General features: G+C 31.3%; 2 protein-coding genes across 2 annotated transcripts in view; one reads left to right on the forward strand and one right to left on the reverse strand.

Annotated features, from left to right (window-relative positions):
- Positions 1-9,713, reverse strand: part of LOC129229830 (uncharacterized) — a gene marked incomplete at its 3' end in the record, with an annotated part of 27,503 nt that extends 17,790 nt beyond the window's left edge. Inside the window, 3 exon segments of the mRNA XM_054864203.1 lie at positions 3,291-3,563; positions 4,518-4,639; positions 6,236-9,713. Coding sequence (XP_054720178.1) covers positions 3,291-3,563; positions 4,518-4,639; positions 6,236-9,713 — 3,873 coding nt within the window.
- Positions 9,714-20,427: 10,714 nt separating this feature from the next.
- Positions 20,428-54,373, forward strand: LOC129229793 (zinc finger protein ubi-d4-like). The gene is made up of 9 exons (XM_054864169.1): positions 20,428-20,545; positions 24,801-25,087; positions 27,191-27,408; positions 29,508-29,577; positions 35,514-35,756; positions 47,567-47,701; positions 48,705-48,817; positions 48,902-48,983; positions 53,910-54,373. The coding sequence occupies exons 1-9, from the start codon at positions 20,493-20,495 to the stop codon at positions 53,954-53,956; spliced, it is 1,248 nt and encodes a 415-aa protein (XP_054720144.1). The 5' UTR covers positions 20,428-20,492; the 3' UTR covers positions 53,957-54,373.
- The last annotated feature ends 8,585 nt before the right edge of the window (positions 54,374-62,958 follow it).

The following is a 62,958-nucleotide window of genomic DNA, read 5'->3' on the forward strand; positions in this document are numbered from 1 at the left end:
TTTCATTTATTTGCATCCTAATAAAGCGAAGTTAGCTTGAAAAAAGAACAAAATATGATTCTCATATCGGATGTTAAAAGATTGCATTTTTCAAAATGTAGACATCTAAAGAAAAAAAAAAAACGGTAATTAAAAGAGTTTATTTAAAGTTAATCATCCTTGTTAGCATCGAAAAATCAAAACCCATATAATTTTCTCCCAAAATAACAATTAAACATCGCACCGCACCCACCGTAAAAACGCAAATATTGACAAGCTGGTAAAATGATGAGAATATTTTCTAATCAAGTCATTATAAAGGTTCAACGCCAGACGCTAAGTGGTGATAATTTTGAAGTTGGTAACCCTATCTGAAGCGATCATATTTTTTCCCCCACCCTTACTATCCCTTTGCAGTTATAAGTTCATTTCGTAGATATATATTATTATTGTTTATTAAATCATGAGCAGGGAGAAAAGTGCTTACCAATGCATTTTCAGAAAAGTTTACAACACCGCTGCTAATTAGCTGTGATAAAACAAACAACCATTATATTTATTTGGCAGTAGCAATTATTTATCGCTTGAAAGAGCATCGCAAAAGTGCCGTTTTTTTTTCTCTCCAAAACTAGCCGATTTTGTATAATCTGATCCCTTTAATTTGACTTAAAAAAAGGTTCAAAAAAATATTGGTTTATACACAGAAATATGCGTTATTTTACTTTCAGATTTGCTCTTTCAATAAACAATTTGTGAAAGATTTGATCTTGTTTATCAGAATTTTGTGAAGGGTCCGTTTTGTTTGATCGGGATTTTGTGAAAGGTCCGTTTTGGTTGATCGGATTTTTGTGAAGGGTCCGTTTTGGTTGATCGGATTTTTGTGAAGGGTCCGTTAACGGACTAAAATATCCTCTGGCCAGACCCCTGAGAACAAAATAAATCATAAGTTTTGTCATAAAAAAACCCTCATTAAAGCTTTTGATATTGTTTCACATTTTTCTAACAAAACTGAGACTTTTGTTTTCTTCAGATGTTTAATTTCAAAAAAAATTCTAAACCAACATTATAACCGCAAAAAGAGTAATTAGATTATTTTATCTCAACAAATCAGAAATCAATTTTTAGACAGTCATATTCCTTTTTCCCCCTTTCATCAACATCAAGTCTTCCAAAGGCATAACATCATAACCTGGTTTTTAGATCTTCACTACTAGCTGAAAACTGATTGTTAAATCTACATTACTTACTACATTATACCTACAATTTAATTGGTGTTTTGAGACACTCTTTAGATAATGATTTTTAGAAGTTTAATTTTCAAATCAATTTTCAAAAAACTTAGCTGAACATGTAATTTAGACATTTTTCCTTCAATTAAATTTTATTCTATTATTTCTCAAATTAAATTTTCATAATAAAAATTAAAAGTCATTACAACATCCCAACCTGCCCCAATAGGTGGGGCAAGTGACACTAGCTAAAAAACTTAAATGAATACAAAACACTAATCCTAATTGATTAAAAAATCTTTATTTACAAACTTACAGCCTAACACATTTCATTAGGTCCCATATTCATTTTAAATTTACTTATATAGGGTCTTAAGAGTTCTTTTACTCATACTTATATTTTAGCAGCCTCTCTAATTGAAATCTTATTACTAAGAAGATTTTCTGCTGCTGTTTCAAGAGCAGGAGCTCTTTTCTCAATTTTAGTTCATTTAAACCCTTCATCAAATTTATTAAGTGCAATGAACTATGACTTTTTCTGTACTGTACACTGCTGGGACAGTGTCCCATTCAGCCCCACTTAGGTTGTTATTATGTATCACATTTTTGAAAGTTGGGCTTAGCAGTACAATACATTTTTTAACCTTTAAATTATTATGAAAGCACATGTTTTAATTCGCACATGCTTTGATTCAAATTATTTCACTTCCTACTTGAAAATTTCAATAATGAAACCACCCAATAATATAACTCTGAACCACAGAAAACAGAGAAAATTAGATTAGTGCTTATCCGTTAATGTGAAAAATTCCAAAGTACACTGAAGAGTAGATCCTGCTGTCACCTGTGATGACCTAAGAAAACTAATTTCTGTTTACAAAATTAAAGCTGAAATTCATGGTGTCCCAAGGTGGGCCATGTCCCAAGGTGCCCCACGCTCCCCTACCTACAGACCAGACTAGTTTCGTTTTTTTGAAAAAATTCCCCTTCCCTATATGTTTTCGGTGCAAACTAGCTTGATCTGCTTCAGTTAAAATGTTTACAGGCATATGAATGTAATCAGTTAGCATTGGCCTTTTTTAGCTTTAACATGATTTTTTCTTAAACTGTTTTTGGCTTTAGCTATAGTTTAAATGTATGCAAGTGTTATTGTTTTTTCAAGCTACTGCATACAAAAGTATTGCCTTCTACCTAGTTTGCAGATTACTCAAAGTTTGCTTGTTCGTGGTTACCATGTCGCACTAGTCCGAGAATAATAGGGTCGTTTCCAAAATTTTAAAAGTATTTTTTTCTGAAACAGCATGCTTAAAAAAATAGGATCTGACCATTTTTTAGATAATTTAACAAAGTTTAATATTTTTAAAAAATAATTTTAATCGGTGCGCTTTCATTGTTTATGCTTCTGCCGATGACATCACAAATGATGAAATGTTGGCAACAGTGAAATGCCATTCACTGTTGCCAATCACAGAGCTCAATATTTAATTTGCATCTTTACTCACGTGACTGGCCAACAATATAGTTGATAACAAGCGTAGAGGCAATTTTTGATTCGCTGCTTGATTATCATAACATGGAAACGCAGTGAAAAATGCACCAAAGGATATCACTTGTGACGTCATAAAGACCACGCCTTGTTTGAAAAATTGGACATTTAAAAAAATTAATTTAAAAATAACTGTTGGGAAAATGAAAGTATTTTCTGGGTCCATGTTATTTTTTTTTTTTTTGCTTAGTCTATCAATTTCTGTGACTAAAAGTAGTACTTTTGACTGAAGGAAACAACTCCATTCAGCTGCTACAAAAGTAAGACATCATTTTAAAACAATTATCACCATCATCAGCAAAAAATAAACAAACAATTCACATTTTAGCTGCTTTTTGAAAAAATCATATCTTTTAATTACGGCCGTTGATTTAAATTTAGAAAAAAATATGCTTAAAGGACTGAAAAAAATTGATCACGACTTTGCTACAAGCATCTATCTTTCTTTTTCTCCTTTGTTAAATCTCAAAAACTCATATCATAAACAAATTGTGTTTCAAATGGCTCCTTGCAGTTAAAAAGCCAGAATAAACTACCTTGAAATGTGTTTCAGTATTCAAACAATTTTCTGCAACATTTGAAGATTTTTGACTCGAACTTGCATCAGGAGTTTCACTGGTACAAGGGACAGCATCTTCTTCATTTGTTTTTACAGGCTCAGATTCTGCAGGATTTTTTTCAGTAGCACAGACCTTTTTGTGACTTCTCCGCCTCCGTCTACCCTTGTAGAAAAGCCTTTTTGGTTTCTTAGGGGTAACAACTTGAACAACTGGTGGTGCAGCTTCTGGTGATTTTGGCTCTGCGCTCTCCTGAAATGAGTTACAAATTCTCAACATAGCACAAGCTGTACCAAAATGTAGAACAAAAAAAAAATTATGTTGGTTGTCATTAAGTAGGTTATTTATGTAAGTTGTATCATATCATGTAAGTTAATAACTAATTTTAGATCTAACTTTTTCAAATTACTGTGTAATTTGAGATTGCAATTTTTTTACATCCTGCTAATATTTCAATCATTTAAAAGCATGGAAGTTTTTTTTGATGTATGCAGGCTTAGGATGACTAATTTTGTTATTTGTTCGGATAATTTATTTATTTAATTAAGTTTTTTTAAATACTTGTACTAAATAAATTTATTTTTAGCTGCATATTTTTTGGAAAACAAGTAGCTTTTAAAATAATAAGCACCTAATTTTGCAGTAAGTTACCGCCCTCAGCGAGGGCTAAGGCAGAAGTACATTAAATACACCGCCAGCTCAGTTATTCCATCCGGGGACTGCAGTTTCGTGCTTTTTAACACTCATCAGCCCGGAATAGAAAGCAACTGATCTCATTTTAAAGTAGCGTTCAGAAGGTTGCCGCTTTTTTTTCCCCTCAGATGTGACTAAATAAAATTTTGTTTTTGTTTTGAAGTAAAAATTTCCCCTTTTGATTATTATTTGGCGATTTATCTTCTTTTCCTTTTTTTTTTCTGCTTGTAATTTAGGGGCTGCATTTAATTTATTCGGGAATTTTTGATTTGCCGTTTTCTTTCTTTAAGATTATTTTGACAGGAAATTTTGCATTTTTTTTCTTTAATTGAAGCCTGATAGTTAAACATGCGTCACCTGACATAACTTTTACTTTAGAGGTAGACCGTGCAAAGCCGGACAATGCAGTTAATAAATAAATAAATAAAACTTATTTAAATTCATTTTCTTAAAACAAAAATCATGATTTTTAGAAAAATGTCTTTGCTAATATAACAGGAATAAGGCACATACTTTTATGATAACCTTTTCTTCTAGTACAGTTCCTTCATCCTTCTCTTTTTCTTTAATAACAGCATCAGTAATTTCTTTTTCTTCTTCACTGTGCTTCCTTTTCACACAATTTCTTGGTTTTCCTGAAAGAGAAATGTTTAACAACATGCCTGTCAGTTTGAGTTTTTCAGGCGCTATATTAAATAACAAATATAACACAGAAACTAATAACAACTTACTATTGGTGTGTGTAACAAATACACACACTAATACTAAGAGAGAGAGAGTGTGTGTGCACTCATTGACTACTTACACAACTATTAATCTTAATTCTTCTTGCACAACAGCTAATAACAAACAATAATTACATTTATAACTGGAAATTCTGATAAATTATTGTATTTTTTTTTAACAAAAATAATTCAAACGCCTTATATTTTTTAACACTTGTAGAGGGCAGGCCGTAAGCATTCGCCACTGGGCAAAATCCGCTAAAATCGTAAACTTGACGAAAACTAATTTGGATTTGTTGAAAAGGAAATTTTTCAAAATTTCCATACAAAAAAAAAAGTATTGATCCTCAAAATTATGTCATAAGGTTGTTAAAAATTCCACTAGAAAAAGCAAACTCGTCAAACAAGTTTCTTATTTATCTTAAGTATATGCATTTTATACTCTACTAGTGCAGGCCGAGGACTGCTGATGGCCTTTGAAAAAAGTGAGAAAGGTGACAAATTTGAAAACAAAGGTGACTAAAAGGTGACAAAAAAGTAACTAAAAGGTGACCAAAAGCAATTTGTTAAGAACTCAAAAAACAGAAAAGGATTATCCCTTTTTACTGACTTTTACCAATTGTAAAGTAAAGAGCAAGATGATACATTTATTGAATGTATAATTTATGTTATTCAATCACATTTTTAGTATTGTTTTTTTCTCTTTTTTTAGCTTGTTGAAAAATTATCAGCATTCTTTCTTTTTTCTTAGTAAATACAAAGCATAAATATAAAATTGAAAGTCTTCAGAAAACCAATTTGAAAAATCACACTTTAACAAAATGATAATTCAATTGTACTAAAAATGCAAAAATAAAATGATGTTGAAGTATGAAACTGAAAATATCATTTCATTATGCCTGAAAATGCTTATGATTTTTTCTTTCTTGTTTTTATTTTTTTTTATTTTTTTAGCAAGCTCTGAAAATATTCCATGACATGTCCATGTGAGGTAAAAAATGTAGTGTTAAATCAAGTTATTAAAAATTATGGTAACATTATAATGAAAATAGTTTATCAAAAGTAGTACAAGTAAGAATAACTTTCAATTAAAAAAAAAATAATAATAAATGTTTACAAGATGCAGAAAGTTTTCCTTAGGGGATGTACTGTCATGAAAAACACTTAAGCAATGTCACGTGCAATGTTAATAGTCCAGTAACTAATTACAGAATTTGCTGAAAGATTAAACTACTATTCTCAGTTAAAATATTTATATGAAACTTGCTCATTGGGGACATTTTGCAATTTTAACACTCCAAGTAGCAGTGCCATGCCCACTCAATGTTAAACTACATAGATCTGCTCGAGTATTCTCGAGTTTACCGTCAGTAGGGTGAAGAGATGGACCCAATGACTAAACCAATGCAAACTATTCCCAACTTACTTCTAAATGAAAAAGGAGGTTAAAAATATTCATAATAAATAATGAAATATTATGAGCAAAAATACAAATTGAAAACATACTTTTTGCTTTAGAATTTTTCTTTTTCTTTAATCCTTGTACTTTACATTTTCTCATCAATGTCCTCCTTTGAGTGCTCTGAGTGATTTTTGTAACTTTCTCATCTTTCTTCCGAACTGGTTTCGAACTCTCAGAAGCTGTTTTTGGGGCATCAGAAGCTTTCTCAGCAGCTCTTTTGACTTTGATAACAAGTAAATGCCTTGCTTTTCTTCTTTTACCCCTCTTAGTTTTCAGAACACAAGCACTCTTTATGGTACACTGTTCAACTTGTTCATTTTTAGAAGCTTCCTTAGTTTCAGGTAAAGTTTCCCCTCCCACTGTATTCATATTTGAAAGAGATGGAATTTCTTCATCACAATTGCTTTTACTGGAACTGCCTGATTTATTCACTTTTTCGTTGGGGTCTTCTTCATTATCTTCACAAAGCCTCTGAATTGCCATGGCAACTGAGTCAAATATCCCCTGAGTTGAATTTTCGTCTTCATCTGAAGAAAAAGATGGAGCCTCAGGATTAGGAACAACCATTTCTTTCTGCAGTGTGGAGCATCCAAACAGAGAGGGATCGAGAGAAGGTGCCTCATCGAAATTATCCTTATCATCTTGTTCTTCAACGAGATTACTTTTCTCAACTTTATGAGTGTGCTCTGGAGAAACTTCATTCTTCTTTTCATTTTCTTCTTCTTTCACAGTTGATTCAGTATTTCCAGACTTGTCAGATTTTGTTCCCAAATTAATAGGACCAGAATGAACATTTGATGTTTCATTACTGCTCTCTAGAAATGTCAAAAATGATTGCAAAAATCCCTGTTCCTTTTTGATTTTCTTTTCTGAAAAGCTTCCTTTGGATACACTGTCTTCAACGTCAGGATCAGACGACAAGCCAGCAAGGAAGCCCAAATCTTCCTCAATACTATTGCACAATTTTTTTGATTCATCAGACAAATCATCCATGGGTGGCGTTCTACAGATTGGAGATTCACATTTATTTAGTTTTTCAGGTTCCTGGTCAATAGCTGGACTTGATGGGTTTTCAAGGTCTTTGCACTTCGAATCATCAGTCGAAGCATCGGCTTTAGGTAGGGACCATTTTTCAGAGGTTTCAACTGCTTCAAAATTTAGATTGGATAGATCAGTTTTTATTTCTTCTTTAGGCTCTGGAGATTCTGATTTTCTAGTACTTAATTTTAAAGGGACATGAGAAAGATCAACAGGTAGTGGTGAAGGATTTGTTTCTGCGGGCATGTTACTATCATTTGGTTGACTTTCAAAATCACTATCTTGATTGGTGGGACTCACAACTTTATTCTCACTACCAGTGGGAGTTTCAGGTGAAGGAGAAGAATTGTGACTATTTTGTAGATGAGAATAAGTGCAATTGAGGGGCATAGCGTTTTCAGAAGAATCACACTTTCTTTTGTGACCACGTTTGGAATTCAGTTGCCCTTTAGGTGTAAAATCAAGTGCAGATGGAAAATCTGATGGAAAAACAAAAACATTATTTTTTCCATTCCGCATAGTGCAGTCAGGTCTAGACGAAGCTGTAGGATCTAGTTGCTTCTCAAGATTTTGAGCAAGTAAATTCAACTTAGCCCTGCGACTTTCAAAATTTGCTTTTGCTGACGAGTTGTTGTAAGCACTTTCTTTATCCAACTTCACCATATCAATTGGTATCATAGAAGACAAATGGGCAGCACTTATATTCTTCTGTCTTGCAGTGCTTGATGCTGAATTAACAGGTGTTGTCTCCTTATCATCCAGCTTAGGAGAGCCACTAGGGTTATCTTGTGTTTCAGAAGGTAGTTCCCCATTAATTAAGATGTTACCATCGAAATTGCTTCCAGGATTGGAATGAGGACGTGCATGGTGACCATCCACGAAAGGACCACTATTCATACTTAAATTGCTGCTTTCAACTGAATAAACAGATGGTGATGAGTGTTGAGACAGGTCTGGTTTTGCAGGCGAATCCGATTCAGAATGGCACGTGCCTGGAGTTGAATAACAGCCATCATTTGAAGGAGAACGATACATTACAGATTGACTGTTCACAGACGAGCATCCACTGTCATGACTCATGGGCAAAGGTGTTGGAACATGAGCTTGACCCATGGAGGTAGGAGGGGTAGTATGCGCAGGAGTAGAGGCGGGAATAGGAGTGCTCATAGGAGGATACACAGAATGAACAGCTGAAGAATGACTATTGCCTGAATGTGCTGAAGCTTGTCTTCCACTACTGCTCCCGCTACTACTACTACTACCAGTATGGGCTGGAGGACAGTTTGAATGTGCAGAGCTAGGTGGATATGGATATGTTTCTCTGATGTTATATGAATGAGGTTGCTGATGAGATTCTGAATTATACATCACAGGATTGTTACTGACATTACTGGTAATTACAGATTGACGAGAAATTTGGCCATTATGTATATGAGAGGGATTGCCATTTAGACTGCTATTTGGCACAAAATTCGAGAAATTAGCATTGGCACTAGTGTTTGTGCTCGTGGAAGGGGCATCTTGCTTTTCTACATTTGGATCAAAGCTTCCAAATGTTTGAGGATAACAGTATGGGGTAATTGAACTTCTTTGCACACCAGGCTGCACATTAGAACAATAAGAACTATATGCTGCAAAATCATTTTTTGAGCAGGAAGAGTAGTAATTGTCACTCACAGATGAAAAATATGGATCATTCTGTGGCGATAAAAGAGAGGAATGTGATGTATTGCTACTATCCACATATGATGATGGTGGACGAGCAGGAGATGACAGAATGCTCCTGTATCCACGCCCTAAGTCCTGCTCAACAAAAGAAGTCCCCTGAAGAGAAGAGCGGGATTGTTTAGATGCTTGAACACTTATTTTGTCACTGCCACGTCCTACTAGATGAGATCGTTGCAACACAGTTTCGTGAGGTAAAACCCCGAAAGGTCCGCAAGAAGATGGAATGATACCAGAATGCCTCCATGAACTAGGAGGCATAGAATTAGGAAAGAGATGTCCAGAGCCAAGACCAGAACCACTAGGTAAACCACTGTTCCCATCAGAATTTCTGGCATAAGACGGCATTCCACAATGAGAAAAGCCAGTTCGCAGATCATTGAAATCATTTTCTCTATTTACAGCTTTAAAGAGTCCAGCAGCTCCTTGTGGAAATGAAGACAAATGTCCCTTATTAGAAGTAGGGAAGGAAGCAGAGAATAGACTAGCATCATAGTTAGCAGCAAACAAATTTGCATTGAATGAGGGATCGTTATGATTGGCCTGAGAAGGATTCAAGCCATGAGAAGCTGCTAATAAAAAGTGATGTGGCCCACCAGCATTTCCATAACCTGGTATGTGGTCTTGCCGTGGCAAAGATGATGACAATGCAAGATCGTTCATCTGTGCCGACTGAGGCAAAGATCCGGGAGGATGGTTTATAGAAGCTCCCAGCCGAGAAAAATGCTGACTGTAAGCTGACCATGATGTTGGGTCCATGTTTTCTCAAAGAGAAAATAATTGTTGTTGAAAGCCCAAGACCTAGAAGAGAATTCCATTAGTACATTATATTTGATTTCAGACATTAGAACTAGTTCAAATTTTTAGATACAACAGATCCTGAATTTTATTTGAATATTTTGGTATTCGTACATAATGCTGACAGAAAAGATGTATTAAGAAGCTTTACCCTATCAAAAATCCTAGGCTAAATTAGATTTACATTACCTTTACATAAGGTCAGACAGCAGAAGAAATTTGACGTTATCTATTAACTGATTTACAGAGTCACCTTGAACCTTCTTGCTGACGATGGGTTTGAAAACGAGTTTTAGAATGTCCCATTTGATCCCCCCCCCTCCGCCTCCTTCCCAAACATTATCACTTTGCGAATTTCCCTAACATCTTTTTAAACATTAAGGAAGGGTTGTCATTACTTTTATGGCATTTTATTTTGTTTGTTTCTTTTCCTCAAAACTTTTAAAACTTAATTGTTGCATTTGAATTGAATAAAGGCTATGAATTCTTTCTTTTCTTTTCGCAAATGAAATTTAATTGTTTTTGCTCACCGCAAATTTGAAAACAATTTTTCGAACACCTCACATAATTATTTTTTCTTTTCTCAAACTCCCCCCCCCCCCCACACACACATATTTTCTCTACTTTTCGCTTTATTTTCCATAGTATAGCAGCTTCAAAACTGAAAAATAGGGAGATTCATGCATAAAATGTGGGAGATTTTGCATGAAACAAATTTCATACCAAAAATTTGACTGTAAAAGGGATTTTAAAAATATAGGTAGGGATTTCTAAATCAGAGTTCAAAAATATACCAGGACCCAAAATCAGAAATTGAGGTTTATTACTAGTATTACTTGTTTGAAGTCAAAAGAGCAATAACTTTTAGTTTTAAAAAATGCTTTAAAGTCGTCATAAGGGGGCTTTTCTTTTGTAAGTGATAAAAATTAATAGCAGCAGGTAAAAATTAAAGAAGTTCAGAGGAAAATTGGGAACGATTTGCCCGTTTAAAAAATTTAAAAAGAAAGAAAATGTCTCAAAAAAGTGACTTTTACATCCTCTACCTCAGCAAATATAGAAAAATAATGTTTACATCATTGCTATGTTTGCACTTCTTTTTTTTGATTCTACATTTTAATAGGACTCTTAATATTATGAAATGACTCCATGTATATATTTATGGTTGGTTTAATATTTTGTTTTATATTTTTAAAAATTTAATTGGCAGAATATATGAATCGTATTTTTTACATTATTTAATAGCTTATTCGTTACTTGGATCCCTTATTTCATACTTTAAGGGATTTCTTCAATCATTTGGTAGATTTTTTCACATTAAAAAAAACTTTAAGGTTTGTTTAAAGGCTGATCAAAATGGTCAATGGCCATACTTTAAAGTGCAGATATTTTGGCTAGAGGTGTCCATCCTCCCCAAGAACATAGGGAGCACCCCCCCTCCTCCCCCCAAATACCACTGAGACCTTAAGACATGATCCCCTTAACCTACCTCTAAAAAAATTTAATGGCTGCTGTGCATCATAAAACTTTTTATTTGTTTACTTCTTGACAAAGCAAAAATTAACATATGCAGCTTTGGCAGACAGTTTTTGAAAGAAAAATAGCAGGAAAAATGGGAGCAAAAATTTCAAAAATAGGAAAATTATTCTTTAAAAAATAGGAAAAAAAAAAAGGAAAATAATGTTCCAATAAAAGGAAGAAAAATGCAACTAAAATATCCTGATTACAAATGTTACTAGGAAAAAAGAGCTACAAAGCTGTTCCATGTTTATGAAATATTTTTTTTTTCTTCAATTAATGAAAACAGAAATTTTATTCAAGATAAAAATAACGGGAAATTGTTTTGCTTAAGAAAATTCTTAATTAACTTATATATTTCAACTAGCAATTAGCAGAAGGCTTGGCTGTTCAAATAGGACACAGATGATATTTCTTTGGTGCTTTCTCCTTCTTCATACCAGGGTTGGCAAGGTTTTGGACACTATGGTAAAACCACGGTAAAAACCCTGTTTTTTTTACTGTCCTGTCCAAAACTATATTTTTAGAAGTATTGAATTCTGTGAGAAAACATCAAAAATAGAATAACATGTATCAAAGTAATGTTTTACATAGAACATTTATTCAATAAGAACATTCAACTTATTTATGCAGCTGATTTTAATCTAGGTACATAGAAGTTGAATTCTTGATTAAAATTTCAATTTGTATGCATGAGTTTATTTGTTTATTATTATTATTATTATTTTATGTATGATAACAGAAGCCAAATTTCATTGTTTGTGCATGTGTGAAAATGAAAGCAGTGTTGGCAAGGTTTTTATCATCCTGTTCAAAACCCTTGTGTCTGAAAGTGTCCAAAACTATTTTTTAAGAAACTATACTTTGTGAGAAAATGTCAAAAACAGAACAAAATGCGTTAAAATTACTTTTTTTTGACTATTTAATATATTTATTCAATGTGAAAATTCAAGTATAAATACAATGTAACTTATTTATGCAGCTGATTTTAATCTAGTTACATAGAATTTAAATTCTTCATCAAAAATTTCAATTTGCAGGCAGAAGTTTTTTTTTTCCATAAACCAAATTTTTTGTCATTTATGCATGTGTGCAAAAGAAAGTGTCCAAAATATAATGCAATAATTGACTTAAATGCAATAAATTCCCCCTTTTTTTTTGTTGTTACAGAATGTATATTAAAAATATGTTGTTTTTAAAATGAAAACGTAAGCCAATTCACAGATTTTCAATAATTTTTAAGTGAACCATCAATTTTACTATTTGTGTGTTTACGTCCGACACCAACTATTTAAATTTTTCTAATTTATACACTTTAGGAATCGATTTTCAAAAACTAACATGAGTTTTCATTCAGGGGATGAAGTAAGTATCTTGTAAATAAATTTAATCATTTTGGATCAATTTATGTTTGGTAAATGGAATTAAAACTGAGAATTTTTTCTTCATTTTTTACGTCCGACACCATGGAATTGCCCTACTGCTGTGTTTTGCATTACTCAAGATTTAGTGATGAGAAAAGTGTGAGGCAAGTTGGTGCCGAAGCACCTTGCCATAATGCACTGCGAATCCGCGAGTTCCTGGCTAAACGCCAGGTGAAATCGCTGTCCCAGCCACTGTAGTCCTGACCCCGGCAGACTTCTTTTTGTTTCCTCGGGTTAAGGCAGGCCTGAAATGAACCCATTTTTCATCCCTAGAAGAGATCCAATGATTCGTGACGAAGATCTTAGGGGAGGTCCCCAAAAACGCCTTTCAGGGCACTAACCAATCATGGCAGAGACGATGGAAGAAATGTGCATAAGCCCAAGTACATTCCTTTGAAGAATTTTAAGTGTTCGTGCAAATATGTTCAATAAATTACTTTAAAAAAATTGCATTACTTTTAGAATAGACCCTATGTATATATTCATAGTGAAATACAAACAGAAAAGTATTTTAGTTGAATATAAATTTTTGAAATAAATACCCAGGTAAATACCCATTTTGGGTATTTACCCCTAAATATAAATACCCAGGTATTTTACATCACTACTTCAGCTACAACTAAATTGTTTTCTGAGTTCACTTAGATCATTTTAGGATGAGACTTCTGACATCTCAATATAATTGTACTTGTGCGGCATTTTTGCCTTTTTCGAAAAGTTAAAAATAAGTGAAAATTGTCTGAACTTCACCGCAACTGTTGATTTTAGAATGCAAATTACAGCCCCCCCCCCCCCCCAAAGCGATGGTTCATCCCTTAAGCTTTACTGAGTATCCTTCCAGAATAAAAGCCAAAGTAAATTACGAAGTTAAATTTTAAAGAAAGAAATACCCCTTGAAAAAACTTTCTTAAAAATTTAAATGCACAATCTGCACTATGTCCCCCCCCCCCCCACCTGAACACCCGCTTTATTAGCATTTTTGTTTATTAGAGTTAATTATTTTTCAAGAAACAAAGTGTGGTTTCTACAATTTTTTTAAGTGATAGAAATTTTTATTAAAAAAAACAGAGAATTTTTTTCATCCTCACTCCCTTTCCCCTCAAACCTGACGCACAAAATTTTTACTCCTTCTTGTTGGAAGGCTAAGAAGTAATTTGCAACAGATTCAAACTTTTTTTTGGGTGGATGTTCGTGTTTTGCGTTTTTTTTTGCTTAGTTTTACTGTACAATTGGGGGAGGGGGAGTGCTAACAGAGACAGCTTCTTCTTTATCTGTAAGGTTGTTTAGTCTATAGCGTGAATGGAAATCTATGCAAAATAAACAATCTGCCGGCCGCAAATTTCCTCATTCGCTTTAAAACTTTCTTAAAACCTAAAATGTTGTGTAAAATTATCTTTAAATTGTGTATAAAAATTAATATATTAAAATAAATATATTAAATTGTGTAATAAATTTGTGACCTGTTTTGCATCCATCAGTTTCTGACTTTGCGTGCATGCAGCGCGTCAGCATTGAGTTTGTGTCCATATGTTTCTTATGATTCTTGCTCTTATCCCCCCGTCTAACACCTTTTAATAATTTGCTCAAGAGTTTAAACTCACCCTGTATACATGTATATCATACGCTTGTATGTAAGTGTCTACTCGAGTACGTACGCGTATATACGTGTCTTCCTGAGTATATAAGTGTTTGTATATATACGAGCATAAGCGGGTATATACGTGTATAGTCGAATGTATATCTGTATAGATAAATAATACTTGCAGATACCCAAATACGTGTTTATTGGTGCATTTATGTGAATACGTATATATACGTGCCTACACGAGTATATGCGTATACATACGCATATACTCGTATATTTAACCCTGTTTATTTCAAAAACAATACATATTAAGTGAAATTAATATTTAATTTATATCTGCCTTACACTTAAAGATTAAGTGACTTAAGAAGAACAATATTCGTTAAGCCTAATATAATGACCACTTAACCCCATCTTACTTAAATTGTTCTAAAAAATCATTCAAAATGGATTCAGCTAACTGATAATGAGTAAGAGTTCTTGAGACATGTAGGAAGCTTCCTGTGCAGTCAATCTGTTCATAACTCTAACAAACAAAATTTCCCAAGGAAGTTAAAAAAGGTATTTACATTTTAAAAATTTTCATTTACACAAAATATTTCGTTTTACCAAATAAAATTTTGCCAGCTGTAACATTTTGTATTTAAAATGTAGTTTCTAAATGCAGTACCCTAAAAAAAAATTTTCACATTCATTCAAACATTAATTTCCAAACTATAGACATTTATTTGAATTATGACCACTTTACCCCATTGACCACTTCCCCCACCAGACCCTATATGTGCCGCATATAACTTGGTTTTAAACTAAAAGAATTTTTAAAGTCTGGAAAAAAAACCTTCGTATAATCTGAATCACCAGCGAAAATACGATGACAAAAAACAAGGTTAATTTTGATTTTTGGTTAATTTTGCAAATTAAATTAAAAACGAGAAGAAGTAATAACTTTTAAGCTTTTATCAGTACTGATTGAGAAAGTGAGAAGCAAAGAGATGTAAGTGACTTTTTAAATTTCTTATAAAAACGTTTAAAGTCAGGGCCAATACAGACTGATTTTACTACCGTTTTTTGGTACCTTCACAAAAATCAAGCTATAAAATCAGCAGCTTCACAAAACTAGCTTTGAAAATCGGCACATTCTAGAAACAACAGGGGTCTGTCCAGGATTTTTCACAGGGTCCGTTTTTTTGTGAAAAATCAAATAATTTTGTGAAACATTTATTGATTTTGTGAAAAATGAATTAATTTTGTGAAAAATCAAATAATTTCGCAAAAAAAAATTTTTTTTTTGTTAAAATGAAATTTTAGAATGTAGAGATGGCACAAACTGCATCAATTAAACTTAAAGTTGAGTGTTTGCCTCTTCTATGTCGAGAAAATCATTCTGGAGTGGTCTGATATTTGGCGGGGGGGGGGGGGGGGGGGGGGGGGGGGGGGGCATCGCTCTCTCAAGTATCAATATTTATATACCATTCTACATTATGTTAAATTATACTAGAAATATTTTGGTACAGTATTTAAAATAATTGTAACAAAAAATAAATTAATAAAATAAAATTCAGAATAGGGTTCAGCATTTAACTTTTTGAACCAAGACACTCTTAAAAAGCACAGAATTTCGTTTAAAACTTATAAATTCCGTGATTTTAACAAAAATAAAAAGATATTTTAATTGTTTACCTCTTAACAAAGCGTAACAATCATCAAAAATTCTAAAAATCGGATTCCCGTAGCGGATGCAAAGAGATCGCAATTCTCAAAGTGAAGGCATCAAAAGTATAAAAACGGCTTGTGAAAGAAATATTTTTGATAAAATTATCTTAAAATTGCATTTTAAAGTCCTATGATAAATATTTCATTAATATCTGTGGACACAGTTGAAGCAAAAAAAAAATAAATAAATAAATAAATAAAATAAACCATCTATTCAGCATTTTAATTTTTGACTTAATAACAGAAAATGGAATTTTGCTTTAAAAACTTGAAATGAGAGTTCTAACAGAAATAAAAAGACTTTTCATTTATTTGCATCCTAATAAAGCGAAGTTAGCTTGAAAAAAGAACAAAATATGATTCTCATATCGGATGTTAAAAGATTGCATTTTAAAATGTAGACATCTAAAGAAAAAAGAAACGGTAATTAAAAGAGTTTATTTAAAGTTAATCATCCTTGTTAGCATCGAAAAATCAAAACCCATATAATTTTCTCCCAAAATAACAATTAAACATCGCACAGCACCATAAAAACGCAAATATTGACAAGCTGGCAAAATGATGAGAATATTTTCTAATCAAGTCATTATAAAGGTTCAACGCCAGACGCTAAGTGGTGATAATTTTGAAGTTGGTAACACTATCTAATTTTGAAGTTGGTAACACTATCTGAAGCGATCATAATTTTTCCTTATCCTTACTATCCCTTTGCAGTTCTAAGTTCATTTCGCAGATATTATTATTGTTTATTAAATCATGAGCTGAGAAAAGTGCTTACCAATGACTTTTCAGAAAAATTTACAAAAACACCGCTGCTAATTAGCTGTGATAAAACAAACAACCATTATATTTATTTGGCAGTAGCAATTATTTATCGCTTGAAAGAGCATCGCAAGAGAGTTGCCGATTTTTTTTTTTTTAAATTAGCCGATTTTGTATAATCTGATCCCTCTAATTTGACATAAAAAAAGGTTCAAAAAATTAGCGGTTTATACACAGAAATATGCGTTATTTTACTTTCAGATTTGCTCTTTCAATAAACAATTTGTGAAAGATCCGATCTTGTTTATCAGAATTTTGTGAAGGGTCCGTTTTGTTTGATCGGGATTTTGTGAAAGGTCCGTTTTGGTTGATCGGATTTTTGTGAAGGGTCCGTTTTGGTTGATCGGATTTTTGTGAAGGGTCCGTTAACGGACCCAAATATCCTCTGGCCAGACCCCTGAACAATATTAAAAAATTGTAAGTTTCACAAAAATCTGTATGTAAAATAGAAAGCTTGTTTTTCTGTTTAAAACAGTTTACTCATAAAATAAAATGTTAAGATGATTTATATGAACAATCGCTTAGGTAACCACTTTTTCATAGTATTAAACTAATTTTTAGCTGTTTTTCGCCAAATTGCATTTACGCAATCTTTTACATCAGTTTTGGGGGATTGTGATTTCCTGACTTGTACACAGTATAAAACCTATTGAGAGCTGAGATACAATGGAATTTTCTCTACCTCTTAGGCTTCTCCCCCCTCCCCCTAAAATAGGTAGAAATAATAGTAAATGACATTTGTACTTTTCAAACTAACATTTAAATTGCTCTAATTTTCTTTCACAAAAATGAGAATGTGCCTTTAAAAGATCACAAAGTCAAAGCCGATAAAAAACACTTTTACAAATATAGAACATTGATACAATACTTTCACAAAAATAGGTAGTGAAAAAAAAATCCTGGATTTACCCCTGAAAGTTCAGATCCTAGGTTGGCTATCGTTGAATTTTTTTTCTAAATCATGCGTATAGCAGCACCCACCAGAGCTACTAGGACCATGTCTTGCCTCAAAGCAGAGGAGAGGTTCCCCTATTATTTCTGCTGGTTATGTCTAAAACTTTAATTTTGTAACTAACATCCCTTTGTTTCTCACTGTCTCAATTTAAAAAAACAAAGATTTCTTCTTGAAAAATTGATTATAATAAGTAAATTACTTAATGAGTAAAGGCAAGGCAGCTAAGACGTTGACAGCTTCCTCTTTGCCTGTAGGGTTGTTTATTTTACTTAGCATGGAATGCATGAAAGGAAAATTCAAGCTATTCAACTATTTACAAATAAGGTTCATGTTCCTAGAGCAGTAAGATTAGGCTTCCACGATGGTCATACCGTACAAAAAGCACAACTAATGACTGCTATCAAAGAATTGTTGCTGCTGTACACTATGGAATTATAATTCAACACGCGGTAGTGCACCATCCAACATGAAAATGGTCTAAATAGACATCCTCGTTGCTGAGTTGAAATTTTTTCATGGCGACATTTGTTCATCCCTCTTTTTTTAGAAATTGAAATTTAATTATGGTTTTACTGCACCTCCTTCGGAAAGAACAATCATTCGTCTATATATATATATATATATACATATATATAATGTGCTGCACTGTTTGGCACCATAAAACAAGTTTGCAGAGCCAACCATTCCCCTGGTGGTGAGTTATGGTAATTTTTTATTGTAAAAATTGAAATCCCATGGTCTGCTATGTAGGCATACGAAATTTCGCAAAGTTTTGCCCATAACTTATTTGCGAGTGATCTCTAAGCACCTCAAGTTGTTTTTAATCAAGCCTCTAAATAATTTTTCTAGTGATAAGTAAATTTATTAATCGCAGTATCTGCAAAGATGAGCTTTTGAGATATTTGAAGAAACGTGTTTTGGATTCAATAGGAAATGCTGGAACTAGACTTTTTTTTTCGCACTTTCACTTCAATGGAAACGAAATAATCAAGCTTGTACAGTAAAACTAACATACAACAGATGACAAAAATGCAAAAAAAAAAAGAAGAAAAATTTTCAGCTACTGTCCTTTACCTACTCATGGTAACACTATATCTCCATATACCCCAACTGTATATCTGTATCAAATAATTTTTTAACAACAAAACAGTTTCATTATGTAATTTAATAATTGACAAAGTAAAAAAAGCAGCGAATAAAATAAAATGGTATAACTTTGATATACACCCCCAAAAATTATGCGCCAAATCTGGCATTTCCTACGGACTTTTTAGGGTTGCTGTTTCTTATTTTGGTGTTGCCAATTTAGGTTTTTTCAGCTTTTAGGTTTTTGCTGTTGCCAAATTTAGTATTTTCTTGTATTTTGAACCATTTTTTGAGTTTCTTTTAAAGTTTTGTGGCAACAATTTTTGTGGCAACAAAGTTTTGTGTCAACAAAAACAAAAAAAGTCGCCAAATTTTCGATTTGGGGGGGTATATCAAAGTAGTTCCAATAAAATTAGTCAAAAAATCCGCGCAAGCTTGTTCATATCATACTCGGGGACATAACAAAAGTAGCCAAGTTTTCCTCTAGTGGAAACCTTACTATTTAATAATCCATAAAAGGCATTTAATTGTTGTTCTATCAACCATTTTAAAGGCAAATAAAGACTTTTAATTAACTTTATAAAATTCAGAAAATAGAAAACTAACAACATATGCAGGTTACATCATTACTGTCTAAAATATTAATTATTTAAAAATTTCCAGTTTTTAAATATTTTTTGAGCACAGATTACGAATTAAGTGCACATAGTAAAATTTTATTGAAACTATTTGAATTAAATTCGAGTACGCATGAAAATACCCTTCAGAAACAAGCTATCACTTTATATGTAAACAAAACAGTTTAGTGAATGTAATAAACCTAATTTAAGGTATCAGCGTTTCAAAATTATTTATTCGATACACATTTAAGAATGTTACCTAAACATCTAAAATCACTGTACATCACTTATAGATGCATATTCAGTTTCAATAAAGTAAATTAAGTGAATCAAAAACCACTTTGAATTTCCAAATGACAACTTACTGTTTACATATTGATTTGAAATGAACAACTATCCTGCTTTGGCAGTATAACAGGGATGATGAAAGTGCATTTCATAGTTTGGTGATCTATGCATGCTATATATTCAGTGTTTCTACTTGATTTTCCTTTTAGAGAAATAAAATATTTACAACTTAAATGTAGAGAATCAAATGGATTATCCGCCATGTTTACGATCATAACTAATATTGACAATGCCAGATTTCGTAGAAAAAGTTCTATTTACTTTAATCATGGCTCCCCTAGATTCCGCTTAGTTTTGGTCATGCTTTAACTAAATATATAGACTATCATTTTTTAAGTGAGATAAATAGTTAAAAACATAATAGAAATTCCTATTTTTGTGCACGTCTTTACGTCACCACAGATTTTGCAAAAAACGTTCAATAAGTATTCTATCTGAAAGTTCGTTAGCAGTGTAATATTTTTGAAAATTTACTTCCTATGAAAGGTTTTTTTTAGATCATTTTCTTGATAAAAATAATGGTAAAGGTTTCTTTTTGCGAGAAATTTTTCTTTACAGTGTTTTTGAAAGACAATTAAAAGTTTTTGGCAACGTTCTTCCTTTGCAAATTTTTAGTTTTTTTTTTTTTTTTCAAATTTTTTTTTTTTTTTTTTTTAAAGTGTACATATAAACATGGCGGACGATACGCTTGATGTTCGATCTGAATATTTGAAAAGACTAAAAAGGTTTATAACATTTTGCCTATATTGTTGTTTTGTTCTAGAGCATGTATTTTCGAAGAGTATTCTGTAGTTAACTTCAAAAGTGCTGCAAATTTCCGTTCGCTTTAAGTGACAGAACGAGGACTTTCACGTAATCGATCGGTTTCAGAAACCGGATTCTACATCGAAATGAAAGCCGCCTCTGTTTCATTATTATTCTACTCGTTATTTCTCGTGTATTTTTACCTTTCTCGCTCTCGCCTTTTTCATATTCCGTATAAAAAAAGTTTCAAATGATTCCAAATAAGATGTTTTTAAAAATGCATTTTATATGTGCAGTCTTTTTTTTTTTTAATAGCACTTCTTTTTTCTCAATTTTTTCTTTTCCAGTGCAATAGTAAAAAAAAAATCATTTGATTTCTTGATGTATTATTTTATTTATTTATTTTGGAAAAAAAAATTAACAATGTTTAAATCAGTATTAATGCTTCAGTGTCCCATGATAGAAATAAAACCAGCTGTTATCTATCTCTTAGCTCGCTTGTATTCAAAATTCGTTCATACGAACACTTATTAATTTCATACATCTTTGTATCACTTCATAGTTTCTCCATCAAAAATGAAGTGAAACCTAAAATAAAGTTTTATGGTATATATATTTTCGGTTTTAAAAAATTATATTTTTAGCAATCATCAAAACATACTTTCTGTTAGTAATTAGAAAAAATTAACAAACTAAACTCCTTTATGCACCCTCTTTTTCACTATTTTCAGGATATTTTTAAAAAATCTTAAAGCCAGATGTACACAAATCAGCCAGATATACCAAACAGCAAATAAAGGCTGTTTTTTGGTTCCTTTAAAAAAAAAGAACCTTAAAATCTGCTTTCATGAAAATAAATTTATAATATCAGCAGCTTTAAAAAGCTAATTTTGAAAATTGGCAGTCCCAAAAACTATTAAAAAATCGAAAGTTTCACAAAAATCCACATTTTAAATTAGAAAATTAATTTCTCTATAAAACAAATTTTACTCATAAAATAAAATGCTAGTCTGACAGTTGCTGAAGTAACCAAGTTTTTGTAGTATTTTCACTTGTTAGTAGCCATTTTTTGCTAAAGTGCATTATGCAATTTTATCGCAATCTGTTCTAACACAATACAAAGCCTATTGAGCTGAAATACAATGATGTTTTTTGTACTTCTTGTATTTAGCTCCTCCCCTTCTCCAAACAAAACCTAAAAATGTAGATGAAAGCTCTTTTCGAACTAAAATTTAAGTTGCTCTAATTTTCTTTTCCATAACTTAGAATGTGACTTTAAAAATCACAAAAACAATGCTGGTTTTAAAAACTTTCACGTAAATTGAATCTTGATGCAGCACTTTCACCTAAATAGGTATTGAGAAAAAAATCAACGATTGGCTCCTACAGAAATCTACAGGCTGTGTTTGGATATATATTTAATGCTGTTGAGATATATTTTAATTTACAGCACATATTTAAATTTAATAAACACTGAATAACAATGCATAAGACATAGAGTTCCTTTTTTTAATATCTACTCATTTTCCGTTCACTAATACTTTTGTAAGAGTTTCTTTCGCTGAATTTAAAGTGTTTGGCACAGTGGCAAATGCTTAGCGCATATTCTGGTTATCTTCAAAATCTGCAGATGATTAAAGTGCCCTTTTGTCTGGAATCATGGAATCACCTTGCCCTTATTTTGGTCTGGGGATTGGGGAAAACACCATATAAAATCATATAAACCAGGGTTTGTGATTTTTTGTAAAAAATTGAAAAAGTTGGATTATTAATTTAAATGGGATTTTTTTGATATAAATCAGAATTCTTTTAATTTTTTTTTAAATCTTCAAAAATTTGTAGTTATTAATTACTTTACATTTATAAACACAGTATATTTCATACAGTAGATGAATTCATTTAGCTTATTTTTAAGACTAAGTTCCTTTTCTATTTAATACATTTTTAAGATTTATAAATATGTTATAATATTTAGATAAGAAGTGATTTTGTTTTATGCTTTGCTTAAAAGTAAGGTTTCCATCCATGGGGGGGGGGGGGCTCAAGCCTGCCCCCTTCCCTAGAATTTCCATGCATTTAGTACTTTTTTTCTTTTTTTTTTTTTTATCAAAATGAAAAACCATTTCTTCTCCAACCATTAATGAGTAAGTTATTAAAAATGCCAAATTTTAATAACTCTAATCTGCACTAAAATCAGTTTCCTTGAGGAAAATATCCTGCTAAATCATGGGGAAAATATCTGAGCTCCTCCTTAAAATTTTGCATATGGGCGCCCATGTTTCCTTCATCATGTACAAGTTAGTGTAAAAGAATATGTTGAGCAATTACTTTTGGACAAAATCATCTCAAATTAAACTTTTTCTCAAAAATTCAAATTTGTCGTAAAAACTTGAATGATACCTCATTTTAAAGGTGAAAGCTTGCAGATTTTGAATATGTGTTAGTAATGCTTATAAACTGCTAACTGGGCTAATGCTCAATATACTTTATACACTAGATATGCACAGATTAACAAAATAATAAAAGTCATGTGTTAGTTTCTGACTGTTTAGATTATGAAAAAATTATAGTTCAGTATATGTATCTCAGATAGTGAAAAAGTACATTTCCAGATGGAGTTTCTTCGTAGTTAAAAAAAAAAATAATTTTGAAATTCAAATTGTTTGTAAAATTAAACATTCTCAAAATCATTTGTAACTTATCTTGGGAAGGAATTTTTGATGGTATTGGGGGAGCCGTCAAGCAATTAATACTGCTTCAGAATTTGTTTCACTTGCAATGGAGGACAATCGAAAAATAAATATTTAATATGTTGCAGTTCCACACCCTGATAAACATTTAACTAGGTTTGATAACAGCTGTAGCTAATACCCTAAGACTACATTATATAAAATCTATAAAAGACTATCGAATTCTTGTACCTGATGAGTTTTCAGGAATAGATATAAAAAAAGGAGGGTGGATTAAATGGAACAGCCTGTGAAGGAAAATGATTCTAATGTTAAAAAATTATGATCATTTGTCCATGTTCAAATTGCAATTAAATGCAAAAAACTGTTATTCATAGCTGAACTTACAAATCAAATGCGAATGGATGTTGAATGTAAGGTGAAATGTATTTGAAAATAGTAAGATATTTGTAGACAATGGACCTGATCGTTATCATTGTATTACATTACTGCTTTAATTATGACTGTATTAATACTATGGATCTGTTTAATGTTTCAATTATTGACAACTGTGTTCGACATTATTTAAAAAATCCTATATGAAAGTTTTGATTTAATTATACACACCTTTTTGTCAATTATTTTCATTCTTATACTAAATCTTTTGGAAAAGGTACGTCCGTTACCAATACAAAATAATTTTTTTCATTATAATAAAAAAAAAATTATATAAATGTTGTGATTGTTTTTGTATCCTTGTATATTTAAGTCAGTAAGAAAAATATTTTTTCACTTGTGAGATGTAGTAAATCACAGAATTTGGATCAATAGTAGCCTTCTATTGAGTCTTGTCCAAAAAAAAAAAATAAGTCTCTTACCATTCGCAAAAATGAAAACTTCTCAGATTTATTTTATGCATGAGAATGAAAATTTGTACAGCGTAAAAGGAAATGTTAGACTTGATCTAAGAATTCCAAAATTGAAACCAGCGAATCAATAAATAAGCTATAAAACATCATGAATCATTGTATTTTTCTTGCAAATGGTTCATCCATTACTTTGATTTTTCCCTTTTCCAAATTATATTAGTGATGGTGTATAAGAAAAATTGTGAATTTTTGTTTGGTTCTGTACTGAATTGAACAGACATTTTGGATTAAAGGAATATTGCAAGAGTGAAAATCTGTTTCATACATAGGAAGAGGGATCAATGTAGTTTTGCCTGTTGAAGTTAAGATTGTATAATGCAGTGTAGTTAAAATTAGAGCAACGCATTCTGAAAATGCAAAATTAATTTATAAAAATAAGATAAACTGATTTTTATTAATGATTTTGTTTAAAAAAATCACTTGATTTAAATCAAGCAGATTAAGTTTGCTTGCTTTTGATTAGTTTGAATCTGACCAGGTTCCAGAACTTTTGTTAACATTAATGGTAGCTGGTAGGTAATGTGTTGAATAAACTAATTATAATTTATAAAAATAAAATAAACTGATTTTAATTAATGATTTTTTTTTTTTAAATCAGGGAACCCTCTTATGAACTGACACTTTTCTTTTTTATCTAGCATTTTAAGCGACTCCTTCTACAAAGATGCCATGGAACACGCTGCCAGCTATAACACAAGGTTATGCCTGGAGAGGAAAATGCGACTTCCCTTCCTCGATCAACAGACTGGGGTTGCCCAAAGCGACTGTGCACTCTGGATGCACAAATGGCAGCGCATGCCAGGAAAAACAGAAGGCCAGCTATACTCCTACCCTGCTCGTAGATGGAAGAAAAAAAGACGCCAATACCTCATGAATAACTTTTACCTCACTCGCCGGCTGAAAGAAGTTGAAAATAATGAATCAGGTCAGTCATTATAGGTGATAAGTCTTCAGTTCAATCCACTACAACATCTATTGATTTTAATGTAAAATTCCATTTGTCAAGAGTGCGCTTTTGTACATTGCATTTTGCTTTTTTTCATCCATCTGTTTCGATGAACTTCGTTTTCTTAGAAGCTTCTGTCTAGTCTTTGTAACCTAATCTGTGTAATGAATAAAATATTTTTAAAACTTGATCATGCATTTCTTTCTTGAAACTTTTGATATCATTAGTCATGTTTATTTATTTATTTATTTTTAAAGATCTAAAGCATGAATTTAGTTGCAATTTATTACTAGTTTTGAACGGTGATGTTCCCACCAAATTTTCTGAGGGTATACTCCCAGTAATCCATTATGCACAATATGTGTGTGCGATCATAAGCCATTCAAAAGGCATTGATTCATTAAGTGTTAATGAAATAAGGTTTACTTGTCGGAAATTGTGGTTAACATAAATGTGTTATTTTTGCTTATGGAAAATTTAAAAATGCGATGATAAAATCTGGATTAGAAATGAAAATTTTTGAAGGTTGAAGGTATACACTATTTTATATCTAAAAAATGTTTGAGAGTATATGGAGTATAATACCCTATGGGAACACCACTGGTTTTGAACACACATTGCAGTTTGGTTTCTACACTAATATGATTTTATTAGTTTATTTAAATTAATAATTATTTCTATTTTGTTTTTATTTAATGGTTAACTTACAGATTGTAGGTGCACGTAGATAATTTTCATAAATGTTTTGTATACTCCCCCCTCCTTTTTTTATTGTTTTTTAATTTCATCTGAAAATTCTATATTTATTTTAAGATCAAATTTTTCAGAAAATGTTATGCATGTGCATTTACACTCATTCATCATTTTGTATATTTGGGCTCTGGTAAAAGACATCTGATTGGTTGAGGCTTAAACGATCCCACTTGTTAAAACAGGGAAGAGGAGTTGCTGATAATGATTGTTGGCATTCTGCTAAGAGATTTTTTTTTTTTTGTTCTAACCTAAACAAAAATGAGCTTGTTCAATCCAAAAATTCTTTTTACCAGAGCCCAACTATGCCGTTAAATGACAAAAAAAAATCTTATTAATAAATTTTAACTTCCCGAATAGACTTTTCAACAGCTCTGCATATAAAGTTTGGAAACTAAATTCCACCTTTATTTCATTTATATATCATATTTGTTCGAATCGTGTAGAGACATTTTGCGCAATGAAATCCATATTAAAATTTTAAATTAAAAGTATTTACAGTAAAACCCCAATTAAACAATTGTCAGGAACTAAAAATTAATATTAAAATCAAGGCTATTATTAAATCAAGGAGCATAGACATTCAATGCAGTCAAAATCGGATCAACGTTATACTGTATTTATGTTTTAAATTTTTGATATATTTGTTTTGTTTCTTTCAAAAGATGAGTGCTTTTTTAAATGACGATTTATAAATGTGATTCACCTCTTTTTTTTTTGTTATGTTACAGTTAAAATGGGCATGTATTCTGCCGTGTGTAGGTAAAGGGCAGTAACTGCAAATTTTTCTTTTTCTTTTTTTGCATATTTGTCATCTATTGTACGTTATCTTTATTGTACCAGCTCTCTTATTTGATTTTTGCTGAAAAGATGTCTAATTCCAACATTTCCCTATTGTTAGTATTGAATCCAAAACACGTTTCTTCAAATATCTCGAAAAGAGACTGCAGATACTGCCGTTTACCTGCACACGGCAGTATTGTCAAAGATAAATATACTTATGTAATAGTAAGAAGGTAATTTGGAGTATGTTCAAAAGAATTTATTTTGACTTTGAAGTTACAGAAGAAATTACGGAAAGATTTGTATTTGTCGTACCAAATAAATAAAAGCATGATGAAGAATGATCAAGTTTGCTTATAGATGGATCAGCCATTGCATTTTCTTTTGTTTATTTACTTTTTCAATAACTTAGTTCTGTACTTATTGAAGCAATTAGTTTCTCTCGCTGAACTTTTAGTTGATAAATAATTTTGATTTGTTATTTTAAATTAAAGTCTTTAGTTTATATGCATTCAGCCTTATTTTGATTTTGTTTTTTAAAATTTAAAGCTGAGAATCATCAGACCACAAATGAAAACTCTGTAACCGGTACTACTCAGGAAGCTGATCCAGCTGAAAAAGTCACTGAAGATTCAAAAGATTCGTGGTACAAGGATTTCGAAGAAACGACTACGGAGCATTTTGATATGGGAGAAGTTGAAGACCCTGATACAGATGTTGAAGATTATGAAGAAACCTATATCCGAAAAAAGAAAAAGAAAATAAGAGTAAGTACCTTATTTTGCTAAAACCACCCATTTTGTTGGTTGTAATTTTTATATAAGACTAATATTTTACTATTTTCTATAAGTCATTTTTATAAAAGTTTACTCTATTCAACAAAAATAAAGGCCTGTAAGTCTGCAACTTTTGTAAACTTTCTCTAAAAAAAACTCCAGAAATTTGCAGTTTGCTTAGCACTGATTTGTTATTGTCCGCACCTGACTATAAATCTGAACACCTGGGCCCACTTTAAAAAAACGACTTTATCGGTACAAAGACAAAGTGTTTTTCAAAATTACAGTAGAAGACCATTATAACACACACCTTGGGACCAGAACTTTTGCGTTGTACTTGTTTTTGCATTATATAGATCATTTCATAAATTTTAAAACTAATATTTAGAATATATCTATATATTAGCACTTCAGAATGAGTTTTATCTGCATGAGTATTAAAGCACTAATGTTACAATCAGTCATTCACAAATAAATATGTTTCACAATTAAAGAAAGTGAATTATCCTACACTTCTGCTAGCTTCATGGTTTGCATAACAGTTGTATTTTCAAGAGCCTACTGGTATTCTTTGTTTACTGTAAATACTAATTTTCATTTGAAAGCGTTGAATTAAGATGAAAAGATGAAAAACTGCTCCAAATTTAATTTGCCTAACAATTTTATGTTTGCAAGGCAAAACGGATTTTTTTTATACTTCAAAACTTATTTTTTACTTGACACTGATTTGTTATTGTCCGCACCTGACAATAAATCTGACACCTGAGCCTTAGTGGGCCCACTTAAAAAACCCCACTTTATCAGTAAGATAAAGGTTTTTTCAAAATTAACAGCATATTGAAAATGTTTACTCCAGAAACAATCTTAAGTATTATTATTATATTGATCAAACCAAGTCCAGAAATTGCCATTTTCCATTCTGAATAATTTATTAAGAACTAGCAAAAATACCCGGAGTTGCCTGGGTATTTTTGCTAGTCAACACACCACTTTGACCTGATTAAAAATCGAGCTTCTTCCTTACCCATAAAAGTAAAATAGCATTAAGTATAAAGAACGAACAAGTATTCATTTAGAAACGAAAGCACAAATTGAAGCATATTTTGGAATTTGAAGAATTTTCAAAATATGAACTAACAAGAACTAAGATCACTAAAAAAACCATACGCTTTATTTAATTAAATGGTACACACACACACAAAAAGAAAAAAAAAGTTCTCTACTCTGTTTCCCTAAGCATGCAAACGTTAGAATGGGTTTGACCCCTCCCTCCAAAGTAAGGATATGTAGAGATTTTTCCCGCTCGAGACCCTTACATAATTAATGAATGGCCCCTTAAAGGACAAAAATGTGCAATAAATATTTCTATCTATTAAGTTTTTATTTTCTTTTCTTTTTTTTACATTTTTGGGGAAAATCCTTAATAAACTGTTACAGGGAATCTTTTTTAACAGCTAAATCCAAGGTTGCCACTTGAAAAAGTGAGACTAATAATTATATGAAAACCTATGTGATGACTGCACTATATGCCTCAAACTTGAACCATACCTGAATATATATAACATGTTTCTATATTATGATATGCAATATTTTTTATGTTACTTAATATTTACTAATCTTAAAACTGTTTAAATTTTATTTCCAACTTCTCATTTAAAATATTTGGTATACAACTTAAGACTTAATCATAGTTCGTGAGAAATGCAAAAAACATATTATTAATATATATTTCAGTATCAGAAAGAGCACTTTTTTAAAAAAATGTTACTCATAAAATGTAATTTTTTCTAGGGCGAAAAATTTATCAATAAACAGCAAAAATTAGCTTATAAGTTATCCCTATTTTTTAATAAGAAGTAATCAGGAACGTTCTGCCATGTTTTTTTATTATTTCTAAAATTATACTGGGAAATATATTTTAATTTTTAAATACTTTACCTTTTTCCAAGTTTTTAATCTCTACCTACTTAAAGCTTTCCCGTCTTTCAAACTTTTAAATCTTAATTTTTAGAAAAATCGCTTCTTTCTTTAGTGATTACTGTTGTTTTTATTTCCAAAAAAATTTATTGATAGGGATAATTTTGTTTTAGAGTAGTAGAGGAAGAAAGAGAGCTGATCGTTATGACTACACTGATTTAGAAAAGCCATACGTTTGTGAAAGTGAGTTTTTTTTATGTCTAGTTTTATTGTACTGGAAGAAGTTTTGAGATATTTTATGTATTTTTATCGGAAGGTTACGCCTATTTCTTGTTGTGTGTTACCCTCTACAGTGTAGAAGCTTTCTTCATAGGAATAATTATTATTAAATGAAGCAAAATTGCTCTGTTTTGTTGGAGGTTTCAGTTTTTTGAATCATTTTGTAATTATTTTTCAAAAAAAAAAGGGGGAGGGGGATGTTTTGCTAGAAATATCTGAAAGGCATATAAAAGATATACTGTATTATTTAAGACTACTGAAGCTAAATAGTCTTACCCTTTATACTCATGTACAGATCAACTCTGATGTAAGTTAAGTTGGTAACTCTGGGTAAGTAAGTTGATACCATAACATATAAGCGTAGTATCAGGTTTATTGATGTGTGGAGTAAATGTAAACGCGATTGGATTGCTAGGGATGGCCTGCATCTGAGCTCTACAGGGGTCAAAATGGTTAGTGGTTTGGTTTTAGAGGCATCAGAATCAAAAAACTAAGTTGGAATGGGGGGCATGGTTTAAGGAGCGGAATTCGAAAGGGTACTAACTATTGGAATTTTAGTAGATACGGAAATAGGGTGGCTAATAAGAAAAAATATTTTAACAGTTGGGATTCAAATAAGCGTGCAGCATTAAATAAGAGTAAGATGGGCTTACTTAAGGTTTTTTATACAAATGCTCGTAGTATTAGGAACAAGATGGAAGAATTGAAAAGCATAGTAATAGACGAGAGGTTGCACATTATTGGAGTTACCGAGACATGGGCTACCGAAAGTGATGATGATTTATTATCTATTGCTGGGTATAATTTGTTTAGACAAGATAGAATAGGTAAAAGAGGTGGTGGGGTTTTATTTTATGTCAGAGACACTTTAACTTGCAATGAATTGGTAATTAATGATAAACCTAATGAGATTGATATGATTTGGCTGGAGTTGATGAGCAATAAGGGCAAAAAACTACGTTTAGGGAACATTTATAGGCCATCCAACTTAAGCCAGGGTCAAGATGAACAGATGTTTAGTATTATTAGTGACATTTCTAGCAAGGGGTCAGTCATCGTAATGGGAGATTTTAATTTTCCAGGAATTGATTGGAATAATTTTTACCATAGTAATAGCAGAGAAGAGGAATTTTTGAAAGTAATTGGTGACTGTTTCTTAGATCAAATCGTAACTCAGGGTACTCGACAGGACGTGATTTTGGATCTAGTTTTCTGCGACATGGAAGGTTCTGTTCAGGGGTTGTGTGTAGGGGAACACATTGGAGATAGTGACCACAACAGTAATTAGGTTTGGGATTAAAATTGATATGCACAAAGTGGAGAATTTTAGGTTTGTGCCCAATTTCAGAAATACTGACTTTGAGGCACTTAGGCAGAGTTTGAAAGCAGTTTTTTCTTTTGGATTGGACAACAGCGATGTGAATCTTCAGTGGGCAGAGTTTAAGGAAAATCTAGCGAAAACGGTTGGGGATCATGTTTCCTTTAGGAGAAAGGGTGTCAACACTAAAATTTGGCCAATGTGGTTCTCCAGGGAAACTAAAGACGCTCTAAATTACAAGCAAGCTGCTTTTCATAGGTTTAGAGAAACTGGTCACAGTGCAGATAGGCTCCAATATTGTAAGGCAAGGCGTAAATTTAAGTATTTGGTACGGATTCAGAAGAGGGAGTTGGAGCAAAGACTGGCAGATAACATAAACAGAAATCCCAAGAGGTTTTTTGCATACGCTAATTCGGGGAAAGTTCAAAATAGTCATATTGGGCCACTGGTTGATGAGCACGGAATTTTAATTCAGGACGATAGTGATATTGCTAATGTTCTTAATAACTTTTTTTCGAGTGTTTTTAACGATAACTGTATCTCAACAGTTGACACCAACAAGACACAAGCTATAGTACAGCTTGAGGACTTTGTATTTTCCAGGGATGATGTTTTACTTCATTTGAAAAAAATTAAAGAGACTAAGGCTCTGGGACCAGATAATATTTATCCAAAAATTTTAATTGAATGTGCGGAGGAATTAGCAGATGTAATCGTAAATATTTTCAATGCTTCTTATAACTCGGGGACAGTGCCAGAGGACTGGAAGCTGGCTAACATTACACCGCTCTTCAAGAAAGGGGCTAAAGGGAGTGCGGGAAATTATAGACCTGCGAGTCTAACTTCGGTGGTTTGCAAAATTTTTGAAACATTGATGAAAATTAAGATAGTAAATTTTCCAGAGACTAATAATCTATTGACTAGTTTTCAGTACGGTTTCAGGAAAGGTAAAAATCTTGTGCAACTAATTTATTACATTTCTATGACAAAGTTACCATGGCTTTGGACAATAAGAAGCCTGTAGATGTTGTTTACATTGATTTTCAAAAAGCTTTCGATAAGGTACTGCATGTTGCTCTACTTAGAAAATTAGCTGATGTAGGAATAGGAGGGAAAATTTTCATTTGGGTAAAAAACTGGCTGACCGGAAGGAAACAAAGGGGAAATTATTCTAATTGGAGTGAGGTCTTAAGCGGGGTTCCTCAAGGATCAGTGTTAGGGCCTGTTTTGTTCATTGTCTTTATGAACGATATTCACAAAAATATTTCTGGGAACATGAATTGTTTTGCTGATGATGTCAAAGTTATGGGGACTGTAGAAAATGAAAAACAAGCAAATCAGCTGCAAGAGGATCTAGATCATATTACGGAGTGGGCTGATAAATGGGGTATGGCTGTTAATGTTGAGAAATGTCAAGTGCTACATTTAGGGCATGGAAATAAGTGTACAAGTTATTATTTGTAAGGTTCAGTCATTAGTCAGGCAGACAAAGTTACTGATCTGGGGGTCTTAATAAGTCAGGATTTAAAGTTTAACCAACAGTGCAGCATCGCTAGTAACAAAGCCAATAAGATGCTTGGGTTTATCAATAGATCTATTTCAAACAAATCTAAAGAAGTTCTTCTACCCTTATATAGAAGTTTGGTAAGACCCCATTTGGAGTATGCTGTTCAGTTTTGGTCTTCTTATCTTAAGAAAGATATTAATGTATTGGAAAGGGTTCAAAGGCGGGCTACAAGGCTAATAAATGGACTTTCCCACTTAGATTATGATTCCAGGCTTAGAAAGCTAAAAATGTACAGTCTTGAGCAAAGAAGAGACCGAGGGGACATGATTCAGTTGTTTAAATTTATTAAAAGGAAAGACGTTACGGGGCTGAAGTTTAGCACTGAAAACAGGACAAGGGGTCATTGTTTTAAGCTATTTAAATCTCAGGCTAACATGGATATTAGGAAAAATTATTATTTTAGCAGGGTAGTGGAACCTTGGAACAGCTTACCGGAAGAGGTGGTAATGAGCAAGGGAGTCGATAGTTTTAAGAGGGCCATTGATCTTCACTGGGGATTGTAAATGGACTAGGACCAGTCTAGCTGGGCCCAGAGCCTGTTGCTGGTTGTCACTTTTTTATATTAACTAAAATCTAACGGGGGGAGGGGGGTGTTTTAATATGTAAGCCAGATCAATTCTCTCTGATACTAGACAAAAAAATTTATTTTCTGGTGAATTGTTGCTGATAACTATGTCATTTGAATATTTCTACAATGCTGATAGAGAAGTAAAATAGAATTCTCAATTAAAGGAGCTTTATGAATTTTCAGATTCTGGACAATTATGTAAATTTTAATGTTCTTGAGAATCCCCATCTTTACTAATATTATAAAGAGAGAGGGCGGATTTTTGTGTGTTTACATGTTCGAGGTAATCTCTGGAACCACTGCACCTATTTGAAAAATTCTTTCACTGTATGAAAGGTGCTTTCTTACTGAGTAACATAGGCTATAATTCGTAAAAATCCGATAAATAATTCTTTTTTTATTCAAATTTAGGCCCGAATTTCAAGTAAATTGCCTATTATTGGCTATTAAAGGGGTGAAAAATTACTTGCACATATTAATATTATATATCGTTAAAAGAGGTAAAATTTTCTGCATTCTAAACAATTTATTTCAATACTCTTAACTTAATTACGGCAGGAGTAATTTGCGTTTTTAGCTCGAACTTTTTTAGGCTTAACTGAAATTTAGGCACTACTTTCTTTATTAAATCTATCAATAAAAATGTAGGAATTGTCCCACAGTTTTCTTTTTGACAGCATTGGAAAAAGCGAGATTTTTTACTCCAGATCTCTCTCGACCTATGATCGAAAAAATTAGCTTCTATCTTCAAAGGAAAAAAAGTTACAAGTGTTTTTAAATCAATTTCAAAATATGTCATTTTGACTCAGGTTGTCAACCATTTTATTTTCGCTTTCCATGGTTACGCTTTTTGAATCCATTGTATATTTTCTTAATTTGCATCTGATTTCTTAAACTTATTTTATTTCATGTTTCCATGGTTACGCTTTTAAAATCCATCTTCCGCATTTTAATTTCTTAAAAGTATTTGAATATCTGTCGTCATTGTTTTGAAGGGTAATTTTTCATGGTGTTTTTTTTTCTTTTATTTAAATTATTCTTTAAGTTATTAAGTTATTCTTTTAATTAATTGTTAAACTTATGTCACTTGACACAATTTTTGTTCTTAAGGTAAACCAGGCAAAACTGGACAATGCAGCTCCTAATATATAAAGATTTGAAAGCTACTGTTAATGTGATTTTATACCTTTTTGTTTGTTTGGCGAAACATTTATTATTGCCAAAGAAAAAACATCCGCTTCACTCGCAAAAGGGCTGTGTTTCGGTAGCGTGGTCGCTTGGCACGTTAGGCGCTGAGCAGGTTCAGTCTAGGATTATTGTTTTAAGGCAACTGTTAATGTCATTCATTGTTTCGGCGATTTCTTTTGAAAGAAAAGAAACTTTTGATTTGTTTTTATCCGAGTGAAATGTACGACATTTTCTTCTTTTTTTCTGACGATTTTTGAATGTCCCACAGGATGTTTTTTTTTTCGTTAGACGGATGGATTATGATAGCGTGGGCAAGTTTGGCGATAAACAATAGAGCTGCAGAGTTATTTTTATATTTGAAAGATTAATTCGATGTCTTTTTTTGTTTATTTGGCGAAATATTTTAAGTTGCAGTAAAAACCGCTTCACTCGCTAAATAGAGTTTTAAAGCAACTGTAAATCTAATTTAATGATTTGACGAAAAGTTTTAAACTCCAAAGAAACTTAAATAGTGTTTTTTTTTTTTGAAAAGGTGTGTACGCATTTTATACAAAGAAAAACGATCATTTCACATCAGAGGCGGAGGGGGCGTCAATTCTTTTTATTCAACGGACTTCCATTAAATTTTTAGCATGGACATCGCTGTGCGGGTACTGCTAGTTCTATATATATAGAGAGAGACACGGGTGCAGTTTTAAGTTCTGAAAGATTTAAAAGTTACAGAACATTTTAGAAAACTCAAACAGTGGGGGGAAAAAAGGTCTGCAGGAACAAAAATAAATGGGAAAAGTTATTCTTTGCATTGTAATCTGAATAGTGCTCAAAAAACTATATTACTCATTCAGTATAAATGTACATATATTGTACAAAATAAATTTTTATTTTATTAATTTTTTTAAACTTACTTTCATTTTTTCTCTGTGGAGTAAATATTTGTTAATTGTAAAATACTGATTTTACAAGTGTTTCCAAATATTTGATTTTTTAAATTATATTAATTATGGTTCTTGCTATATTATTATTAATTCTATGTTACTATAATTAATTTTAGCTATATTTTCGTCAAATGAACACATTCAGTAATGTATTAACTTACTTATTTTTATCTTGTCTATTTGCATATTCATATTTTTTTATTTCAAACTTTCATTCTTGAATAGCACTCAAGAAATCTTTGATTCTTTTTCTTAAAAATATTTACTACTTTGCCTTAGAAAGTCATCCAACTAATGCTCCAAAAAAAACATTTCTTTATACAGTTTGTGGGGCTCGTTACAAGACTAGGCCTGGTTTGTCCTATCATTACAGCCACGGTCACAATAACGATTCCACAGATAACACTGAGGAAGAAACAAACTACACACCACCAAAACCAGTGGCGCAACCACCACCACCTGCGCCACCAGCCCCACCACCACCACCTTGTGCTGCACCCCCTCCTCAGGTTTTGCAACCAACACTCCCTTCTTGGCCTGGTCCTTCAAGCGAAGATGGCCCCTTGAGTATGTTTGTGATCTTTCCTAATTCTTAGAGTGTGTTTTTGTAGAAAAGTAAACAGTGTATATTTTATAATTTCTAATCCTTCAGGGTTCCAGTCCAAACTCTCTTATTGTTATAATTTGTCAATTATCTCAAATTCAGGTTAAGGTGTATTAAGTAGAATAATCTTACATAGTTAAAAACTGAGATATGTACCTATCTTTCTATCTATGTATGTCCACTTCTTGGTAAGTTTTAACTATCAAATTTAATACACTTACAGTATTTTATTGAGAAAAGATAGAGGTTCTTGAATCGCACTATCTACTCCTCATTCAGGGAATATATTGCCTAATAATCTGTATTTTGAGCCCTTTCTTTGACCCCCCTTAACTCCCAAACCAGTTGCTCAAACTCTTAAGACGTTTTGGTACATTATCCCCTTCCAGCAAAAGCTTCCGGATTTTTCATGTTTTGAGAGAAAAAGCTGTACTTTTCCAATTTTGGCGCTAACGATACTTTTGTAGAATGCGACATCATGTTAGAGGCCGAGTAGCCAAGGAGTGCTTTCCGTAGGAGAATCTCATGAGAAGATGTTAAGCAAGATTATGACGCCAATCAGTGATACAGAACATGACTTTATCCGTATCCAATCGAAGCGAGCGTTGTGGCGGGCAACTAGGGGATTGATTTCAGCCCTGTTTATCATTTTTCTTGTTCGCTCAGTTCTCGTTGCTTTTGCTTTGTTTTTTTTTAAAGATGAGTAAACGTTATTTCCAAACATTTAAAGAAAGCTATACGAGTAATTTTTACTATATATATAAACAAAAGTAAGTTCAAATGAAATGAAATTCATAACTAGTTTTGTGTTGTTAAATGTAAAGAGGTTAAGCTAATGTTTGAAAAATGTCCTGTTTAATTTTATTTTGCGTTAAAAATAGTCTTGAATAAATTTTTAAAAATCTTCTGAATTTTTTTCTTAGAGGTTGGCAGATTTGGTATAGGTGCACTTTTTTTTTTCCCTTAAATGTTGGGCTGCAGTCTTTTGTTGACCTAATTTGACTGGACTAATAAGGGATTAAAAAATGCATGTGATAAATGTTTTGCTTAGTTCTATGGTAGACAAGGGGGTCCCCAAAACGCATTGCAACAGGCCCCCGAACCTGTAAATCTGCCACTGCCATAAGGACTGTGGTTTTATGTGTGTATTTTCATGTCAAATATGTAATCCATACATATACTTTTTTTCCAATCCACTAATACAAGATTTTTTCTGGAATGAACTGCTTTATGTAGTTTAGTTTTTAACTGTAATTTGATTACATGAAATAAAATCAAAATACTGTGTGCTAAAATATAATAATGAAAAATATGCAACATCAATAAAACATATAATTTAAAAATCATGAATAGGATCTTTTGAGACTACGTGAAGTCCTCTTTATTGCAAATGCCAGCCTATGTGCTAGAAAGTAGCAGAAGGAGTGTATCTTGTCTCACAACTTTTATTAATTGGCCTAACTGTCCTATTGAATAAACAGCTGAATGAATGACTCTTTAAACTATTTGTTTTATTGGGATTGCAAACATTTTGTGTTACATTAATTTTGAAAAATTCATATAGTTATGAATAGAATTTGTCTTTTCTTGTTAAAATTTTTAACCTATGATATGTCGATAAAATTGATTTTATTAATTATGGGCTGCGTAAAACTACTAATTTGTACCCTGCCCTTTCAAAATGGAATATATCCACTTTTGGTTTTTTTTTTCTTTTCTCGTTTTCAGAATCTCTAATATAAGCCCTATTGAACCATGAATTTCTTTCTTCTCAAAGTGGTTTATATCTACTGTTAAAAAAATACGTAAGCATTGGTTTTTCCACCTAAACGTTGTACTATATCCATCCCCTTATTTCTCACCAGGTTTTTTACAGCTAAGTGGAACTTATCCCTTATTTGCTGATACCCGCTTATTCACTTTCATATCAAAAGGGCACATATCCAAATTTGAATTTGCTACTTCTAGTTCAAAAGCAGTTCACAAATAAAATAGCGGAGCGAAGAACTGGCTGAGTATTTCCAATCAAACGCAATACCCGTCCATATTAAGAGATCGCAGCACCTTGAGCCTTGTGCAAGTCTGTTATGTTTGACAAGTGTGACCTTAAATTGTGATTAATTAATGATTAAATTGTGATTAGTTGTGATAAAAATTAATATCTATTAATACCTATACAACATTGTCATTTGAATTGGTTTGGGTGGTTTTATTGTTCATACTTAATTGGATCAAAGTTCTTTTTTTTTTAAATGTTTAGTGAAAAAATAAAGTAAGAGTAGGAAGGAATCAAGTAGAGCAAAAAAATATATATATATATATATATATATGTATACATATATATATATATATTAGGGTGGTCCTTATTTATATGGGAAATTTTTTTTTTCGGAATTCAACAAGTGACGCCCCCTAGTTTTGTGACACTATAATAAAAAGTAACGTGTGCAAAATTTGAACTCGATCGGTCAATAATAACACGTGCCCCTAGGCCGTTGAACTTTAACACTTTTGATAATTTTCCCACAAATCTCTGAGTTTTTACTTCAGACCCAATACATCGTTTCTCCTAGGTTTACAAAATATTTTTACAGTGAGGTAGCACTAAAATTAATCTTTTTAATTACTTTATATCATCTAAATATTTTAAGTTGCATAAGAATGAAATAATGCTTTAGAATTTTTCCTTAGCCGTACGCTTTTCTCAATGTATCTCGATAGTGTGTATTTTTTTTCCAATATTCTTGGACGGTCTGTAAAATAAATTGTTTTTGTGACTCATATTTGGTAAATTAGTTGTGAAATTCTTTGATTAATATTGTGCTCCTTTTTTAGTTGTATCATTCACAATTTTCAGTATTTTAAGGATCTCTCTTCTCTTTAAATAGCTTCCTTCATGTTGCCGTGAATCAGGATCAAATAGGAAAAAATCTTTTAGTATTTGTAACTTATCAAACAGTTTTATTGACTCGTAAGTGATTCTATAAAGAGGAAGATCTTTACTAAGAAAGTATTCCAAATCATTTATCATCCAAATCATCTGTTATCTGAAATTTGTTTAACAGTCATGAGACATGTTTTCCTTATCACATACATTTTTTGGTCTAGTCTTTACCTATCTTCAAAGTTAATTCCTTCATCCAATACGGACAAAGTTACTAGTTTATCCCCTAAATACCATAAATGATTTATGAATTTTCCAATCACTGCTTCTGTTGCATGTTTGTCGTCATTTTGTACGCTGCTAGTTTTTCAGACATATTATATTGTTCAAAGAAGCCTCAATTTGGTTGCTGTGAAAAACCATATCTTCATACAGCATTTAATTGTAAAACAGCATTGAAGGGCTTTCTTTTCATGTAAGGTCAATTTAAATTGTTTCCTAAATATAAAAATTTTTAAACAATTGCATCAAACACTACAGCTGCAACAGTTAGCAATAAAGAGCTATCATCTAAGATATCATATACAGCTTAAGAAATATCTAAGGAATTCCGAGTAGCTGTTCAATATTAGGACCTGAAGCTATGTAGAACTGTAATCCTGTCGGTGTTCTTTGTCCAGTTACTTCTGGATGTAGCTTTGTATATCAGTGAATAACTACAAAATCTAAATTTAAATTCATGAAATCTGATTTTATCTCTCAAAGATTTTCTCTTGCTCTTTTAAGGAATGTACGATTGATCACTAGGTCATTTGATTTAAATTTACTGCATCTACATAGGCTGTAAATAAATGAACAACATGTTTATCCGTAATATGGCATTTGTCTAACAGTGATGAAAGGCGAGCAGATATCGATAGTTTTCAAGCTTTTTTGCATTGTTAGACCAGCTGTAGAAAACAAAAGTTCAACAGGTTACAGGATAAATAGTCATTTCGGTTTCTAAATCTTGTGAATCGCAAGAATTTGATGATAATAAAGGACTATGTACTGGAATAGAAGAAAATTAATTTAAAGTATATATTTCTACACTGTTCTGATCTGGATATTTGTTTAAATTTTATATTTTAGCTATCGAAAATACAGTATATTTTTATGTTAGGAGTAATCGAAAATTATTTTTGATTTGAATTTTTCGAAATTTATATTTTAAAAATTAAAAATCGCATAAGCATTTAGGTATGTTTATAACTAAAGAACAGTGAATTAAAATATAATTGCCATTACTTATAGTTATAACATTGAAGCCTAGCGGCCCTATTTGCCACACCTATTACATATGCAGGAAAGTTTGTAAATCAACACTCCCAAAGCCTGGAGGAGGCAATTTGTTGTTGTCAAAGATCATTCATTAATGGCCTAGGCCATTCATTAATTTCCTATAGAATCCCTTGTGTCTATCTTGGTGAGAAGAAACGTTCTCCTGCCGCTTGGTTGGAACAAGCGCAGAAGAACGGTATGCCTGACCCAAGGCCATTGGTGTACATGTACATTCAGTAAAATGTTAAATTTTACAGAATGAAAGTGAGAGAATGGTCGTTATGGAAGTATCAGCACCTATTAAGGTTCAAAATTACTTTAAATATAAAACGTTAGAATATTTTTACATAAAAATGAGAAAATCCGCAATTTTTTCTTCGAAACTCAAAGAAGGGGGCCCTTGGGGCACGTGTTAATATTCATAGATTGACTTAAAATTTTGCAAGGATCATTCATTTGTATAATGGAACAAATTGAGGGGGCGTCGCGTAAAATATCTGCAACTTCAAAAATAAGGACCACCTTAATATATATATATATATATATATAATATATGTTAAAAAATGTTGAATATTTTGTTTCAATCTTAATCAAGTTTATTTCTGAAAAAAATGTTTTTTTTTTTTTTTTGCAAAATGGATGATATTTACTGTTTTATGCCAAAAGGGAATATATTCAAAATAAAATTGGCAGCTTAGGTCTGGTAAAATTCAAAAAAAATTCCTTGGTGCCAATAGTCACTTGTTATTCTACCAAAACGTTGTGAGAAATTCGAAATTCTAACAGTTAGTGTTTGTGCATAAAACACTTTTTTCGTTTTGCCAAAAAAATATAAAACTGGATATAATTCGTTTTGGAAGTAAACTCTTCATTTGGAGTAAGTAATTTTAAGTAAGTGATCTATTAAACCTTTAAAATCTGGGTTAGTGTAACAGATCATTACTTATAATTTATTAATAATTCAGTTTTAATACTAATGTGTACATATCGCCTCAGAGCAACAGTAAGATATCTTAGTGTTATTCCTGGGATTAGATGTGTTAGTGTTGCTTTGAGGTGACTATATTTTCATTATCATGTTCTGATTTGTTTGTATTAATGGATTATTTCTTCTTAGATATTTATTTTTGAATATTTTTTTCATTCAATAAAATGGTGCAACATAACGTTTGTATTGTAAAAAAAGAATTGCTGAATTGAAACCTAAAAAGTATGCAGTACATTCTGTAGCCCCTCTGTTAAACTTTGCTTGTCTGGAGAGAACAAAAGAGTTCTGTTTATCTGAACAGAGATCATAAAAAATAGAGAATCATCTGACATTTAAGTGATTGGTATCTAAAGTAAATTTTAGTTGATTGTAATGCTGGAGCAGCATTTCAAAAATAATAATAATAATATTCAATTTTTACTCGTTGGGGACATTTTTTTTTTTTTTTTTTTTGAATGTTAAAAAGAAATTTTAAATGTTTGTATTTTTTCTTATGAAATAAGAATTCAGGTGATGTAACTCATATTCCATCAAATTCATATGAATCAAGACAGTTTTGTCAATAATCAAAAACAGAAACAAAAATAATTTTTCTTAGAAATATATTTTTTCTACTTTAGTGGTTTCAAAACTCAAGCCACATTTTATCATCTTTGTTTTTGAGAAGATCGAAAAAAACAGCTATATCCAAATAAGTAACACAGCAAGTGTTTATCGTACCTTACTAGATGTGCATTAATAAATGCATGAAAATATGGCTATAAAATGATATATTTTATTATATTAATTCCATCCTCAAATATGAAATTGAGAAAATTCTAAAACATATTATTGGTTTTGTATGTGATATACTATTGCTCCTTTGGGCATAACTAATGCTTTGCTACAAATATTTGAATCATTTTTGTATTTTAGAAGTTTGAAGGTTCAATGAAATATACTCTTCCCTCTGCTGTTAACTTAAAGAGATAAATAAATGAGATACCTGGGAGTGATCCGTTATCATTTCTATTTGGATTAAGGATGCACGAAATATTCAGTTGGTATTCGGTATACTACTTATTCGGCAGAAAAAACAAGTATATTTTCAGTCAAATACTTTAGCTAAAATCTTATTCCAAACCAAATAATAAGCAAATAAAATACTCACAGGGTGGCAACAGATCAGGGAAAAGTCAGGGAACTTTATTAATCAGGGAAAAGTCAAGGAAATATCAGGGAGTTTTGAAAAAATAACAAAAAATCAGGGAAAATTGATTTTATGAAGAAAAAAATTTTTTTTTTTTTTGCTTCACAAAATTATGTACTTTAATTCTCTACGTGTTTTCCGCCAATTATCTGTTCAAAAAAAAAAGGAAAATTAATGAGGTACGATTATACACTGCCGCATGTTTGTGTATCTTTTTTCCTCAACGTCAAAGTATTGAATCTTACTTATTCCCCACAGGATGAACTTCCTAAGATTGCTTCTGTGTTTGTTATGTTGTTTATTTTACCTAGTTTGAAATCTCTTACGCTTTCAATGCTACGTAAAATAAACAACCATACAGGCAAAGAGGAAGCCTTCATTAATGCCTTAGCTCTTTTGCCTTTATTCCGTTGTCTTGAAGTAATTAGCATACTGTAATCACAATTTCAAGAAGAAATCTTAGGTTTTTGAATTAATACTATAAAAGCTTAAAAGTTATTACTTCTTCGTGTTTTTAATTTAATTGCTAAAATTGAACTTTCAATAAAAAAAAACTTTGTTTTTTGCCGTTATACTATTTGTTGTCACCGCAGATTATAAAGATTTTCTTTTCTTCAGAAGTAAGTGATTCTTTTATTTTATAACCAAGTTGTATTCTTCTTTTATATATTTTGAAATTAACTAATTGCTTTTATATTTCTTTTTTTTTCTTGCATATCAAAGTTGTTTGTTACAAAAGCAATCTAAGATTTTTTTCCGTTACATACTGAAATCATTTGAAATAGAGTTAACTTGTGTACTTAAGTAAATATCTTTATTTTTTTATTGTTAAAATACTGTATTCATTCATTAAAATCTATGTTCTTGATTAGAGAAAAGCTCCCTATGAATGGATGTCAAATGATTTCATCTTTTTTGCATAAATATGTCAATTAGTTATGTAAGAATAACTACATTACTTCTATTCTTTCACTATTACTTCTTATTCTTGCAACAATTATTATACTGTTTGAAAATTTAGTTCAAAATAATTTCAATTACTTTTTAGTTCTATCATAAATACGCATATGCTTTTAAGAGTGATTTTAATACTTTCTTAAAATTCTTATGCTAAGTGGTTTCTGGCAGTAAAGTATTTTTTTTTTTTTTTTTTTTAAATTTCCTACAGTCTTTCCATTGTAGAAAAATTTAATATACTATTTTGTAGGTTCCCCCCCCCCCCAAAATGACTTTATATGTTTTTTTTTTAACCATTTTATTAAAAAAGTAGCATCTTTTAAAAATATATCATTAGTTCAAAAACTTTACACAACTTAAAACGTTTAAAATACTGCATTTTATACAAACATACAATGGATATCAAGTAGAGCAAAGAAAGAAAATCACTATCATTGGTAGCGTAAATCAGGGAAATTTGGTGAACTTAATCAGGGAAATCAGGGAGAAGTCAGGGAACTTTTTTTCACAGTTCCTGTCGCCACCCTGACTCAGGAATAGATTAACAAACATTTATATATTTTATACAATGAATGAAAGTTGTAATCTGGTATCATAGTACTTAATAAATTCAAATTGTTAAGAACATTATCTCATTCAAAGTAGTTTTAATGTTTGTTAAAATGTTATATTTAAATTTAGTTGCATTTCATTTTTTTTTTTTTTTAATCTGATAAAACATTACATTAGCCTTACTATTACTAACTCATTACATTATGAAACAATAACCAGGGGAAAAAAACATCCATGGTATAAGTGTTCATAAATATGTGAAGTCGATTAGCTGCTATTTTTAAACAAAATATGCAGCCATGAAGAAAATAAAAGAGCAACATGTACCCAAAACTGTTAAAAGATTTTTGGTCCCTTGCCTTAAAACCTGCACAGTAAAATCAGGGTAAATGCCCGTTGAATCTGCGAGTACAAAAGTCCTGTAGTATATCCCTAAGCTGTTTGCCGTAGTTGCAGGAGTCTGGAGAAACCTTTGCCATTCTTTTAGCTTTGTGTCCAAGTTTTTGAGGTGGAAATAACTAGTGATAGTTAGGAAAGTTAACATCATTTTAAGTTATGAGCAATGAGAGCCTGTCTATCATTTCTCCCAACCTAAAGCAGAGTTCCCACAGACCCTCAAAAGCCCCTAGGCCTTATTTTCAAGTATTGTTTGTAAGGGCTCCTCTAAAAGCCATATTTAGTCATCAAAAGCCCTTAAAGTTGATAAATGGTGCTTTTTTTTTTTTTTTTTTTTTTTTTAAAGATTTGACAAACCCTTTGACCTGTAATAAACTGCAAAGGTATTTGCCAAAAAGCTTCAACCTAATAAACTGATAATTTGGAGCAAGGAATTTTGCTATGTATGCACATGCTCATTGTTAAAAAAGCATATGATATGGTTATAAGGACACAGATCACTCTCACGAAGTTTCGAAGAGTGACCTTATTGCAAGGTACAACTGTATACCTATATGTTTCTATGTACGTATTTATAAGCGAAACTCTTTCCACCTTAAAAAGTTTCTTGTTGCGACACTGACGTGAAGTGGTCCTATATAGCTAAAAATGTGCCTTAAAAAAGGCTTTATTTTTTAATCTACTGGAAGAGTGGGAACTCTGTAATGTTATTCCTTTAAAAGTTATCAATTTCATGACATAGGAAAGGACAAATGAGGGAAAAGCAAAAGTGCCTCTTCATTTAAAAACAGATTCAAAAACATAATGTACGCAATGTCATCAAAAATAATGGTTTGTCCAATGTGCAAGAAAATGTATGCACCTACAAAAAGATTATTTTATTTTTTTTGTTAGAATGACTTTCTTAGTAACTTTAATATTACTTAATATCCTGAGATAATTAATTTTATTTTTATCTTTACAAACATTTTATAGCTAATTTTAGTCTAATAATTAAAGACAGAAATATTTCTACTCCTTTTTGATGTGCTAAAAATCTAAAGAGTTGCATCATTCACTGAGATGAATTCAGTTGAATGGAGTGAAAAATATTTCTGTTTTTTAATTGAATAGTAATAAAGAAAGCGCTTAGTGTGAAATACAATACACATTTTTGCTTCTTTAGTGGTCCTAAATTGAAAGCATGGTTTTTTTTAATCTTTAATTTTTCATGAGACAAGGGAAGCATAATATATTTAAACAAGTATTCTAGCAAGACATGATGTAACAAGAGAGGTTACTGTATATTCTGATCAGTGTTATGAAATTTGCTATTTATGTGTATCTTATTTTCTTTGTGTTTGGTTTTATACCATATCATCCCGCATTATCTGGCATGCCACAAAATTCGGGGGTCACTAGATTTCCAGCAACACTTGCCTGGGCCTTTCCGGCATGCTGGAAAAATCGAGATTAGGGGGGGGGGGGAATTAATACTATAAAAAATATATGTTCAGCTTAAAATGAATATAAGTTTTATATATATCTTTTTGTATTAATAAACAGTTTTATATTGTAAAAAAATTTACTAACTGTCATTTGTTATTTTAACAAGAAAAATGTTGTTTTATGTCAAATAATTATATAAAAGTTAAATTAAAACTACGCAAACATTTAAGCAGTAAGTTACCGCCCCTAAACCAGTGATAAAGAATTTACTATAGCTATTCAATAAATAAAAATTAGACTTACCTCCCTAAAAGGAACCTAAAATAATTTATTTTAAAAAAAATATGAAAAAAATTATTGCAGTAACAGTGATTGCTTCTGAATTCATTAATTTATTGGCATATAACTAAATTCGTTAATAATGACCTACCATAAATAATAAGCACATATTAATGCAATGCACTTTTTTTTTTTTTTTTTTTTTGAATGAAGGTTACTTTTGGCATTTATTTATTTTTTTCCTTACAGTGGTTTGCTTCCTGATTGGAACTGAATGGGGAAATTTACTTTTGTTTTGTTGCAAAATAAACCTTAAATTATCAGGCATGCCGGAAAATTTGAATTTCCCGGCATGCTGGTCAACCTTGCTTTTTTCCAGCATGCCGGTTAATGTGGGGTAGTACGGTATTTGGAACAAATTTTTTCGGAACTTCCCATATTTGATATAATCAATTGTATACAAAAGAAAATAGGTAATTTCTAGTTACTTTCATGAACTTTTTTTTTTCTTTTTACATTTAAGCTTGCATTTTTAGGAGCCTTAGCTCTTTCTCATCTACAGGTGGGTTGTGCATGTTCACAACGCAAGTTTTTTTTAACTATGTTTGTGCAAATTATGAGAGAATTATAATACATCACATTGCACTCAGTAAGTTGCTGGTGACCCAAATGTTTAAGAAAAGTGTCTCTGTAGTTAGATTATTTTGTTCTTAGTGATTCTTGCTAATACCCTGAGCTGTTTGCTTTTGAAGTGGGTCACTATCCTTTTCCAGCATGTAGCAGTTCTTTGCATGCTGGCAAAATGCTTTTTAAGCTTGTAAACATGAATTAAATTGCCTTTTGCTGAAACTATAGTATCATGTGAATTTTATCGCTGAAGCTTCACTAGTGATATGTGGTGATTAGCTTTCTGCTTAGCTGAAAGTGCTTGAAACCTTTTGAGGTAGTGCAATATAAAGTAGCTGATTGTTCTCAATTGAAATGAAAAATTCAAATAGTAAAATAGCCTGATATTTCTATCATATGAGATCATATTTGTTTTTTTTTTCCCCCATAGTTACTTCAAAGTATTTTTTTTCCTCTCCTCCCCATTTTTTAAGTAAAAAATCCAGTTTTTCCATTTTATAGTATTTTCAAATGGCTTTCTCTCGTAACATAAATTATAGCAGACATTGTTTAATTTTTATGGCCTCTGATGTCTACATCATGCAGAAATTTATGGTGTTACATGTTTATTTTGGATTACTTTTTCTCCTTTATTTATTTATAGCTGAATAGAAGTTAAATATTATTATCAGGGATATCATTTCAAAAGGCTCCAGGATGAGCCAAAGTATATAATACTAAATGTATGTGATCAAAAAACTAAAACTTTGCCCACATATATAAAAATACATTAATTTCTTAAAGCTGAGAGCCAATTGCCCCCTCCAGACCCCACTAACTGACAGGCCTGACTTTTTTGTTTTTAATTTGAATTTATGTAACAGCTAGGTATAAGGTTTGATTTGACATTTTAAGAAAATGCTTTTTGAAAGCTACTTTATTTTGTACTACTAAACATTTACGTGTGTAGCATGCCATTTAAAATTTTAAAAGCTTGATTTTAAAGATTTGAAAAAAATCTGCACTTCAAACTGCTTAACAAATAATATCCTTCATGCATTATTTTATTAGTTAACTTTCAATATTATTTGTCTAAAAATCAATTTAGTTTTTTTTCACTTAAAAATTGGAGAATTGGTTCAAATCATTGTCTTTTGTTTTTCCTCTATGCCAGCTCCAAGACCCACTTCAGAGAAAGGGGGTACATTGCCAAGCACATATTGTGACTTTTGTCTTGGGGATAGCATCGAAAATAAAAAGACAAGGATGCCTGAAGAGTTAGTTTCTTGTTCAGATTGTGGACGTTCAGGTTAGTGATCATGCAAATTACTTTTAAATCAAGAATTTTCAAGTGAATGATTTATTTTTAAGAAAATGATTTTAAATCTTTAAATGCCCTTGGTTTTTATGTTTCATCAAAATTTGTGCGTAATGTTGTTTTGCCTTAATGTTTTTTTTTTTTTTTCTGAACTGAAGGATCAAGTTACAAGTTAAGATATTTATTATAACTTTGAATAAAGTTATAGTCAAATAAAATAAAAAAAGCTTTTCTTACTTACTTTGTTTAAAGTCTTGTTTTGCTGTAATTCCTTTATTATTTGTAAATAAAACTCTTGTTTTTCTATATTAAAAAAATGCACAGAATTCTCTAAATGTTTGTTTTGGTTGGTTGATTGGAATTCTTTGAAATGTCCCTTTTGATTGATTGAATTTTTGTAAGGGGTCTGTTAACAGCCCTAAATTTCCTATAACCAGACCCTTGTATGAATGAAAAAAATAGTGCATAAAAATGAATACTCTATTTGCTTCTTTGAAACCTAATTCATAATGATTTATTTTTGTTCCTCAAATTAAATTTCTTTTCTGTCTATGTCTTTTTTTTTTTTTAATTTATTTTCCTATTTAAGGAATTAAGATTTATTTTAAAGTACTAAATGTTAAGGATTTTTTGTCTTGTCAATATTTGTTTTGGTGATGATCCAATAAATTAAAGTGCCATTGGCAAATGCTTTAAAATGTAAAAGCTAGCTTTTGCTTTTTTCTGAAAGCGTGAAGCTAAAATTATGACAAAGTTTTTTTTAAAAAAATGTATTTACTGCAGCATTTAAAAATGTAAATGTCAAGTTTTGTCATGCAAAATTGTCACTAACAAATCTGCTGATATTAGCTGGTGAACATTCATAGAAACAGTGCAAAAAACGTGTCGTTTAAACATCTGGTTGATGATAGAGTTAAGAATATTGTAAGGTCAGTAACAATAATGCTAATAATAAAATTCATTACATTTTGAATTTTTGGTTTTCCCCACACAGCTCATCCCACATGCTTGCAGTTCACACCCAATATGACAGCTTCTGTTAAAAAATATCGGTGGCAATGCATTGAGTGCAAATCCTGTGGTATTTGTGGGACATCTGATAATGATGTAAGTATTGTTTCTAATTTGGTGGTTTCGATACCTTCAAGCAACGGTTTTTCTTCTATGGGAATTGTTTTTTGTTTCTTTCAGGATCAATTGTTGTTTTGCGATGATTGTGATCGTGGTTACCACATGTATTGTTTAACCCCTCCTTTGTCCGAACCACCTGAAGGTACAGTATTCAGTGTTATTGTCATTTGTGATTGTTTGTCATCAGGGTTCGTTGATATGTATCATGATATATATCGCAATATATATCCGATATTTATTTTGAAAATGCAGTGAAACCTGTGTATAACGATACTGTCTATAACGATAACCTATCTATAACAATTTTTTTTATATTTTTGGCCCCAGCATAATATTAGCATGAATAATCAAACTGTATATAACGATAACCTGTCTATTACGGGTTTTTTTAGGTCCCAACAGTATCGTTGTAGACAGGTTTTACTGTATCATGATATTTTCAATATTTATTTTTTCAACTAGGATATTTTCAATATAAATATTATATTACTCATAGTAATATTGTTCATTTATTATTAAAAATAACCAAAACATTATGCACTATATTTTTATAATTCATTAATACACCACTAATACAGCAAAGTAATATAATATTTCATTTTTAATTTATATATTTATTATTAAAATTTTAAATCTTAATAAATGTGCCTAGTAAAATATTAAACATTGGTCAGAAGAAAAGGGAATGTCTTATGACTGCACCAACTAATGCATATTTTTTATTTCTGAATCATATGACTGTAAAAGTATCTAACAGAAGAAAAATGAGTAAAACAGCTAATGCCAAATAAACTTCATTAAAACTGACAAAAATGTAAAATGAAATATTAGATATAAATAATGAGAGAAACCTTAATTTTAAGTCTACATATTGTAACAATAATGCAAGAAAATAAAGAGTGATTTGAGGATGCATTTATTATTTTGAAGACTTTAGTTTGTGCTGATTGAAAGCATCGGTCATATATAAAAATATCTGACATCTCGAAAATATCATGTTTTCAAACCCTGTTTGTCATGCATAGTGTTTATTCTTATATCTAATTTTTAAAAAATTAAGTTGTATTTTGAGCTGAAGATTATTTCTGTAAGCTTGGTTTGTACTAAAATGTATGAAATAAAATAAGTGTATGATTTCTGAACAACACAAAAATTTCTGTCAATCTTAATATCTTTATATTTTTGGTTACTAAAGCAGCTAATAAAATTTAAATAAAAAATTGACAGAAGAACAAATATTAGAAGTGTAGGAAAAGCTGTTCGCAAAATATTGTATACCACTTATTTCTGCTGTCTCACTTTTAATTTAAAATTTATTAGATGCTTTAGAATTAACGTAAATATAATGATATTAAGATTAACTGCAATTTTTGAGTGTTGTGATCGAGAAACTATGTTCTTATTTTATTTCATAATTTTCATTGTGGACCAAGCTCATAGAAACTTTGTTTACCTCTAAAAACATTTTAAAATTTTTATTTATGTTTTGTTATTTTATGTATTATTGTTTTGTTTAAAAATTTATTTGAGGTGAAACTTTTTAAAATTTAAAACATATTTATATGTTACCTGTTATCTTTTTAAAAAATATGCAGACACATACCGGGTAGCCCAGCAGGTAATGGTTGAAACAAATGAAAAAATAAAAACAAACAAGAGACATGAGAAGAATTTAATGATGTATATTGAAAGGACATATTGGGCTATTAATGATATAGAGGTTCGAAGTGACTACCATCTTTAACAAGGACAACAGTTAGGCGGTTCTGGAATCCAACCATTACTCGTGAGTAGGCCTCACTGTCGATCGTCTAGATGGCAGTTGTAATGGCGGCTTTCAGTTCTGCAAGGTTTGTAGAACTTGTCTGCTACACTTCCTTCTTCAAATAACCCCATAGGTAGTAATCGCAGGGGTTCAAATCTGATGAATATGGGGGCCATTTAATACCACCTTGGAAGTGCGATGGGTAATCTAACCCAATGATTCGATCACAAAAATGCTCATTGAGCATCTCACAGTGTTCGCGCTCAACTATCCATAACATGGGTCCCAGGGACCCGTTAATGAAATAGATTTGGGTCCTTTGGTGGAAAAAATGAGTCCCTTAAATTTTAAACAGAAAATCTTAGTGTGTAAATGAATAATGTAAAAATATTTATACTTGGGGGGGGAGGCATGAAATAAAATAAATTGGTTATTTTTGCCCTAATTTTTTTGTGATTTTATCATTGTAAAATTATTTTCAAATAATACACTTGCAAGACTCAGTTATGTGAGAAACTATTTGGTCAGTTACAATGAGATTAACTCAAAATTTACTTTAAAAATGGGTTTTACCATAAAATATAAAACAAGTGCCTCTGATTGATCAAGCAAAAAGCACTCCCTTAACTTTTGTTTTCCTGAAAATTTTTCTTAGTGAAAAAAACAAACAGACCCACCCCCCTTCCCAATTATCATTGGCAATTACATAATAATAATAAATCGCAAGCGAATTTACACAACGCAAAAATCGCGATCGCAAAAACGAAACATTTTCTCATATGAGTGTGAAAATTGCTCATTTGCAATCTTAAATCAGTATATTTGACTTTATTTTGACTTGTTCAAAATATCTGTTTTGATTTTTGTTCTATTTTTAAAATCGCGCCATTTTGAAAATGGCGCACAAAAATGGCGCGATCGATTAATACCCGACTTTTGCAAGTCCAAATAAAAATAACCCATCAGAAAGAGATGAATTACTAGAAAAAGAACAAGGTTAAAGTGTTTTTGTATAAAATTCAAGTATTCATAAGCAATTTAACAAGAAAAATGTAAAGTTCCGAACTCTTTGTGTTTAGCGCGATCTGGAAAATGTTCGCCATTTTTTTCTCCTGTCTTTTTATTGGGGATGCAAAATGATGATTTTCAAAAGTAATTCGGGTTACATGAATGCCAAATTGCAATATTTTTACTGTACAATTGTCTTGTATTAATCCTGAAGATTGCATTGAAAACCTCTCTCATTTTTAGTCTTCATTTCTGTTTTTAGGAATTTCCTCAAGATAAAAGTTGAGGGAAAGCTTATTCTTAGAATACAGTGCAATGGGCTATTTGTGAACTTGCTCCCTGAGCTCTGCCCAGGAGGTCACTGTAAGCTCCAGTCTTATCACTAAAATTCCATTGACTGGTCCACAATTGGGGTGTGTTTGAATAGCTGATAAACAGATAGGGTCATTTTAGTCCCTTTCTGTTGATTCTCCTAGTCATTTTGAAGCTTAAAAGCATTTACTAAATAGATCTTTAGCATTTTCTCCCATTTTTTTTCTGGTTCTTATCTTTTGGGTTTTCTGGGTCCCTGGGACCCGATTTTTCGCGGAAGTTGCGTCCGTTTCCCGCGAATTTGCGTAAAAAACCCGCTATAGCGCGTAAACGCGAACCCTGTCTCAAAAACATCCGCAGTACGATGTGGTCTTGCTCTAGCCTGCATAAACCAATGACCTTGGACCAAGTCATTACCATAAAGAAAAGGAACACATTTTCATCACATCTGGCCATTGGTAGCACAATAAATACGCGAACTTCCGTCAAATATTTGTTCATTTTTACTAACGAAAATCACACGCTAAAGCCCACCACACACTGAAGGAACATCACATTTACAATTGCCCACTCAACGGAGCATGCGCACCAAGTTTGGCTTCACTCACGTGCACCTAGCGCCATCTATTGGACTTTGTTTCAAACATTACCCGCTGGGCCACTCGGTATACTCAAATAAAGAAAACAAAGCTTACGTTTACTGCTCTAAATATTGCAAGTTAGTGTGTTTGAATGAAATAGGAGAGGGTTTTTTTTTTTTTTTTTTTTTTTTTTTTGAATGTACATAGTAGAGGGAAACCTTTTAATGATGCTTTAAACTGATGACTGCCATTTGGGCTCCTCTGTAGTAAGTTTTGTAGTAAGGTGTACTTACTACAAAATACCATGCTTTGCCATCAATCTTTGAGTTGAACCGCACCATTGCTGCAGTCACTCATCTGATGAGCTAATTCTACATTAGCTACTAGTTTGTTAGGCTCTCTTAAGAGGTTTATTGCCTCCAGCTCAGGTAATTCCTATTCCGGGCTGATGAGTGCTAAAAAGCACAAAACTGCAGTCCTTAGGTGGAATAACTGAGCTGGCAGTGTATTTTAAGTATTTCTGCCTTAACCCGGGCTTAGGGTGTAACTTACTATTAAATTTCATATTGTTAAATGTAAAGAGGGTAGATGTGATGTTTGATTTTATTTTGGTTAAAATCTTTGGAATAAAAAAATATCTTCCGGATTTTTTTTCTTCGAGGTTGGCAGGTATGAAATAGCTATTGTATCATAATTAACTGAAGACATTTCTTGTGTAGTGTAATTGTACCAGGCTATAAACGCCATGCTTTTTGACTATGTAGTTTTATAGTAATCCATCACAGAACAACAATAAATGAAGAAGCATTAACAACCTGTTCACTTATCACATATACTCCAAGGTCCTCTGTGTAAATAAATTAAAATATGTTACAAACTTTTTAAAAATTGGTGTGAAATTAAATTAATTCTTGTTTTCTGTTGGCAAGAAGGCATTAGTGATTGCTTCTTTAAATTTATTGAAGAATCAATGTTTCTCTGAATATTCATTTATTTTGAAAGAGATTGGTTGTATGCCTAGTGTTCTTTTATTTCAAAGATTATTCGTCCCTTCACTCGCTTTGATGCATTTTATGTGCTATTGAAATGTTTTAGCTTGTTTACTGGTTAATTATAGTTTAGAGGGAACTTGGATATCGCTAGACCAAACTGAATATTATGCCAATACCACCAAATCTGGAATAACTACTGCATATTTTTACATTGCTATTAAACTGAAATCAGCTACTTTATCTGAAGTGTCATGTTTATGTGTTGCAAAAATGAAGAAAAAACAGAAAAAGAAAATTTTTTGTTGTACAAATAATATGTATGTTTTTTGAATAATCTTTTTGATGAAGGATAATATGTTTTTGTTAAAAAGATTCATATATTTTAACTTTCATTTCAATTGTTATTTCAGGATCGTGGAGTTGCCATTTATGCATTGAAGAATATGGCCGAAAATAAGTCGAATTTCTTTGAAATTTAAAGAGTTTCTCCATTTTCTGAAAAGCTACAGCTTTGAAGAGAAGATTGATTCAGTGTTATTATTTGTCGTTATTATTCTTTGATCATTTTTCATCTATAAGTTTGGACCTGGTTTTATTGTTTGAAAGATATGCTTTATTATCAGCCGTGATTTTATTGATTCATTTTGAATAGTGAAACGATTTTTTTAGTTTCACAATTAAAGTTGTCTCACTTACTGTTATAACCTATCTTTATATAATAGTGCATTCAAAAATCATGCGCTGTTATGCATTGATAAGTTGTCTTGCAGAATTTAAATATTATTTGATATTAAATTTGAAGAAGTCATCCCTTGAAGTGGTATCTCAATCTTTTTTATAAGACACTTTTCGCCTTTAATTGTTTCTATGCATATGTTAAGAAAACGAGCAAAATTGATACACTTTGTGCAGTTACTTTTTATCAATTTGTTGAAATATTTCCAGTGGTTGCCGATATATATCAGTCGATATGTATCACGATATTTATCCAATATTTATCTTGAAAATATCATGATATTTTCGATATTTATTTTTCAACCACGGTACTTTCAATATAAACACTATATTAATCATAGTAATATTGTTCATTTATTTTTTTAAGTAACCAAAAAGTTATTTGCTATATTTTAATGGTGTATTAATACATAATTAATGTAACAATTGTAATTCATATTAAAAGTGCCTGATTAAGTATTAAACATTGGTCAGGAAAAAAGAGAAGTCTTATGACTGTGCACCAACTAATGCATATTTTTTATTTCTGAATCGTACAACTGTGTAAAGAAGAAAAATGAGTAAAACAGCTAATGCTAAATTAACTCCTTTAAAAATTGATAAAAATTTAAAATGAAATATTAGATATAACTAATGAAAGAAACCTTAATTTTAAGTCTACATGTTGTAATAATAATATAAGAAAATAAGGAGTGATTTGAGGATATATTTATTATTTTGAAGACTTGAATTTGTGTTGATTGAAAATATCGGATGTATATCAAAGTATCAATAAACATCAAAATATCGGATATTTTCGAAAATATTATGATATTTTCAAACCCTGTATTTATCTGTGGAAAGTAGTCAAGCCTTGATTTAATTTTTCTTGTGTACCAAGTTTGAATAAAACGGCAACAGGGAGTTTCATCAGCAAAATATTATTAGTAGGTGTACTCACTATAGCCATAATCTTGCTTCACTTAGTTGGATTCACTTCACTGTGGGTGAATCAAGACCTTTATTTACTCTAATAGTGAAAAAAATAATCTCTTCATTCAGACACTCTGTGAAAGAGATTTCAGGGAAATCTATGATATAATTCTTAATCATTGTGAAACATCTGAGAAAATAATAATAAACTTAAAGAATAGAAACTTAATATTCAACTGACCAAATCATAGATTCAGGAAAATGAAGCAATATACCTTCAATAGTTTTGAGGTAAAAGACTTATGGTAAATTAAAAATAGAGAAACTATTATTTTTTCGAATGCAAAAGTTTTATCAGATTTTAATTGTTCCACTCAACTTTCATTTTTACTACAAATTCCAAAAATAAAGTGGAATTTAGTTTTTTTTCCACCTTAAAGTTGTTAAAATACATAATCAGTATGCGAAAACAGAAAGGAAAGAATGTGTATGAAAAGTTACCAATAGTCAAAAAACTCACAGTAGATGGAAAAGGGTAAAAAAATGACTTCATCAACTGGACTTTGTAATTATTTTTGTCCCACATTCACACGCAGCATGTTTTATGTAGAAAGGTAGTTTCATGCTTAATTTCTGTCATTGAAATTATTGTAAGTATGTCAGCATGTAGATATCATTTCTTCCAGAACGTAATTGATTGCTTCAGCAATTTTGCCTTCGTAGAGTAGTGGCAATTTCACAGATTATATAAAGGTGAAACAAAATTTTGTAAAATCAATTTCATTTTAGCTTTAAGTTACAAATGCTTGGAGAATTCTTATTCTGAGGAATGCATCAAAAATACAGTATTTTATTGTTTTTATATATTTATTTAATGTAACATTAATCCATCAACTTGAAATACAGTCAAACCTACTTGACACAAACTTCACAAGGACGCTAAAATGTTTCATGTTAACCGAATTTTTCATTAACCGATTTCCACGTTTACCGGATTTTGTGTAAGCAGACAAGTTTGTTTTGTTTTTGTGGTTTAGAAAGTATAGGAACCTAATTACATTTGTACAAAAATTTACACACAAGCTTTTATATTTATAGTTTAAGTAAGAAACACAAGTTAGTTAAAACAGGCAATGGCTATTTGGGGCATTTCTCTACGACAGTGCATTTTCGAACATTTGATTTTTCCTTTATCACAAGACTCTACTTTTGCTGCAGTGTTGGTGAGTAAAAAAACACTATTTATCGCTTTTAGACCTTAAACCTCTACATAAGCAGAACAGTTGTCCGTAATTAGACAAAAAAAAATCACGATGAAATTTTAAATTTAGTTTTATCAGCCGCTTGGTAAAGACTTTACAGTTCATCCAAGCTTTTTTACTGTAAACATAGTCTATAGCTAAAGTTGGTACTTTCTTGAAGCAACGAGATTTTTCACGATTTTCCTACAACAAGGAAAGAAATTTTCTCGGGGCCATTCCTGTCGCTTGCGTTCAAGTGCAGGTCTTACAACTTTCAAAAGGATTTCATGTAAAAAATGGGCATTTCCCTTTTTTTCCCCCCAAGACCTTAAAGTTCTTTTCGTCTTATGCAGGAATTTGTCTAAATCCTCTTTGTGTTAAGCGATTGATTTAACACTAATTTATAGCTTTATCTGACGAGGAGTGGTATTTATTTCGTGAAAAGAGAGTTTGTGTTTACGGGGTTTGACTGTATACCTAAAAAGAAATATATGAAATGAAGTTTTACTTTTATTTAGTTATTTTTTTCATTGCTGCGAGAAATAAGAATGAAAATAAGGCTGTAAAGAGGAAGCGAAAAACACTCGTTCGGCGGTATTTTTGTAACCTATTTATAATCCTCAAAGTTTACTTTAAAAATATGTTAACTATAAATGCAAACAGTTTATACATTAACTAGCTCAGATCTTTCTGGTATTTACCCTTTTAATCTTCAGGTCAACATTTTTAATAATAAAAAGTATTTGTGATCATAAAAAGTCTGTAACTGCACAGAAAATAGTTTTCAGGTTCCTCAGCTGGAATCAAAATTTGAATTCTAGCATTATCTACCTCATTCTCTTTTTATACAGATGTGATTTTATACATGTATTGTCACCAAGAACATTGTATTCAAATAATGTGAATGTGAAATAAAATAGTTATGTGTGACGTAATTTTCTAGCAGAAGATGTATTAAATGAAAAAAATAATAATAATGTTGTAGATTAAGAGTGAGTGAATCTGTTATTTCTATCAAAATTGCTCAATATTTTGCTTAAGTAACCTCACATTTTCTAATATCAGTCAAAGTGGGTCTGCAGTTTTTGATGGCTTAACTCATGTCTTTTACAAAACTCAAATTATGTGTTTTAAGCTGTTACCAGAAAATTAATTTGATTTGTAAATTTTTCAGACAATTACTTCAGAGCTGTTTGAAAATTTTAATCTGTGCATTTTTCATGTTTATCCAATTTTATAATTCTTAAGTTATATTTAGTCTAAATGCAATACGTTATAATTGGTAGAAGAAGTGCACCAAAGTCGAACCCCCAATTTATTTTCTTCCTGCAATTACATTAATATGAAAATTAAAATGGCTTGTACAACGATAAAACATTATTTATGTAGTTGCTCAAGAACTCCACAGGCGCAAGCTTCATGTAAAAAGATTTATAACAGTTTTGAATTTCATAAAAAGTAGGGGAATCAATGTTTGTAAAAAAATAAAAAGCTCCTGACTAGGACCCCTCTACTTTTTGAAAAACTTTCATGAAAAATGTGGACATTTAAAAAAAAATTCTGGGATATATTCGTCAATTTAAGTTTGCTGTGGAACCGCTGTATTCATAGACAATTCATTCCAGAAGGCAGTTCGTTTGGCGAATATTTTTTTCATTCAAACTATTGTGTAAATTGGATTAATCCATTCCAGAAGACAGATAATATGTTGATTTAAACCTATTAAAAATGCTAAATGTACAGTTCTCTACATGATTACATAAATACAAATTTAACAACACTTTGCCTGTACTGAGATAAACTGATGGCATAAGGGGAATGTGGGGAGAAGGAAGAAAGATGTTGAGGATACTCTTTGGAAGGAGAGACACCTTCCATGAAAACATCAGGTAACAGGCAGGGCAGCAGAGAGCCAAGGCGGACGGACCCCTTGTCAGTTATGTTGCCGGGCCCCTCCTGCCCCCCAAAAAACGAAAAAAAAAGTCTAAGAATTGGGGCAAAGAAGAAAAAAGGAGGGAGGGAAAATTAAAACTGCTTACTAGAAAACAATTAACTTTATTTTAAGCGCCACAACAGTAATTACCAAAAGAGTACATTTTAATCTTTGTTTTCTCTTATTGGGATACCCCCCCCCCTTTTCATTCTTCCTTTTATTTCTTTCTTTTTGTGTGTGTGTCAGTGTCGCCCCCCCCCCCCTCAAGTGCACGATTGGGATGAGCTAAATTTTACTTGAACAAGTTGGACAAATAACAAGTCATGTGAGTAGCGAGGAAGGCAAACAGCAGGATTCCCACCATACATTAAAGAACTAGAAAATGTTTTTTTTTTCTTAGCTGCTTGCATAAAGGGTTCCCTTGCATGGACCACCCTTTAAGTGATCTCCACGTACTTCTTTCACTGTGACTTTGAAAATAATACAAGTAGAAAATACTAAACTCTTAAAATGAAACATACTCAATTCCATTACTTAATTATATAGGGGGTGGATCGGTTGGAGTGCTTAAGAATACATACAGGGTCCGACCAAAGAAAAACATAATTTGGATCTTGGGTGTGTTGGTTATGAAGTGTTTTCAAAACTCACAATCAGTTCATTTCTTTTGTCTACGACATGCTAGTAAATGCATAATAAGTCTTACATATTTGGAAGTTAAGTGAGTCACGCGTAAAAAATTTCAGAACACAAGAACAAACATTAAAACAAAATTCACAAATGACACTTGAAATACACCACAAAGTATGCAAAAAAAAGTTGTGATCGAAGGGAGTTGCTACAGAGGATGGGGCCCGACATTGGTGAACTTCCTCTAATAAATTATAAATTCTAATTGTTCAATTAAGTTGACCAATCAAGATGTAAAACTTACATTCAATAAAAATATGCTCCACTTGGGTAACAAATAATATCGTTTGTCATTTTGTGGTTTTATTTTAAGATACATATTTTCATTTGCTAAATAAGAATTATATTAGATCTGATGGGAATTCTTTAATTTGTTTGCAACACCTTTATGTTCTTTCCACTATATGTGTCAGCATGTTTCAGAATCATTAGCAAACTGCATTGCCATTTAATGTCAAATAAAGTTATTCATTACAAAACTTTTTAGGATGAAATCTTGTTACATTTTCAAAAGAAAGCTTTTGGAATAAAGTAAAATTTTTGAGATTTGTCGGAGAAGGGGGGGTGGGGGCAAAAATGTTGCAGTTCGAAAAAAATCTATACTATATTAAAGATCTAAATAGCAAACATGTTGCATACATTTGCCGCCTTCCCTCCCCCCCCCCTCCTTTTTTTAGCCCACTTTTGCATTAAAATAAAAGAAAGAAAAAAAGCATGAAGAAAGCCTTATCCTTCTTTGAAGTATTGTTAAAAACCAAAAAAGAGTCAAAAATAAAATCAACTAATTTCTAAAGATTTTTTTTTTTTTGGAAAAATAACTTTTAAAATATTAAAAATTGGTAAGTTGGCTTTTGAAATTGGGAAAATGTGTGTCGGTCAGTTTAGTGTGTCGCCCCCTTCCCCCCCCCCCCCCCCCAATAAGCTTTGAGTAAAAGGATGGAGTCAAACTTTTTTTTTTCAAAAGATCTTTTTGATTTGAATGAGTTTTCGTTAAATTTTTAACAGTTCAAAAAAACTTAGCAGTAGTACTGGCAAAAGAATTTTTGTCAAGTACAGATCCCAAACTTAAAGACTGTTGGAAAAAGCAACACTGAATTATAAATAAACGGCCTCTAAAATATGTTTTAAAAAGTTAGGTTTAAGAACAGGGTTCGTACGCTCCTTCAAAACTCATCCAATACTCCTTCATTTAGGAAAAAATTTTGAAGGGCCCTTCAAACTCCTTCATTTTGGTTTTAACTCCTTCTTTTTTAGATCAAGACTACATAATCATCCTTTATGACAGTAATTTAAAATACTTCGATCGACAACTTAACTTCGTCACAGGGGTGAAGGTATAAGAGCAATTTTAATGTAGTAATTTGATACATTTTTTTTCATAAAGATGTGATTTACAAATTTGTTATAGAAGTCATAAAAGTTGATTGTGAAAATATTATTGTGATTTACAAATTTGTTATAGAAGTCATAAAAGTTGATTGTGAAAATATTAGATGACTAAGACATTTCATAAGTGAATTAAATCATGCTTAAATGGTGCTTGGCTATTTTGTCAAGTATCATGATTATTGCTTTTAACTTCCATCACATTCTCAGTAGCAAAAGTCAGTTTGTTCAATACATCAGAGCTGCCAAGTGCTCCGTTTTTCCCGGAGTTTCTCCGATTTTTATTGCGTGCTCCGAAAATCCGATTTATTCCAAAAAACTCCGATTTTTCGACTTTTCGTTTTCAGATGAAATTTCCTTCTCTTGAAGGCAGGAATTATGTACAAACTCAACAAAAGAGAAGACAATTTGATGCTTTGGAAGCATTAGTATCAGGATAAACACTGAGGAGAGCGATGATTGGAGAACATCAGTTTTTGATCGAGCATTTCAGCTGCACGCGTGTAAACCATCGCCGCCATGTTTGGTCATTCACAAGATGGAAGTCGACGATGCTAAGTGCCTAAGTTTTCAAAGACAGAGCAGATTTGGGTGTTTTTCTTAACTGAAAAATCATTAAAGTAAAGTAAAATGTGCTACATTTTTTAAAAAATACTTTAAATAATTTTCTTCAGAAATGAAAAAAATCATACTATTTAAAATTTCATCTTATCCTCACTGCTTTGGAAGTTATTGTGCTAAATATTCTCAATTAAATTGTAGTTTCATGAGGATTTTAAGTTATTTGTATGGAACAAGTTCAAACATTTCTATCTATAATTTTTGACTTAGTCGCCATATTTGGTCATTTTGTGAGATTTAAGCACGTAAGTCTCTTTTAGTGACCTAGTTTCCAAAAACGGAATAAGATGCATTTTGCAATGCAAACTATTGAAAATAATTGAAAATGGGCCTTTTTTTTTCCAGAAAGTTCTTAATTATTTTCTTAAAATATGCAAAAAAAAATTTTTCAGAATGTTATTTTATCCTCATTGGTTTAGATGCTAATCTACTAAATACTGATTATTTCGTTTAAATTATAGTTTTTAAGGATTATTAATTATTTATAGTTACTTTTTTGCAACTAATTCAAAAATCTATTACCCTATTTTTTTTCGTAGTCGCCATGTTTGGTCATCCGCAAAATGTAAGTAGACGAGACTATTACCTAAGTTTCCGAAAATAGAATTGTATATTTATCTCAATACAAACTATTAAAAATAACATACAATGCAAAAAAGAAAAAAAATATGTTTTTTTTAAAAGGAAATTTTATTTGTATTTGATCCTCATTGTCTTGGAGGCTTTGTAGAAGCTATTTCATTTGAACTGCCGTTTCCTGTTGACTTCTCATTTATTTATTCTTTTTTTGCAGAAAGATCAGAAACCTATTTTAACTTAAATTTTCCACGTGTTAAAAAAGTATTGAATAATACTCTTTTAGAATGTGCAAAGTCCTATTCATTTATTTATTTACGAAAGTTGTAAAAACTCCCCCCCCCCCAGTTTGTATTTTAAAATTTAGCGATAGTGTTGGCCACTAAAATTTTGGGGTCTAGTGGCCACTTCGAAAATTCCTGAGAATTGATCTTTACTATGAAGTTACGTAAGAACTCGACTTCCAAGCACGAGAAGTAAATTGTGTATTTTATTCTTCAATTTGTTCTTATGCAATGCATTTTTAATACACGTATATGCACTAAAAAATATTTAAAAAGAGATTGCAGTTTTATTAAATCAAACAATTATGTTTTTTACTTTTCAATATGTAGCTACGTAACGACGCTTTTTTTTTTTGGTAAAATAATTTTATTTTAATCTAGGTTGTAGCTTTACTGAAAATCAAACATGAAAATTCAGAAAAGCATCATAATGGTGTTTAAAACTTATAGAAGCTTGTGGTACAGAAGGAAGACTTATAGCAATGGCCATGATTTCTTGCTCCTATTTTAACCCTCGTTGCTCCTATTTTTTCCCTTCATTGCTCCTATTTTTTTTATCTTGAGGTTGGCAGCTATGAATACTTAAGTATTAAAAAATAGATTAGTAGATGTACTATATTAAGTGATTTTGTTAAAAAAGCAATTGTTTAGTAAATTGCAGTTTTGACATTGTAAAAAGAGTCATCCACAAGGGATGTCATGCCTTGAGGGGAGACGGGTTCATGAAATTGTGACAAGGGAAAGAGAGGGTGCCAAAAGTGACATCACAGTTATTATAACAATATGTTTATGAAAAATAAGACATGTGACAAGGGAAGGAGAAAGGTAAAGTGTGACAAAGGGGAAAGGGGTTTAAATCTGTTGAAAAAAAAGTGACAAAATTTATAAGGATAGCTCAAAATTACTCCTTCAAAATCTCATTTTACTCCTTCAAAACTCCTTCATTTAATTTCTGAATTTGAGTACGAACCCTGAAGAAAGTTTTATGATACATGAATCTAAACCTTCTTCTGAGCCTGATTGATGATCGCTATACTGTTCTGTGTCAACTTCTTCTTCATCATCTTCATTAAGGGAGTTC

Source organism: Uloborus diversus, chromosome 9 (genome assembly GCF_026930045.1).
Source record: "Uloborus diversus isolate 005 chromosome 9, Udiv.v.3.1, whole genome shotgun sequence".
In the NCBI taxonomy this organism is placed as follows: Eukaryota; Metazoa; Arthropoda; class Arachnida; order Araneae; family Uloboridae; genus Uloborus; species Uloborus diversus.

Excerpts from the sequence above, each read along its gene's own strand:
- LOC129229793 (XM_054864169.1), top strand. The coding sequence starts at position 20,493 with ATGGCGGACGATACGCTTGATGTTCGATCTGAATATTTGAAAAGACTA. Across the intron at positions 29,578-35,513 it reads AAAGCCATACGTTTGTGAAA|TTTGTGGGGCTCGTTACAAG; the intron begins GTGAGTTTTTTT and ends TTCTTTATACAG. Across the intron at positions 48,818-48,901 it reads GTGGGACATCTGATAATGAT|GATCAATTGTTGTTTTGCGA; the intron begins GTAAGTATTGTT and ends TGTTTCTTTCAG.